Genomic DNA, 72089 nt, shown 5'->3' with positions numbered 1-72089 from the left:
ACACTCCATACAAATACTTTCAGAAATGACTTCCTGACACTTAAATCAATACTGGATGTTAACAAATTTCTCTTCTTCAGAAACGCTTTCCTTGCCATTGCCAGCCTACATTTTATATCCTCTCTACTTCGACCATCATCAGTTATTTTGCTCCCCAAATAGCAAAACTCCTTTACTACTTTAAGTGCCTCATTTCCTAATCTAATTCCCTCAGCATCACCCGATTTAATTAGACTACATTCCATTATCCTTGTTTTGCTTTTGTTGATGTTCATCTTATATCCTCCTTTCAAGACACTGTCCATTCCATTCAACTGCTCTTCCAAGTCCTTTGCTGTCTCTGACAGAATTACAATGTCATCGGTGAACCTCAAAGTTTTTATTTCTTCTCCATGAATTTTAATACCTACCCCGAATTTTTCTTTTGTTTCCTTTACTGCTTGCTCAATATACAATTGAACAACATCGGGGAGAGGCTACAACCCTGTCTTACTCCCTTCCCAACCACTGCTTCCTTTTCATGTTCCTCAACTCTTATAACTGCCATCTGGTTTCTGTACAAATTGTAAATAGCCTTTCGCTCCCTGTATTTTACCCCTGCCACCTTCAGAATTTGAAAGAGAGTATTCCAATCAACGTTGTCAACAGGTTTCTCTAAGTCTACAAATGCTAGAAACGTAGGTTTGCCTTTTCTTAATCTTTCTTCTAAGATAAGTCGTAAGGTTAGTATTGCCTCACGTGTTCCAACATTTCTACGGAATCCAAACTTATCTTCCCCGAGGTTGGCTTCTACTAGTTTTTCCATTCGTCTGTAAAGAATTCGTGTTAGTATTTTGCAGCTGTGACTTATTAAGCTGATAGTTCGGTAATTTTCACATCTGTCAACGCCTGCTTTCTTTGGGATTGGAATTATTATATTCTTCTTGAAGTCTGAGGGTATTTCGCCTGTTTCATACATCTTGCTCACCAGATGGTAGAGTTTTGTCAGGACTGGCTCTCCCACGGCCGTCAGTAGTTCCAATGGAATATTGTCTACTCCGGGGGCCTTGTTTCGACTCAGGTCTTTCAGTCCTCTGTCAAACTCTTCACGCAGTATCGTATCTCCCATTTCATCTTCATCTACATCCTCTTCCATTTCCATAATATTGTCCTCAAGTACATCGCCCTTGTATAGACCCTCTATATACTCCTTCCACCTTTCTGCCCTCCCCTCCCTGCCCAGAACTGGGTTTCCAGGTGATACTAAGAATGAATTTATTTCTAGTTGGGCCAGTCACGTTATGGGTGCCATCATGGGACAGAGACAAAATGAAGTATCATTCAACTATCTTAGTACCCACTGCTTTGCTCATGTAGACTGTATGACCTGTAGAGATTTTGTTTGTATTTATTTAATTGAAATTTTATATTGTTCACAAACTGCAACACCTTCTAAGCTTTCCACACTAATTGAGGCCATAGAAACCCGGTCTTTTCCAAATATATTTCTGACCAAAAACCGGTTTGGTAGCTGGAGTCCAAAGTTTTTGCTAACCACGCATTCTCCATTCTTGAGGAGTTATTTCCATAGCAACTTTCATCCCCTAACAAGAAGTGAACACCAATTTTCATAAACTTAGCTTTAAAATTTTTTAATGTTACGAAATATTTTCTTAAAAATTTTCATACAATATTGCACTGCCTTCGATGCTGAATTTCCAGAAACGCAGAAACATGTATTTTTTTTATTTCCAACTGAGAAGTGATATAACAGTTGTCATGAATGTAGCCTTAAAAATCCTTTACTAGTTCTTTTGTAATTATTTATTTTCAAAAAAACTTTCATCCAGTATTTTACACCCTCAGCGGTTGAATTTTCAAAAATGCTGAAACACATATTTTTTTTATTTCCTGACTTAGAAACCAAATCTACATCTACATCCATACTCTGCAAGCCACCTGACGGTGTGTGGCGTAGGGTACCTTGAGTTCCTCTGTCGGTCTCCCTTCTAGTCCAGTCTCGTATTATTCGTGGAAAGAAAGATTGTCGGTATGCCTCTGTGTGGGCTCTAATCTCTCTGATTTTATCCTCGTGGTCTCTTCGTGAGATATATGTAGGAGGGAGCAACATACTGCTCGACTCCTCGGTGAAGGTATGTTCTCGAAAATTCAACAGAAGCCTGTACCGAGCTACTGAGCGCCTCTCTTGCAGAGTCTTCCACTGAAGTTTATCTATCATCTCCGTAACGCTTTTGTAATTACTAAATGATCCTGTAATGAAGCGCGCTGCTCTCCGTTGGATCTTCTCTATCTCTTCTATCAACCCTATCTGGTACGGATCCCACACCAGTCAACGGTATTGTAACCTATTTCCTCTGTTTTGGACTACATTTCCTTAGGATTCTTCCAATGAATCTCAGTCTGGCATCTGCTTTATCAACGATTAATTTTATATGGTCATTCCATTTCTAACCACTCCTAATGTCTCCTCCCAGATAATATACGGAATTAACTGCTTTCAGTTGCTGACCTGCTGTATTGTAGCTAAATGATAAAGGATCTTTCTTTCTATGTATTTGCAGCACATTACATTGTCTACATTGAGATTCAATTGCCATTCCCTGCACCATGCTCAATTCATTGTAGATCCTCCTGCATTTCAGTACAATTTTCCATTGTTACAACCTCTCGATACACTACAGCATCATCTGCAAAGAGCCTCAGTGAACTTCCGATGTCATCCACAAGGTCATTTATGTATATTGTGAATAGCAATGGTCCTACAACACTCCCCTGTGGCACACCTGAAATCACTCTCACTTCGGAAGACTTCTCTCCATTGAGAATGACATGCTGCGTCCTGTTATCTAGGAACTCCTCAATCCAATCACACAATTGGTCTGATAGTCCATATGCTCTTACTTTGTTCATTAAACGAGTGTGGGAAACTGTATCGAACACCTTGTGGAAGTCGATAAACACAGCATCTACCTGGGAACCCGTGTCTATGGCCCTCTGAGTCTCGTGGACGAATAGCACGAACTGGGTTTCACACTATCATCTTTTTCGAAACCCATGCTGATTCCTACAGAGTAGATTTCTAGTCTCCAGAAAAAGTCATTATACTCAAACATAATACGTTAGAAATATAAGTCTATAGTTCTGCACATCTGTTTGACATCCCTTCTTGAAAACGGGGATGACCTGTGCCCTTTTCCAATCCTTTGGAACGCTACGCTCTTCTAGAGACCTACGGTACACCGTTGCAAGAAGGGGGGCAAGTTCCTTAGCGTACTCTGTGTAAAATCGAACTGGTATCCCGTTAGGTCCAGCGGCCTTTCCTCTTTTCAGTGATTTTAATTGTTTTTCTATCCCTCTGTCATCTATTGTGATATCTGCCATTTTGTCATCTGTATGACAATCTAGAGAAGGAGCTACAGTGCAGTCTTCCACTGTGAAACAGCTTTGGAAAAAGACATTTAATATTTCGGCCTTTAGTCTGTCATCCTCTGTTTCAGTACCATTTTGGTCACAGAGTGTCTGGACATTTTGTTTTGGTCCATCTACCCCTTTGACGTAAGACCAAAATTTCTTAGGATTTTCTGCCAAGTCAGTACATAGAACTTTACTTTTGAATTCGTTGAACACCTCTCGCATAGCCCTCCTCACACTACATTTCGCTTCGTGTTATTTTTGTTCATCTGCAAGGCTTTGGCTATGTTTGCTGTGAAGTTCCCTTTGCTTCTGTAGCAGTTTTCTAACTTGGTTGCTGTACCATGGTGGCTCTTTTCCATCTCTTACGATCTTGCTTGGCACATACTCATCTAATGCATATACTACGATGGTTTTGAACTTTGTCCACTGAACCTCAACACCATCTGTACTTGAGATAAAACTTTTGTGTTGAGCCGTCAAGTACTCTGAAATCTGCTTTTTGTCACTTTTGCTAAACAGAAAAATCTTTCTACCTTTTTTAATACACTCCTGGAAATTGAAATAAGAACACCGTGAATTCATTGTCCCAGGAAGGGGAAACTTTATTGACACATTCCTGGGGTCAGATACATCACATGATCACACTGACAGAACCACAGGCACATAGACACAGGCAACAGAGCATGCACAATGTCGGCACTAGTACAGTGTATATCCACCTTTCGCAGCAATGCAGGCTGCTATTCTCCCATGGAGACGATCGTAGAGATGCTGGATGTAGTCCTGTGGAACGGCTTGCCATGCCATTTCCACCTGGCGCCTCAGTTGGACCAGCGTTCGTGCTGGACGTGCAGACCGCGTGAGACGACGCTTCATCCAGTCCCAAACATGCTCAATGGGGGACAGATCCGGAGATCTTGCTGGCCAGGGTAGTTGACTTACACCTTCTAGAGCACGTTGGGTGGCACGGGATACATGCGGACGTGCATTGTCCTGTTGGAACAGCAAGTTCCCTTGCCGGTCTAGGAATGGTAGAACGATGGGTTCGATGACGGTTTGGATGTACCGTGCACTATTCAGTGTCCCCTCGACGATCACCAGTGGTGTACGGCCGGTGTAGGAGATCGCTCCCCACACCATGATGCCGTGTGTTGGCCCTGTGTGCCTCGGTCGTATGCAGTCCTGATTGTGGCGCTCACCTGCACGGCGCCAAACACGCATACGACCATCATTGGCACCAAGGCAGAAGCGACTCTCATCGCTGAAGACGACACGTCTCCATTCGTCCCTCCATTCACGCCTGTCGCGACACCACTGGAGGCGGGCTGCACGATGTTGGGGCGTGAGCGGAAGACGGCCTAACGGTGTGCAGGACCGTAGCCCAGCTTCATGGAGACGGTTGCAAATGGTCCTCGCCGATACCCCAGGAGCAACAGTGTCCCTAATTTGCTGGGAAGTGGCGGTGCGGTCCCCTACGGCACTGCGTAGGATCCTACGTTCTTGGCGTGCATCCGTGCGTCGCTGCGGTCCGGTCCCAGGTCGACGGGCACGTGCACCTTCCGCCAACCACTGGCGACAACATCGATGTACTGTGGAGACCTCACGCCCCACGTGTTGAGCAATTCGGCGGTACGTCCACCCGGCCTCCTGCATGCCCACTATACGCCCTCGCTCAAAGTCCGTCAACTGCACATACGGTTCACGTCCACGCTGTCGCGGTATGCTACCAGTGTTAAAGACTGTGATGGAGCTCCGTATGCCACGGCAAACTGCCTGACACTGACGGCGGCGGTGCACAAATGCTGCGCAGCTAGCGCCATTCGACGGCCAACACCGCGGTTCCTGGTGTGTCCGCTGTGCCGTGCGTGTGATCATTGCTTGTACAGCCCTCTCGCAGTGTCCGGAGCAAGTATGGTGGGTCTGACACACCGGTGTCAATGTGTTCTTTTTTCCATTTCCAGGAGTGTATTTCTATTTACGGCTGAAATCACCGATGCTGTAACTACTTCACAGTTGCTGATTCCCTGTTCTGCGTTTAATTATCTCAACATTTAACTCCACTGTTAAGATGGAATGTATAATTTTTGTAATTGAGATATTTTATTCTTAATCTCCTGTTTTTCCTAACACAACTCGAATCCTAAGTTACAGCACGTACTCTCTGTCATAGCTTTTATACTAGGATTAGTATTGTCTGACCTAGCACTTAGATTATCCCCTTGAACTTGGATACCAGCATTGCTAGAGTCTAGTCTCACACTTGGCTCTTCACCTCCAGCTTTGATAGTAGCAGTTGACTCCAGTATATCTTTAATATTGGTACTAAATTTCACATTAAAACATTTAAACTACTTGATGCATTCACCTCCATACCTCTTATAAGCACAGACATACAATAATTACAACACATTTATAAAACAGAGCGTATTACTGCAACAGTACTGACCACGATGCCGTATTCCACCTAGTTACTTGGGTTTCTAAACCACTTTCTGTCTACACCACAACATAAATACTGCCAGCACAATCAACCATAGAGATATTTCAGTGGGTACTGGATACAGCTCACCAAATTTCTTGCAGCACCCACCAGGTTGTGATGCGGACGAGAAGCAGGAGCGACACGATCTACTGTGCGGCTGGCGATTTGGGCACGGCAGAAGTCATTGCGGTCAATTGACGAGTCACCAATATTATCTGTGACGACTGCCATTAAGTATCGTGGGAGAGATGATAAATTTAGGTCCTCTGATGTGACAGACAAAAATCTTCCAACCTGTGGACTATTTTATTTCTTCATCGATATAACCGGAGTTGACAGATTTAATGATTTCTCATCGACTATTGAAATCTTCTCAAAATTCTTAAGTCACATTGCTGTCAATCGCTTATGCACTGTAACATAATCTTGGCTGTTGATCTCCACTGCCAAGGACAACACTTCTAGTTCCGTAGGACCAAACTGAGAAACAAATCTCAATGGTCATGGTACATGTCAGTACATGAAATTACAACAGAAAAGTAATAATAGATAAATAAAATGTTTACGAATCATAAAAAGATGACAAGCTATACGTTTATATAAATAGAATCAACAATATAACACAGAAATCAGCTTAATTTTTTCAAGGAATGCCTATACAGAATAGAAGGAGTGACCCATGAGGAAACTCTTCAGTTTAGATTTGAAAGTGTGTGGATTACTGCTAAGGGGTTTGAATTCTTATGGTTGTGGTTATTGTTGTTGTTGTTGTTGTAGTCCTCAATCGTGAGACTGGTTTGATGCAGCTCTCCATGCTACTTATCCTGTGCAAGCTTCTTCATCTCCCAGTATCTACTGCAACCTACATCCTTCTGAATCTGCTTAGTGTATTCATCTCTTGGCCTCCCTCTACGATTTTTACCCTCCACACTGCCCTCCAATACTAAATTGGTGATCCCCTGATGCCTCAGAACATGTCCTACCAACCGATCCCTTCTTCTAGTCAAGTTGTGCCACAAATTCCTCCTCTCCCCAATTCTATTCAATACCTCCTCATTAGTTATGTGATCAACCCATATAATCTTCAGCATCCTTCTGTAGCACCACATTTTGAAAGCTTCTATTCTCTCCTTGTCCAAACTATTTATCGTCCACGTTTCACTTCCATACATGGCTACACTCCATACAAATACTTTCAGAAATGACTTCCTGACACTTAAATCTATACTCGATGTTAACAAATTTATCTTCTTCAGAAACGCTTTCCTTGCCATTGCCAGTCCACATTTTATATCTTCTCTACTTCGACCATCATCAGTTATTTTGCTCCCCAAATAGCAAAACTCCTTTACTGCTTCAAATGTCTCATTTCCTAATCTAATTCCCTCAGCATCACCCGATTTAATATGACTACATTCCATTATCCTCGTTTTGCTTTTGTATATGTTCATTTTATATCTTCCCTTCAAGACACTGTCCATTCCGTTCAACTGCTCTTCCAAATCCTTTGCTGTCTCTAACAGAATTACAATGTCATCAGCAAACCTCAAAGTTTTTATTTCTTCTCCATGGATTTTAATACCTACTCCAAATTTTTCTTTTGTTTCCTTCACTGCTTGCTCAATATACAGATTGAATAACATCGGGGAGAGGCTACAACCCTGTCTCACTCCCTTCCCAACCACTGCTTCCCTTTCATGTCCCTCGAACCCTTACAACTGCCATCTGGTTTCTGTACAAATTGTAAATAGTCTTTCGCTCCCTGTATTTTACCCCTGCCACCTTCAGAATTTGAAAGAGAGTATTCCAGTCAACAATGTCAAAAGCTTTGTCTAAGTCTACAAATGCTAGAAATGTAGGCTTGCCTTTTATTAATCTAGCTTCTAAGATAAGTCGTAGGGTCAGTATTGCCTCACGTGTTCCAACATTTCTACGGAATCCAAATTGATCTTCCCCGAGGTCGGCTTCTAATAGTTTTTCCATTCATCTGTAAAGAATTGCGTTAGTATTTTGCAACCGTGGCTTATTAAACTGATAGTCCAGTAATTTTCACATCTGTCAACACCTGCTTTCTTTGGGATTGGAATTATTATATTGTTCTTGAAGTCTGAGGGTATTTCACTTGTCTCATACATTTTGCTCACCAGATGGTAGAGATTTGACAGGACTGGCTGTCCCAAGGCTGAAATATAATTTCACCAAATTTCCCATTGTGTTAAACATATTACTACTTCTCATAAAACTAAATTCTGTACCAATACTTCTGAAAAATCACATTCTCACAATTTGATATCTACACGCACAGCTTTGTCCATCAGGATAGAACATTTCTTCCAGGATCAGTCATAAATAATGTTTGTACTCACCTGCACACAGTATTAGTTCAGTAATGTGTTTGTTTTGGATATGTGAGTAAAATGAAGTTTGTACAAAGATGTCTGAAATGGGTGATATTGGCTGTAATAAATGACCCACTGCAAATAGAGGTCTGGTCATTAACCAACAGACACAAACCCTAACTGATCAACTACATTTTACAGTCTATTTAGTTGCACATTACCATTTGATGTATTTATCTCTCGATGATGTGTATTTATTCATTTTTTTATCCATCTTTCAGCATTAACATGCAATCGATGCCGTCAGAAGAATTACAGCTGTTTGTACATTATGATTTACACAACAAAATATTACATGGTAAAAATATAGCTGTGTTGTACCCTATTAGCTTATAACTGCCTCTACGCCCATATCTGTACGTGACAGTAAGCCTTAATTTATCAATAAATTAGGCCATCTTTACAACTATTCTGAAATTCTTCTGTACTATAAAAGGTATTTTCCTTCATCCACACTTTGGTTTTAGTTTTGAAAATATCCAATGAAACCAATTGAGCCTGTTGCAAATCGAATTACGCTGCTGGCCATCCAGAATGCAACACCCAGAAGGACTGGATATACCACAGCCAAACTGATTTGGGAGATAACACTTACAAACAAGTGAGGAAGATGATGAGTGTTGCTGCCTATAAGCACTGCTACACGCCTATACATTGAATCAAAGAGGCTCTGGACATGTTGCTGGAGTATAGCAGTCCACACTGCTTCCATATATTGCCAAAGCTGATCTTTTGTAGCAGCGGCGTGTGGATCCCGGCCCAATCGTTCCACAATTGTCGACCAGATGTTTTCGGTAGGAGAGCCAAGGCAGCAATGCAATCCGATGTGCGACAAAAAAGTCTCGAACATTGCGTGCCACGTATGGTCACGCATTATCCTGTTGCAATGTGGTAGTCGGAAAGCTGCATAGGATAAGGCAACAGTTCAACTGTCTCTCAGCACAGTGTCTCCAGACTCTAAGCCGAGCATCAGAACGGTACAGGCAGAATCGGGATTCGTCCGTAAAAAACAGTGTCATTCCATTCGGTTGTCCACATCCTTCATTCATTGCACCATTGCCGGTGCAAACACCTGTGGTGTTGACTCGGTGGTAAACACAACAGTGGACACCTTGCAGACAGCCCATTCTGTGGCAAACGACATCGAATGGTACGCACAGACAGTGCTTATTGCACAACAGACTGAATATATTGTGACACGGTTCGTGACATGGCAGAGCAGTCCGTAACCGCCACGTGCACAATATGCCATCTCGTGCTGTGGTGCAACGAAGTGCGTGCAACCGGTCCTGTCGATCAGTTGTTCCCTCTCGCGTCTAGCAATTACAGATCTGCATCACACTTGTCTGATTCCATCCGATACTACCACCTATTTCTCTTAAGGATAATCCGCAATCCCTATAGGCAACAATCATTCAATATTTTGCAGTTTGCCACTTTAACTCTGTAGATGACTCCTGCAGTCAGACAGGAAACATTAGGAGAAAGTTTTATGCATTGACCACAGCATATTAGCCTGGAAGTTTTTAACGATTCTTGGAAGAATCAGGATTCAAAGGAATTACAGACTCTGGCTGCGAGTTAACACAGAACTAACTCAATGTCGTGCTGCCGTGCACGGGCGGCATTCCAGGGGGTTTCCGACAGGATAACGCTCGTCCACATATCACAGTCGCAGCCCAGTGTGGTCTACACAGTGTCGATACGTAGCCTCGGCCTGCTCGATTGCCGTATCTGTAGCCAATTGCGCACGTACGGGACACCGTCGGATGACAACTGTGGTTTCGTCCACAGCTTTCACTGTCCCTGTATTGACATTTGAGTGCAAAAGGCACGGAATTCCATCGTAAAAACTGGTATCCAGCACAACACAATGCATGCTCACATTCTACATTCTGGCAGTTTCACCGCTTATTAATGCACCAGCATTTCACATTAGCAATGGATTACCTCACACTTACATTAAAATGTGATCTTGCTATGATAATCACTATACGTTACCTAGACAAATGTATTCACAAAATCTCATTACTCTGCACGAATTAGTTTTCGGCGTCGTGATTTTTTTTTTCCGTCAGTGTATTCAGGTGATAATGCAGTGTAGATATTTCATGTCGTGCAGATCTTGCAAGTGCCCAACATTCCTCTGCAGGAAATGATGTGCTCCGCGAAATAATGGTTTTACGTATTCTGTATGACATTAAATCAAATGCTGAAAGGTCCTTGTAAAATGTGAACATTCCTAATTTACTTCAAATGTACTTATTAGCGTGAGTGCTGCAGTTTGGCAGGTGGACTAGGTCGGGCTGGGGTTGAGAGAGAGAGAGAGAGAGAGAGAGAGAGAGAGAGAGAGACGTGGAAGGCGGGAAGAGTTAGCAACGTAGAGCAACTTATCTTTGTCTCTGCTAATGGTTTGAAGGCCGTAAGCCAATTGTTGGCTAGGAATATGAGGAGGAAGGGGTGGATGGTGCACGGGCTATGCACACAACGCGCGGGTATAGTCTGTCGGTAAACTGAAGAGTGAGCAAACGAGTCCCCACTCTGCCTACCCTGCTACATCACAGGGCGCTTCTACAGGCTGTTTCACAACTTAGTACCGCCTCTGCCGTGGCGCGCGCTTTAAATCTTTGGCGACGCCGTGTACAGATACGTCCCGGCTGCGTTTATTTTTAGATAAATGCGTTAAAGAGTAAGGAAAACAAATGACGATAGCTTCTTCGCAACAAAACATTATAGAGTAAATAATATTAACATAAAAACGGAAGTCAGGATTCTACTATAAACATAGAACCGAATGCCCATTCATGTGAATGTATGTTCCTCTATTGGTAAGGCGAACTACACTCCTGGAAATGGAAAAAAGAACACATTGACACCGGTGTGTCAGACCCACCATACTTGCTCCGGACACAAGCAATGATCACACGCACGGCACAGCGGACACACCAGGAACCGTGGTGTTGGCCGTCGAATGGCGCTAGCTGCGCAGCATTTGTGCACCGCCGCCGTCAGTGTCAGCCAGTTTGCCGTGGCATACGGAGCTCCATCGCAGTCTTTAACACTGGTAGCATGCCGCGACAGCGTGGACGTGAACCGTATGTGCAGTTGACAGACTTTGAGCGAGGGCGTATAGTGGGCATGCGGGAGGCCGGGTGGACGTACCGCCGAATTGCTCAACACGTGGGGCGTGAGGTCTCCACAGTACATCGATGTTGTCGCCAGTGGTCGGCGGAAGGTGCACGTGCCCGTCGACCTGGGACCAGACCGCAGCGACGCACGGATGCACGCCAAGAACGTAGGATCCTACGCAGTGCCGTAGGGGACCGCACCGCCACTTCCCAGCAAATTAGGGGCACTGTTGCTCCTGGGGTATCGGCGAGGACCTTTCGCAACCGTCTCCATGAAGCTGGGCTACGGTCCCGCAAACCGTTAGGACGTCTTCCGCTCACGCCCCAACATCGTGCAGCCCGCCTCCAGTGGTGTCGCGACAGGCGTGAATGGAGGGACGAATGGAGACGTGTCGTCTTCAGCGATGAGAGTCGCTTCTGCCTTGGTGCCAATGATGGTCGTATGCGTGTTTGGCGCCGTGCAGGTGAGCGCCACAATCAGGACTGCATACGACCGAGGCACGCAGGGCCAACACCCGGCATCATGGTGTGGAGAGCGATCTCCTACACTGGCCGTACACCACTGGTGATCGTCGAGGGGACACTGAATAGTGCACGGTACAGCCAAACCGTCATCGAACCCATCGTTCTACCATTCCTAGACCGGCAAGGGAACTTGCTGTTCCAACAGGACAATGCACGTCCACATGTATCCCGTGCCACCCAACGTGCTCTAGAAGGTGTAAGTCAACTACCCTGGCCAGCAAGATCTCCGGATCTGTCCCCCATTGAGCATGTTTGGGACTGGATGAAGCGTCGTCTCACGCGGTCTGCACGTCCAGCACGAACCCTGGTCCAACTGAGGCGCCAGGTGGAAATGGCATGGCAAGCCGTTCCACAGGACTACATCCAGCATCTCTACGATCGTCTCCATGGGAGAATAGCAGCCTGCATTGCTGCGAAAGGTGGATATACACTGTACTAGTGCCGACATTGTGCATGCTCTGTTGCCTGTGTCTATGTGCCTGTGGTTCTGTCAGTGTGATCATGTGATGTATCTGACCCCAGGAATGTGTCAATAAAGTTTCCCCTTCCTGGGACAATGAATTCACGGTGTTCTTATTTCAATTTCCAGGAGTGTAGATATAGTGCACTCAATCTGTAGAATTTAGGGCTTGTTCTTACTTGGTGTTTCTACTAAAAGGTAGAAGTTTTCTTTGAAGGACTGCATTGAAACTTAACATTTCTTGGAACACGAAGAGTGTTTAAAAAGTAACCAGAAATTTATAATTTCGTGTGTTGTATTAGTTCGATTCGCACTGCTTTTTTGTCACCGTCTGAAAAGTACATGTGCAATGTTTTGCATATTCGGTATTTGCCCTGTTGTCAACTGTCAAAAAGGTTATATGGGTTTTGGTAGCATCAACTATTACTTGTTTTGTATAAAAATAGATTAGAGAACCTGTACTAAATTTTCTTATAAGAATGGAATAAAATGTATCAAATTTTTAAGAATGTTAAATATTGCTTTCGGTGAGTCTCTTATGAGTAAACCAAGAGCATACAAGTGGTATAAACATTTCAAAGCAGGCCATAAAGGACAGCAGTTTTACAAGAATGGATGAGATTAAAAATGCACAGTTAAGATACCTAAGAACTATCCCGAGGAAACAGTCCCTAAAGTGTTTTGGGAATTGGAAAAAGCAATGGCATGTGAAACTGTCTATAATGTTGAGTCTCCTCCCTAAATTATTAGTTTTCCTTCGCGGCGATTCCAGTAAACCATGCGGCTCATTTTCGCGTTCCTTCCTTATGCGTCCTATTGTGGCGGGGCTGACGTTTACATATACTGCAGCCCTTTGATTGGGACTGGTAACATTAGCCAACAGTTCTTTTTGTGTCGCCTCCTTAACACACGTTCTTAATAACGTTAGAGACGATCGAACGCTCGTTACTCTGCAAACACCTCTTGTTCTTCGTATTCTGCACATTTTCTTGCAATGCAGGGCGATTATCCATCACTTCCAGGTACTGAAGTATATCAGTGAGTACACAAAGTCAACTGACCGACACTGGCAACTAAGATTCCACGAACGGAAACGACGTATATCACTGCACGCCAAACTACACCGCTAGACAGGTAACGGGTGGCCCTGTAGGCCAGTGGCAGGGTTCTTCCGGGAAAGGCCACTTCACCCACCAAAAGCGCTGCTCGTTCTTGAGTTTACAGACAGACTATACGAGCGTGTGGAGTAGCTTGGCACTCAAAGTAGGGGAGTGCAGGACAGAGGAAGAGGAAAGTGTTGGGAACGACAGTGTGGGGACAGCGGGTTACCGGAGATCTCTGCTCCCGCATGGGTTTATATCTGGGTGTCTGTGTGCACGAATGTGTTTACTTCTACTAGAGAAAGAGCAATAGTTTGAGAGCTAGTTTAAACAATGACAGCTAGTTTAAACAATGCTTACTGTTGTGTGTTCCTTTATGTCACACATCAGTCAGCTATATTAGTCGACTGCAGTATTATTGCACATGGGAGTGAGGGCAGTTCAGTCTGCTTATCGGGAGTCAGTGCATAATAGCAGTCGATTGTATAGGCATAACTGACCTGAAAGCAGTGACGGTGTGATGCGTTTTCCTTACAAGGGAACCTCCCCCTCGCACCCTCCTCAGATTTAGTTATAAGTTGGCACAGTGGATAGGCCTTGAAAAACTGAACACAGATCAATCGAGAAAACAGGAAGAAGTTGTGTGGAACTGTGAAAAAAAAGTAAGCAAAATATACAAACTGAGTAGTCCATGCGCAGGATAGGCAACGTCAAGGATAATGTGAGATCAGGCGCGCCGTGGTCCCGTGGTTAGCGTGAGCAGCTGCGGAGCTAGAGGCCCTTGGTTCGAGCCTACCCTCGAGTGAAACGTTTAATTTTTTGTTTTCAGACAATTATCAAAGTTCAGGCACTCACATATAATCAACTTCGCTCTCCAAAATTCCAGGACATGTTCAGATTTGCTTGGACATATGCAGGATTTGACGGTCTACACGCGGAAAAATTTGAAAACGTTAAAAACATATGTTTTGACAGATCACAAGGAAAACTGTGCGACTGTGAAACTGTTGCATTCATTTGTTGCAGTTTATGTAACAAAGTCTTATGTTTTCATCACTTTTTTGGGAGTGATTATCACATCCACAAGAAAACCTAAATCGAGCAAGGTAGAAGAATCTTTTTACCCATTCGCCAAGTGTACAAGTTAGGTGGGTCGACAACATATTCCTGTCATGTGAAGCACATGCCGTCACCAGTGTCGTATAGAATATATCAGACGTGTTTTCCTGTGGAGGAATCGGTTGACCTATGTCCTTGCCCCGATCAAATGTTTTCGGTTCCCATTGGAGAGGCACGTCCTTTCGTCTACTAATCGCACGGTTTTGCGGTGCGGTCGCAAAACACAGACACTAAACTTATTACAGTGAACAGAGACGTCAATGAACCAACGGACAGATCATAACTTTGCAAAAATAAAGAAATTAAAATTTTCACTCGAGGGAGGGCTTGAACCAAGGACCTCTCATTCCGCAAGTGCTAACGCTAACCACGGGACCACGGCGCTCCTGAGCTGCGGTTATCCTTGATGATACTTATCTTGCCCATGCACTACTCAGTTTGTATATTTTGCTTATTTTTTTCATAGTTCCACACAACTTCTTCCTGTTTTCTCGATTGATCTGTGTTCAGTTTTTCAAGGCCTATCCACTGTGCCAACTTATAACTAAATCTGAGGGGGGTGCGATGAGGAGGTTCCCTTGTTAGTCACCACTGTGCTTGTTTACTGCAGTTCGCTGTGTGTTTCCGTGACGCCCACGATAAAGACGAGCTGTGACGATCGAGTCACAGCATTTGACACTACAGGTCTTACGAGTGCCAGCAAACATCTCCAGCAGGGAGCGAGTGACTATTCCAGACTTGTTAAATAATTATTAACTGCATTGCGGGCAAGCTCTCGATAGCACTGAACTCAGTGGCTACCTTTTCACTGAGATAATGATTTCCTGTGGGCCCTGCACGGAGCTGAGCGCATGTGAAGTATAACGGGCAAGGTGACTCGTGTGACACCATAACTTCGTTGTGGGGATCGTATTTTCTGTGGGCCGCAGTGATTCTGCTAATGACTAACTGCAATGCTATCACAGTCCAATAGTAGCGAGCAGTTGCCTTTCCTTTATTTTACGTATTAATTCGACAGTGTCATTTTACCCTCTTTAAACTAAAATCCGTGGTATATATTTCATGTTCAGTGTAACTTTATTGCTTACTCACCAACTGTTAACTTCCTTGAGAGTTTCATTTGGTTCTTCTGCAAGGAGTTCTCGTTTTCCCAGTGACAATAATATTACTGCCATCACAAAAGGATTTTTCCCTACGACTATCACCTTTAGTGGCCTATACAGGGTTATTACAAATGATTGAAGCGATTTCACAGCTCTACAATAACTTTATTATTTGAGATATTTTCACAATGCTTTGCACACACATACAAAAACTCAAAAAGTTTTTTTAGGCATTCACAAATGTTCGATATGTGCCCCTTTAGTGATTCGGCAGACATCAAGCCGATAATCAAGTTCCTCCCACACTCGGCACAGCATGTCCCCATCAATGAGTTCGAAAGCATTGTTGATGCGAGCTCGCAGTTCTGGCACGTTTCTTGGTAGAGGAGGTTTAAACACTGAACCTTTCACATAACCCCACAGAAAGAAATCGCACGGGGTTAAGTCGGGAGAGCGTGGAGGCCATGACACGAATTGCTGATCGTGATCTCCACCACGACCGATCCATCAGTTTTCCAATCTCCTGTTTAAGAAATGCCGAACATCGTGATGGAAGTGTGGTGGAGCTCTATCCTGTTGAAAGATGAAGTCGGCGCTGTCGGTCTCCAGTTGTGGCATGAGCCAATTTTCCAGCATGTCCAGATACACGTGTTCAACCGTTTCTTCGCTCATTGCAGGCCGACCCGTTGATTTCTCCTTACAGAGGCATCCAGAAGCTTTAAACTGCGCATACAATCGCCGAATGGAGTTAGCAGTTGGTGGATCTTTGTTGAACTTCGTCCTGAAGTGTCGTTGCACTGTTATGACTGACTGATGTGAGTGCATTTCAAGCACGACATACGCTTTCTCGGCTCCTGTCGCCATTTTGTCTCACTGCGCTCTCGAGCGCTCTGGCAGCAGAAACCTGAAGTGCGGCTTCAGCCGAACATAACTTTATGAGTTTTTCTACGTATCTGTAGTGTGTCGTGACCATATGTCAATGAATGGAGCTACAGTGAATTTATGAAATCGCTTCAATCATTTGTAATAGCCCTGTACAATGGCACGTCTGGTTTAACATTTTAGCAGATTTGATTAAGCACAAAATTACACTGAAGCGCCAAGAAATTGCTATAGGCACGAATATTCAAATACAGAGATATGTAAATAGGATAGGCAGAACATGGCACTGTGGTGGGCAATGTCTATATACAACAACAAGAGTCTGGAGGAGTTGTTATATCAGTTACTGCTGCTACAATGTCAGGCTATCAAAATTTGAGTGAGTTTGAACGTGGTGTTATAGTCGGCGCACGAGTGACGGGACACGGCATCTCTGAAGTAGCGATAAAGTAGGGATCTTCTGTACGACCATTTCACAAGTGTACCTTCAATATCGGGAATCCGGTAAAACGTCAAATCTCCGACATCGCTGCAGAACGGGACCGACGACGACTGGAGAACTGTTCGATGTGACAGAAGTGCAGCTGTTCCGCATTTCTGCAGATTGCAGTGCTGGGCCCTCAACAAGTGTCAACGTGTGAACTACTCAATGAAATATCATCAATATGGGCTTTCAGAGCCGAAGGCCCATTCTTGTACACTTGACGACTGCACGACACAAAGCTCTATGCCTCACCTGGGCCCACCGACACTGATATCAGACTGTCGATGATTGGAAACACGTTGCCCAGTCGGACGAGTCTCGTTTCAAATTGTTCGCGTGGATACAGGGCTATTATAAATGATTGAAGCGAATTCATAAATTCACTGTAGCTCCATTCATTGACATATGGTCACGACACACTACAGATACGTAGAAAAACTCATAAAGTTATGTTCGGCTGAAGCCGCACTTCAGGTTTCTGCTGCCAGAGCGCTCGAGAGCGCAGTGAGACAAAATGGCGACAGGAGCCGAGAAAGCGTATGTCGTGCTTGAAATGCACTCACATGCACTCACATGCAATGAGCGAAGAAACGGTTGAACGCGTGCTGGCACGTTTCACGCATAGCCCGCGGAAATTGGCTCATGCCACAACTGGAGACCGACAGCGCCGACTTCATCTTTCAACAGGATGGTGCTCCACCGCACTTCCATCATGATGTTCGGCATTTCTTAAACATGAGATTGGAAAACCGATGCATCGGTCGTGGTGGAGATCATGATCAGCAATTCATGTCATGGCCTCCACGCTCTCCCAACTTAACCCCATGCGATTTCTTTCTGTGGGGTTATGTGTAAGATTCAGTGTTTAAACCTCCTCTACCAAGAAGCGTGCCAGAACTGCGAGCTCGCATCAACGATGCTTTCGAACTCATTGACGGGGACATGCTGCGCCGAGTGTGGGAGGAACTTGATTATCGGCTTGATGTCTGCCGAATCACTAAAGGGGCACATATCGAACATTTGTGAATGCCTAAAAAAACTTTGAGTTTTTGTATGTGTGTGCAAAGCTTTGTGAAAATATCTCAAATAATAAAGTTATTGTAGAGCTGTGAAATCGCTTCAATCATTTGTAATAACCCAGTGTGCAGCTATGGAGACGACCTCGTGAATCCACGGACCCTGTATGCCAGCAGGGGGCTGTTCAAGCTGGTAGAGGCTCTGTAATGGTGTGGTGTGGGTGATATGGGACACCTGATACATCTCGGACAGGCGACACGTACCTAAGAATCCTGTCTGATCACCTGCACCATTCCTGTCAATTGCACATTCCGACAGACTTGGGCAATTTCAGCAGAACAATGCGACATCCTACACGTCCAGAACTGCTACACAGTGGCTCCAGGAACACTCTTTTGAGTTTAAACACTTCCTCTGACCACCAAACTCCCCAGACACGAACATTATTGAGCATATCTTGGATGTCTTGCAACATGCCATTCAGAAGAGATCTCCAGCCCCTCATACTCTTACAGATTTATGGACAGCCCTGCAGGATTCACGTTCTCAATTCCCTCCAGCAGTACTTCCAACATTAGTCGAGTCCGTGCCGTGTCGAGTTGCGGCACTTCTGCACACGATAATAGGCAGGAATACCAGTTTCTTTGGCTCTTCAGTGTAGGAAGGTAAATACAGTGATAAGAAAAAACATGCCAGCAGAGCAAACCCTAACAGCCACACTTAGGTTATCAGCAACATTTCACTCATTTGAGCACTTAAAAATTCAGCACTGGAATTTTGGCACAATTACTATGTGCTATTATACAACAGATGTGTAAAGCAGTATATGGTACAATGTTCAGAAGTCATACTACGTGAAAGTAAGTCAGTACAACAGTTGCTGTTGTTGTTGTTGTTGTTGTCTTCAGTCCGAAGACTGGTTTGCTCCTCTCCATAACTACTCTATCCTGTGCAAGCCTCATCATCTTCAAATAACTTCTGCAATCTACATCCTTTTGAATCTGCTTGCTGTAGCCATATCTCTCTCTCTCTCTCTCTCTCTCTCTCTCTCTACGATTTTTACCCCCTCCCCACACTTCTGTCAAATACAAAACTAGTGATCCCTTGATGTATCAGAATGTGTCCTATCAACCGCTCCCTTCTTCTGGTCAGGTTGTGTCACAAATTTCGTTTCTCCCCAATTCTATTCAGTACCTCCTCGTTAGCTATGTTATCTACCCTTCTGATGTTCAGACTGCTCCTGTAGCACCACATTTCAAGTGCATCTATTCTCTTCTTGTCCAAACTGTCTGTCATCCAGGTTTCTCTTTCACACATGGCTACATTCTATGCAAATACATTCAGAAAAAGACTTCCCGACACTTAAATCTATATTAAATGTCACCAAATTTCTATTCTTCAGAAATGCTTTTCATGCCAGTGCCATTCTACGTTTTATATCCTCCTCCTTCAGCCATCATCAGTTATTTTGCTGCCCAGATAGCAAACTCATCTACTACTTTAAGTGTCTTGTTTCCTAATCTAGTTCCCTCAGTGTCGCTTTATTTAATTTGGCTACATTCCATTAACCTTGTTTTGGTTTTGTTGCTGTTCATCTTATATTCTTCTTTCAAGGCACTGTCCATTCTGCTGAGAATTACAATGTCACTGGCAAACCTCAAAGATATTATTTCTTCTCTATGAACTTTAATTCCTACTCAAATTTGTCTTCGGTTTTGTTTACTGCTTGCTCAATGTACAGATTGAACTGTCTACCAAAACTTCCACCATTCTAGCGCTACAGTTATTTAACTTTGAGACACACAAAGGCACACACAGAAATTATTTGACTGTATTGTTGCAAGTTTATTTCTTAAGCAAACTTAGGTACATGAAATATGATTTTTTATGGTCTCTTTTAAGAGTACCATTGTTTAACATATGACTGAATAAGTGCCACCAATGTTGTGGCTTTCCTGTCAATCTGGTTGTATTGTTGGTGGTGAGATAGGAACATCTGGTGTTGACACAAATCATGCTGCACCCGTTGTTACACACGTCCTTCTGGGGATGCACTTTGTTGAGCAGTCCTTGATGAGGTACCGCACTTACTCATGTCTATACATAATTTTGTGGTATGTGTGGTCTATTTTCCTCAGTTTTTCTATACTGTATAAGAGCACAGCAGAAGATCTTCACGCGGTCACATCACTTCCGTTTAATTCTCTTGTATGCAGCTTGTTCAAGATTTTGGTGTAATGTTTCCCGATGAAGAGACAAACCTCGCTTGTATTTTTTTGTTTTTCAGTTCTTTACAACGAGGGACAAATGGACCGAAATTGCAAAGGGAAGGGATTTCATGACAGATGGCAGTTTAAGAACTGCAGCGGAGCAGCAGATGGAAAACATATTCAGACTGCCCTCCAGCTCATTCAGGAGCCCACTACTACAACTACAGAAGCGTCTACAGTATTATTTTAATGACTACTGTAAACTAGAATTACGAGTTTGTATTGGTTGATGTACGGAAAAATGGGCGAATTTCTCTTGGCGGAGTAATTGAGTACTCAAAGTTTTATAGCAAATCAGAGAAAGACTGTTGTATCTGCCTGAAAATCACCAGACAGCACACAATTTGATTTTTTTTCCGTTGGAGATGCAGTTTTTCAGTTGAGTGATTTTTTTAAAACTATACACACAACGAAAACTCGACAACGACAAAAGAATTTTTAATTACAGGTGGTTTCGTGCTTAAAATGTAGTAGAAAATGCTTTCAGCTTCATTTCTTCAAGCTTTCGAGTGTTAAAAGACACCCATTAATGTGAAACCAATGGTGTTAAAAAAAATCGGTGAGGTAGCACAACAGATTTTAATGCTGTACGTTTTTTTGAAGCCAGAGTGGCCTGTCATTATAAGTGGTACATAACATTAGCAGACATGTGCTTATGGGTGCTTCTTGTTCATTATTTGTCTCATGTGCACGCAACAATTTTTCAGTACTAAAAATTATAGAGCTTAAATGAATAAAATAGTGTCTGGAATGTAATTTCTAACATTTTTTGTTCTCAAATGCGTATTTGCTCTAGTAATACGATACAGTCAGAGCTGTCCCGGGGAAGCGTCACCGCGTTGAACTTTGGGGGTATGAATGCGGCGAACCTAAATGTTAACGACCCGGTCCACACGCAACGATCTGTCTGCGCAGACATCGGCGCAGATGTATGTACATGCAAAAGATCGCTGCAAATGTTGTGTGTTCACACGACACAAACCCCAATCTACTACTCGCCCGCCATCTGTCGGTGTAGAAAAGAAATATCAGTGGCAAACGTCAAATATTTAATTCAGTTATTTTGAAATATAGAAATGGAGGAAGTTCTGTTGTGGTCTGTGTTCGCAACTTGTGTTGCAAAAAACATTCAGACCAACCGCAGGAAACAGAAAGTGGTCAAAATGGTGTAGACAGTGGAAGGAGAAATTGCCCTTCTCATACAAGTATTTTTTTCTCATAATATGAGGGGTTACAAGCTTTAAGAGGTAATTAAAAGTTTCGACATCCATCCGCAAATAATTTCGCCAGTTCGCAACGAATTTTTTTTTATTACCGTTTCTCTGTTTGTCGAGGCGTCAACTGCCCGCAATGTTTCTATTAGAGCATTGTATGCTGCTGTCTTTTTATCTCGGTCACTATATTCTTTACTTTTAATCTTCCACTAACATGGGTGGTTTCTATATATTTCAATGAATTCACTTGCAAACTCTCGAGAACACTGACAAGTATCAGCCATTTTAATGCCCTGTGCGCACAAACTGAACACTAGACTGAGCAAACAGCTGTTTCGCGCCACATTTGCGGCGATCTCCTGTCCACACGCTCCAACGTGTCTGCGCAGATGTGGTTTGAACCCACAGATTTGAGAGGTTTCGCTCAAACCTCCAACTTCCAGGTTTGCACACACCTCAGGTTGGTGCAAATCTTCTGTCCACACGCAACGATCTGTCTGCGCAGATGTGATGTGCGCAGACATTTGCGCAGACAGATCGTTGCGTGTGGACGGGCCTGTAAGCCGAAACATCGGTCTCTCAGACCCCTCGTTTATTTTAAATGTCGAGTGTGGCAGCACTGCAAAAAAAGCGCGGCTTCACTTTCCCCGGTACCTTCGCCGCAATACTTGCCGCGTGTAATGCAGGAGTCAACTGTCAGTTTTACTTCTTCAGTGAAGACATACAGAGTATTGTTTAGAGTGCGCGAAGTTGTGAGCCGGAGACACCGCATGTTTCGTATTACGTACAAGAATTCGGTAGGTCCAATAGAGCGCATGTTTCTAATTACGATATATTCTGCTTTCAGTGGCTGTTATTTTATAGTGTATTCTTCTATGCGGAAATTTATGTCATATTTCAGGTATAACATGGATCGACTTTCTAAGAAGAGTAACATATCTGCAGCTAATCCAGATTTGGAACCTTGGGCGCAAGTGCAGTTACGGGATTTAGAAGAAGAGGAAATTGGGATCGATGATGACACATTTGACGACTCTGATGATGATCCAGATTTCGTGATAGGTGATAGTCACTATGAAACAGTGATACTTGTGAAGAAAATGTTTTATTGGAAGAAGAGCCTGGAGCGGTCTGTACCACAGATAATACCTCACAGCAAACACAGTAGGTACTTCTATGGTCAAAATAATTCCCAATGGCAACGTTCTGAGCCTGTTAGGACGACAACACCAGAGCACAACATTCTGAAAGGAGGAATGCCTGGCCTAACAGCCAAAAGTCGACGTTTGGGACAAATTCCTACTAAATCTCAAATATGGGAGAATTTATTTGATGATGACATGATAGATGAAATACTTTTACATTCCAACGTGAAACTGAATACAATAAGGGCAAAGTTGCAGGAAAAACTAATCCGTCCAATTGCAGAGATATTGACAACATTGAAATCAAAGCTTTCGTAGGCCTTCTAATGATGACATCAATATTCAGATCGTCTCATATGTTCTCTCTTTTCGAAAAGGATCTGATCGGTCGTCCCATATTTGTGGTGACAATGTCGGCAAAGTGCTTTGAAATACTTCTAAGCAGCCTGAGACTTGACGATGTGACTACCAGAGTCGAAAGAAAGAAGTCAGATCGCGCAGCTGCAACATCAAACATTTTTGAGAAATTCATTTTCAATTCTCAGCAATTACTGTGTAAAAGACAACGTTACAGTGGATGAAATGTTAGTACTATTCAGGGGAAAATGTCCTTTCCGCGTTTGTATGCCTATCAAGCCACTCAAATACGGCATAATTATTATGTGCCTGGCAGTCTCTGGAACGCTTACCTCATCAATGCCTACGTACCGGGTGATCAAAATGTCAGTATACAGGGTGTTACAAAAAGGTACGGCCAAAGTTTCAGTAAACATTCCTCACACACAAAGAAACAAAATATGTTATGTGGACATGTATCCGGAAACGCTTACTTTTCATGTTAGAGCTCATTTTATTACTTCTGTTCAAATCACATTAATCATGGAATGGAAACACACAGCAACAGGACGCACCAGCGTGACTTCAAACACTTTGTTACAGGAAATGTTCTAAATGTCCTCCATTAGCGAGGATACATGCATCCACCCTCCGTCGCACGGAATCCCTGATGCGCTGATGCAGCCCTGGAGAATGGCCTATTGTATCACAGCCATCCACAATACGAGCACGAAGATTCTCTACATTTGGTACCGGGGTTTCGTAGACAAGAGCTTTCAAATGACCCCATAAATGAAAGTCAAGAGGGTTGAGGTCAGGAGAGCGTGAAGGCCATGGAATTGGTCCGCCTCTACCAATCCATCGGTCACCGAATCTGTTGTTGAGAAGCGTACGAACACTTCGACTGAAATGTGCAGGAGCTCCATCGTGCATGAACATGTTGTGTCGTACTTGTAAAGGCACATGTTCTAGCAGCACAGGTAGAGTATCCCGTATGAAATCATGATAACGTGCTCCATTGAGCGTAGGTGGAAGAACATGGGGCCCAATCGAGACATCACCAACAATGCCTGCCCAAACGTTCACAGAAAATCTGTGTTGATGACGTGATTGCACAATTGCATGCGGATTCTCGTCAGCCCACACATGTTGATTGAAAAAATTTACAATTTGATCATGGAATGAAGCCTCATCCGTAAAGAGAACATTTGCACTGAAATGAGGATTGACACATTGTTGGATGAACCATTCGCAGAAGTGTTCCCGTGGAGGCCAATCAGCTGCTGATAGTGCCTGCACACGCTGTACACGGTACGGAAACAACTGGTTCTCCCGTAGCACTCTCCATACAGTGACGTGGTCAACGTTACCTTGTACAGCAGCAACTTCTCTGACGCTGACATTAGGGTTATCGTCAACTGCACGAAGAATTGCCTCCCCATTGCAGGTGTCCTCGTCGTTCTAGGTCTTCACCAGTCGCGAGTAATAGGCTGGCATGTTCCGTGCTCCCTAAGACGCCGATCGATTGCTTCGAACGTCTTCCTGTCGGGACACCTTCGTTCTGGAAATCTGTCTCGATACAAACGTATCGCGCAACGGCTATGCCCCGTGCTAATCCATACATCAAATGGGCATCTGCCAACTCCGCATTTGTAAACATTGCACTGACTGCAAAACCACGTTCGTGATGAACACTAACCTGTTGATGCAACGTACTGATGTGCTTGATGCTAGTACTGTAGAGCAATGAGTCGCATGTCAACACAAGCACCGAAGTCAACATTACCATCCTTCAATTGGGCCAACTGGCGGTGAATCAAGGAAGTACAGTACATACTGACGAAACTAAAATGAGCTCTAACATGGAAATTAAGCGTTTCCAGACACATGTCCACATAACATCTTTTCTTTATTTGTATGTGAGGAATGTTTCCTGAAAGTTTGGCCGTACCTTTTGTAACACCCTGTAAATTTGAAAACTGAATAAACCACGGAATAATGTAGAGAGAGAGGTAAAAATTGACACACATGCTTGGAATGACATGGGGTTTTACTAGAACAAAAAAAGTATTGCTACACGCGTGAAAGATCTCTTGCGAGCGTCGCTTGGTGATGAACGTGTGCTCCGCCGCCAGTTTCGTCATGCTTGGCCTCCCAGGTCCCCAGACCTCAGTCCGTGCGACTATTGGCTTAGGGGTTACCCGAAGTCGCAAGTGTATCGTGATTGACCGACATCTTTTGGGATACTGAAAGACAACATCCGACGCCAATGTCTCACCATAACTCCGGACATGCTTTACAGTGCCGTTCACGACGTTATTCCTCGACTACAGCTATTGTTGCGGAATGATGGTGGACATATTGAGCATTTCCTGTAAAGAACATCATCTTTGCTTTGTCTTACTTTGTTATGCTAAGTATTGCTATTCTGATCAGATGAAGCGCCATCTGTCGGACATTTTTTGAACTTTTGTATTTTTTTGGTTCTAATAAAACCCCATCTCATTTAAAGCATGTGTGTGTCAATTTGTACCTCTCTATCTACATTATTTCGTGATTTATTCAGTTTTCAAATTTATACTGACTTTTTGATCACCCAGTATATTCTGGGAAAGATAGTGATGGATGTGACCTGACAGAAGAGAAAAAGTTTTCCAACCCAACTCACGCTGTTTTACATCTGTGCAAAACCATAGAAGGAAGTAACACAAACATTACCGCTGACAACTGGTTTACATCTATAGAACTCATTCGTGAGCTGAGCAAGAGAGAAACACTCAGAAAGAACAAACGCGATATTCCTCAAGAGTTTATGGCTGATAAAAGCAGAGCAGCATTATCCGGATTCTCTGAGAATACAACACTGATTTCATTTGTTCCTAAGAGGACCAAGGCAGTAATTCTCGTGTCTTCAATGCACATCATTCCATTGAAAATAATACCATAAAAAATAAGCCAGAAATTATTTGTTACTGCAATGCAACGAAATCTGGGGTAGATTTGCTCGACATGAAATGTGCCAATTGCTCGTCAAACAGACGTACAAGGCATTGGTCAATGGCAATGTTTTACAGAATTGTAAATATCAGTTGCGTAAACAGTTTTCTCCTGTGTTTGTGCTACAGAGGAAACCCCATGCTAACTCGTCTCAAATTCACCATAAATGTGGCCATGGAGCTGATAGAGCCACATCTAAGACGACGACTGGAAATTCAAAATTTTCCTAGAAATATCAAGGACATGGTCCGTAAAATTCGGGGAGACACCCAGCAAACAAGCGAAGGCATACCAAGTCGTAGAATGGACAAAAGGAAGGCATGTATGAAGTGCCTTGCGTCCAAGAAGAGGCAAACGGTGTATGATTGCATCAAATACGGCCACTCAGTTTGCCTGGAATGCAGCAGAAAGATGTGCGACGACTGTGCAAAAGAGATGCGATATTTCTGTTCAGTTGATTGTTATCTTTTTTACATTTTCTGCAATATTTTATTTATGTTTAGGAATATATTGTTTGGTATAACAGTGGTGAAAATCATAAAAAATCTGACACTCAATGACAGAACGTACTTGTGATATTTCGTGTTTATTTTATATAATTTGAACAACAAAGTGTTAATATGGGCTGAAAAGTATTAAATTTACTTATAACATGAGTTAACTGACTTCTGTCAACTTATTTGGAGTTCTGTGATATAAAATATTAGGTGGTCTGAGAGACTGCTTGTTTCTAGTCACGCACATTTCAGAGATGTATCGGATTAAAGGTTAAAATGGCGGAGATCGGCTTCCGTTTGTGACGTACTGCCACCTTCCCTCTTTTTTTACCTACATGTTGAAACCACAAAAAATATTCTTTTGTTACAGCTAGCTGTGTTTCACACAATTTCCTAGGATAAACAGTGGAGGCTATGTAACACCGTCTGCTGTGGATATAGAAGTCGTTGAAATATTCTCAGTGTTTAAAGCAAGCAGGCAGCAAACAACAGAATTATAGTTTGCAAAATACGCTATCTAGAAATCTAAACAGATATGCGAAAGAAAATAGAGATTCATACGAAAAAAAATACTCTGTTTCGGAAGGGAATGTGCCTTGGTAGGAGGAAACTTTGAGATTAGGAAGAGCCTAAGACGTTTTAGACGTGAATCAATTAAGCACTAAATCTCAGAATTTCATTTGTTGCTTTCCTTTGTTAATTTAGTGTCAACTACTTTATTTCCTTTGTTACATCTTTTGAAAAATATAATATTTGACAAAACCTGTTCATTTCCCTCTGCATGTTGCCATCTATCAATTGCTAAAGCTCTTCAGCAATGCTGTCATTATCATGTGTGAGTAATAATCAGTCACGTAAGAAGGATAGGGTTTCAGAAAAACCACACCATGTGGTAAAAAGGTATGAATTCATAATTTATGTGTTTTTCCAAATATCTGTAATTACGATTTAAAAACTAATAGTTACATGCATACATACAGTAAAGAACATCTTTAACAGATGAAAAATAAAAGCCCACTGAAGATGCTGCAACTGCGAAACAAAATTGTGTTTTACTAAACAAAAACATAGGTATTGTTAAAGCAAAGACGGAAAGAAAGAGCTTCAGCCCCAAGGTGATTAAAACCCCTTTATTTCGTGAACGGTTACACAAATGGAAAAGCGGTTTCCGGAAAATGTTAAGGGCGTCCAGGCGCACTATCTTTTTGTTTTTGGCGCTAGTATCAACAGAAGAGCGTCGAGCCGCACGCACTTCTTTGTTCAGTTAATATTTTTAGCGCCTGTATGACCGGTGATATTGGAGCAAGTACGTTTTTTTTTTAACGGAGCCGTATACCACAGTCTAACATTTCCCTATGTAGCAAAAACTAGAAGTCAGCAACATGTTAGTCACTTAGGAATAAAGCTTTTAAATTCACTTCCATCTCAAATTAAAAAATTGAAAGGCAAAAATAATTTCAAGCGTGAAGTAAAAAAATACTTGGAAAAATGCTACTACAGTGTAAATGAATACGTGTCTCAGATTGTGGATTGAAACCTGTACTTGTTTTTTAAAAAAATTTAAACTAATTCAATTATGTTTTCAACTTCGTAATCATGGTACGTATGAAAAATCTGTTAAATATTCGTAATACGTTTTGTATATAAGGCGTAGTTCATGATCTATAATTGTTTATCATGAGCACGTACTTTTGTTTTTGTGTAATAAGTTCTTGTACACTGCTTATGTACTATGTGTATGCAATTTGTTTTGCTGTTTGTATATGTTTGTCCATTTATTATGTGTATGTGTTACGTGTAATCAAATGAGAAATCCTATATCACATGTGTGATCTATTGGATGCTAAATAAATAAATAAAAAAAATAACATAAGTCGCGACACTCACTGCTGTAAAAGATGTTGCCGTTTGACACTTCGAGCGACACTAGCGCTCCACGCGGCGTGTAAGGTGAACATCAGTCGCGTTGTGAGCATAATGTTTGTTTTGCATACATTTCCTACGTAATTTACGAAATATTTGAGTTATTTTCTTACCTCCAAAGGCTTGTGTAGTACCAGATGCCATATATGTTTCTAAAAATTATTCAAAAATAAGCGCAAGTATGGACAAAAACCATGAATCGACCGAGCGAGGTGGCGCAGTGGTTAGCACACTGGACTCGCATTCGGGAGGACGACGGTTCAATCCCGTCTCCGGCCATCCTGATTTAGGTTTTCCGTGATTTCCCTAAATCGTTTCGGGCAAATGCCGGGATGGTTCCTTTGAAAGGGCACGGCCGATTTCCTTCCCAATCCTTCCCTAACCCGAGCTTGCGCTCCGTCTCTAATGACCTCGTTGTCGACGGGACGTAAAACACTAACCACCACCACCACCATGAATCGAGTGGCAAGGTACAACACATTCGTGAAGAAACACTTGTGACGTTGGATAGAATTGCAGCTTACCTCGTTGATATCAAAAGAATATAAACACACAGATTCACATGTAAGAAGCACAGACATGTACCTCTACATGCGAAAGTGATCGACAGCTCATTTATAGTTCTGTAGGCCTACTGTGTTTGTCATTGTCACCTGTTGCCACAATACGACCTTCAGGTTTATATTACTCTAAATGGGACAAGCAACTGCCAAATAGTGGGTGAAATATGTTGAGAACATTATAATGAGCTGATTACATTACATTTCACGCAAAACCAAATATTTGAATAATTTGCAAACAAGCTGTCAGTGAACAAGGTGCTAACAAAGTAGTGTCAACGCAACGAAGGAAGCAAGGAAAATTAAGAGACTAACAACAGAAGTGAATGAAATACATACCAAACATTACGATTTTGCAAGACACGAATAACTGCACTTAATCCAACCACTTCATCTGTGTTGACGATTCACACGAATCGAGCACTGATACATGGAGACCTGAACTGGCTGCTTCAGTGTCATAGGACTGTTTTACAGCTTTAGATGGATTGTCGAATCTTTGTGGCAGTTTGCTCTTCATCGTCAGTTGAGGTGGCTTATTGGGGATGTCAAACAGTGTGGGTACTGAATTCCACATGAGTTTATTATTGTCTGCGTTCATGAACTGGTTTTGTTCGAAATGTAGCGAACAAAACCCAATATTATTATACAAGTAAACTGAGTCTTTTTCATAAGGTCTTCTCGTCTGCTATTAAGTAGCCATTTTCTGCTCCTAAAACGAAACATTAATCATTAATGCACATGTAGTTTGCAAGTGTAGACTCTGTCAAGTTTCTTGGCATATGACTTCAAGAAAATCTGAAGTGGGAGACTCACACAAATTATATCTCAAAAAAGCTATCAACTGTGTGTTACATTTTAAAGATACTCAAAAAAAATCAGTCACAAAATCTATTCTCATACATGTATATTATGCTTACTTCCACTCTACATTACGGTATGGAATCATATTTTGGGGGAACTCACCTGGGGGTAGATATATTTCCAAAATGCAAAAAAAGGCAATACGCATAATATGTAACCTAAGACATAACAAATAATGTAGACAACATTTCAAAACAAATGGCAGTATGACACTGCCCTCTGCTTACATTTATAATGTCTCATTTGTCAAGTCATACCTGTTAAACAATGACTCCACATTAAAATTCAATGGAGATATTCATAACCATGCAACAAGGCAGCAACCTGAACTACATATGATTCAGTCCAGAACTACGTGCTACCAAAAAAGTGTTTTAAATGCTGGGATACAAATATATAGTAATTTACCAAATGAAATCAAAGCAGCAAAGACCCCAAGAGCCTTCACACATAAGTTAAAAAAAATCTCTCTTGGACCAATGCTTTTATGCAGTTGATCATTTTTTGAAATGGGTTAAAATTGTAAACAATTTTATAATAAATGTTCAATTAGGTCTGAAAATTATATACTGTGCATGTCTATGAAATATACTGGATTATTTTACTATTACATTTGTATTGGCTGTTTGTATTTTACTGTATAACATTTGTATTTACTGTTTTGTTAAAGATAGATAATTTCCTCATTACAAAATAATGTAAAATCAATTTATTAAAAATTACTTGCAAATATGTTCTCTTGACCTGTCCAATATCATATGTACAACAGTACAGTTGTATGATTTGTATTGACTGTTTTGTTTAAGATAGATAATTTCCTTGCTACAAAATAATGTAAAAATCAATTTGTAAAAATTACTTGTAAATATGCTCTCTTAACCTCTCCAATATATGTACACCTGAACAATACTATGATTGCCTGGATCAATAAAATACAATACAAGTGAATCCTGAAGATACAGTTTAGTAACATGATGGTAGGCCTATATACTTCTCAGGATCCTTAGGAAACCTAAAAAAAAGCTGTGGTGTCTTCTTCCTGTTGTTGCTGCAATTTACTGCGTTACAAATGCTCACGCTTGAAAAAACCATCGAAGAAATCAAAATAAACAACCACTACTCGCTTTCACAATCGCGCCGAACTCACAGTTTAAGTTACTGGCCGCTTCGGGCGCGGTAGGCAACAAAATCGAGGCGAAGTGTCGCGATTGTTACGTTAGCCTGTGGCGTATACCTTTTATAACTGCATTTGAGAGCTCTTGAGAAGACAATTACAGTGATGTAGCGTATGTTAATGTTGACGTTGAAACCTGTTGTATGAAAAAGTTCGAGATATGACTTAGAATTTGAGAGCATGATGGCCGGAACCGGCATTAGCTGCGCAAGCACCTCCACCTCTGTTTCACACCTGTGTCAGGATGTCAACACATTAGCCTGTGTACTTGTCTGCTCTGCAGGCCGCTCACTTCTGCTTCAATATCCCTTGCGTGCAGGTATGTGCACCACTGAGAAGAAGTTCGATATACTACTTTTATATGGTGAATGGAAAATAAATGCTGTAATAACAGTACAGTGGTATCGGGCTTTCTATCTGTATGGCCGATGTCCGATACGGCAGGCAACTGCAGGAATTGTTAAGACGCTCGTGCGGACAGGCTGCTTGAAGATAAAAATACGACAAGAAAGAAGATTGCAGCTGACAGAGAGCAAGAAGAAGCTGTTCTGGCTGCGACACTAATGAACTAACGCAGTGGCACGAGACATATTCCCAAGAGGAATTTGGAGTCAGCCAGAGGACTGCCATTCGCAGCCTGCACTGAAAGAATTTGCAGCCCATGATCTGCCACTACCTCATGCGCTCGACGACTGTGATTTCGAACGTCGTACAGAGTTTTGTCGGTTTGCCCCTCAGCAACTGAGAGACGACCCTACGTTTCGCCAACATGTGCTCTTTACCGAAGAAGCAACGTTTACTAACCACGCTAATGTGAATTTGCATAACAAGCACTACTTGGGCAGCCGAAAATCCACAACGGTTTCGTCAGGTGCAACATCAACGCCCGTGGAGTGTAGACGTATGGTACGGCGTCATAGGACATTACGTTGTGGGAGCTTACTTCATCTCAGGCATTCTAAACGACGAACATTCTTCCGGACAGTGCACATGGCTGCAACACGACGGTTGTCCAGCTCAGTCGTCCCATGTTGCTACGCAAATACTGAACGAGAACTTTCCTGGATGTTGGACAGGACGAAATTCTAATTTTTGTATGTCCATCCTATTGACTGGCAGTCTTAGGGCCACGGCCGTACACTACTGAAACAAAATGCCTACAGCCGTCCTTATGATCTTATTTGATGAGTAGTTACCAGTTTCGGCGCTTCAATGTGCCATCTTCAGGCCTCAGTTGATGCTGAACGGGTTATCACGATCGATATATACGCTGTATTAGTGCCCAACATAACTGGTGTAAACAGACTATCTAACTGTGATGTCAGCTCTCCAATCAACTGCCAACCCAGTTAAATCATCATCATGAAAATATTTAATTATTTTTTAATACACACAATGAGGACAGAGAAACTAAAAGAGTTCCGTTTATATATCAATGTCAATTATCAGACTCTTCTATCTCACTCAAAACAAGAGGGCTGTAGTTAATGACAACAGTTGAAAGACTTCTTAAGCTTTGCATTCCATAAAATACTTTTTTATGCCTCAGATAGGCCACCTAAAATAATTTAAAAATTTTTCTGTAACCCAATCAATGAAATTTACTTCATGTTTCTGCAGTCAAACTTAGCTTGCTGTGAAGAAAATATAAAAAGCTTGGTGAAGAATAAAGTCTCGATAACTGAAATAAGAAACATATTAATCGATACACAGAGACGTATGAATGAAAGAAAGAATGCCAATTTTATTGGCTTACAAACCAAGGTGAATTTCAACAAATTAAAGACTGAGAACCCAGCCAAAAAATATTTTATTTGATTTCGAAATTTGAGCAAGATAGAATGGTTTTCTATACCATAACATTTGGTAACTTGAAGAAATGGGTTATTTCTTTTAAAAAATATCAAGTATTTGGTTGGATGACTATCTGAAACACTATTATATACCCGGCTAAACACGGTGTGAAGATTTCAGGTGACAATAGTTTCCAAGAATATACATATCTGAAGACTTTTTTAGAAACTGAGCACGATTCGGAAGAACGAAAGTCTGAACACACTCCCAAGGAAAGGTGGATTTACTTTCTTAAGAAAACTGAAAATCCCGAACGCAAATGCCATCTGCTAACCTTATGTGAGTATTTGTTTTCTATTTCCGCACACAACCCTACCGTGGAAACAGTATCTTCGCTGATATTGGCCCGTTGGATTGATGAAAGAAATCAATTGCTGCCAGGGACTGTGGAATCAATCTTACAGTGCCAGTTTAACTACAAGCTGACGTGGATAGTTTTTTATAAATATTTAAAAGGGAAAAAAGACTTGCTGAAAAAGTTTAAATCTTCCACAAAATGTGGTGTGACAACTACTTCTGACACCATCTAATCGTGCTATAAATAAAAAGAAATAACTTCAAATAAATTTTTTACTGCATTTCTATACCCCATCTCAAGAGTGTCCAGACAAGGTCCGAGCTATGGAAACCCTATGTGCACATCAACTTCATAGGAACACCTATGAATGCAGTGTTTTTTTCCAAAAAATAACCCACACTTGATTCATTCTTTAGGCCTAAGTACCTTCAGTGGTCCATAACTTAGGCATAAGCCTATATCAACTACTGTACTTTACCTACTAGTATTTTATATCTGCATGCATTTGAAGTTAATAAAAATACATTAAGAAGTTTCACTATAGCGTTCATCACAACTGTTCATTTATTTTATCATCCCCCTTCAAAAAGGTATAAACAAGGTTCTACTACTGAAGGGGAAACTTCTGTAGAGGAATCTTGAAAAAAATAATCTCCTCAATGCCAGCCAGCACGGATTCTGAAAACATTGATCATATGAAACCCAACTCACACTTTCCTCACATAACGAACTGAAAGCTTTGGATCTAGGCGAGGTAGATGCAATGTTTATTGATTTGAAAATCATTTGACTCAGTACTACACTTATGCTTACTGTCAAAAGTACAATTATATTGGGTATCAGTGAGATTTATAACGGGATTGAAGACTTTTCGGAACTGAGTTTAGCATGTTATATTGGATGAGAGTGATCATCGCCAAATGCAGAAGTAACTTCGCCCGCCCCCCCCTCCCCCCCCCCCCATCTCGATGTCTCTTGGGACCTTTGCTATTCATGTTGGATATTAATGACCATGTGGACAATATTAACAGTAACCGCAGATTGTTTGCAGATGATGCCGTTATCTATAATGAAGTGCCATCTGAAAGAGGCTGCATAAATACTAAGTCACTTCTTGATAACATTTAAAAGTGGTGCAAAGATTGGCAACTTGCTTTAAATGATCAGGACTGTAAAACTGTGCACTTCACAAAACGAAAAAATGTAGTATCCCATGACTATAATATCAGCGAGTCACTGCTGGAATTGGCAAATTCATACAAATACCTGGGTGTAACACTTTGTAGGGAAATGAAGTGAAATAATCACATAGGCTCGGTCGTGAGTAAAGTAGGTGGCCGACTTCGGTTTATTGGTAGAATACTGGGCAAGAGCAGTCAGTCTACAAAGAAGATTGCTTACAAATCACTCATGTGACCTATTCTAGAATATTGATCAAGTGTGTGGGACCTGTGCCAAATAAGACTGATAGGGGATTCTGAACATATACAGAGAAGGGCAGCACGATTTGTCCCAGGTTTGTTGAATCCGTGGGAGTGTCACTGAGGAAATTGAACTGGAAGACTCTTGATGATAGATGTGAACTATCACAAGAAAGTCTGTCAACATAGTTTCTGGAACTGGCTTTAAATGATAGCTTTAGGAATATACTAATACCCCGTACATATCGCTCACACAGGGATTGTGAGGATAAGATTAGGATAATTGCTGCATGCACAGAGGCTTCAAAATAACTATTTTTCCCGTGTTCCGTGCATGAATGGAACGGGAGGACATCCTAATTTCTGGTCCAATGCGACGTACCATCTGCTATGCACCTCTCGGGGGTTTGCAGAGTAAAGATGTACATGAAGAACTGCCCACAATGCGCGTGCACTCTGGACTGAGGAATGCACAGAGTTAGAGAGACCCAAAAAGCACAGAACATCAACAAGGTGGACGGCGATTGGTGATCTCCACCTGCAGTGAAGGGGTCATTTGTGCTTTGGCGTCACGGCTTGGCTATGTTTTGGAAGGCAGAGAACAGGAGGAACTGCCTATAATGGCAACGCCCAGTAACAATTGAAAGAAGCTGGAGGGAAATGTCATTCTCTTCTCTTACGTCCTGAAATTCACAATAAGGTGAAGTAAAGTTCTTTAAAAGGCAGTCATTTTGCAGTTCGAATACTACAGAGCTACCTTCCAGCAGTTGACCCTATGCTAGGGTGACCAACTCTTCCGCACATCCCAGGATTACCCATATTATAACAATACTTTGTTAATCCTCCTGGCTCCTTTAATGACTGACTTTTTCTCCCGTATATTTAGTCAACGATCATTATTCTCAATATTTATTAATTCACGAAAACTATAGATAGTTCAAGTAAACGAGCAACACATATCGAAAAGTTTTCATATAATAATCGATAGTATTGAATCTTCCTGGCAGATTAAAACCGTGTCCCGGGCTGAGACTCGAACTCGGGACCTATGCCTTTCACGGGCAAGTGCTCTACCAATTGAGCTACCCAAGCACGACACACGCCCCGTCCTCATAGCTTTACTTCTGCCAGTACCTAACAGCAGGACAGCTTCTGTAAAGTTTGGAAGGTAGGAGACGAGGTAACAGCAGGACAGCTTCTGTAAAGCCTGGAAGGTAGGAGACAAGGAACTGGCAGAAGTAAAGCTGTGAGGACGAGGTGTGAATCGTGCTCGGGTAGCCCAGTTGGTAGAGCACTTGCCCGCGAAAGGCAAAGGTCCCGAGTTCGAGTCTCGGTCCGGCACACAGTTTTAATCTGCCAGAAAGTTTCATATCGGCGCGCACTCCGCTGCAGAGTGAAAATCTCATTCTGGAATCGATACTATTGTCGACAAGTAGTCCGTTTGAGCAGAACTGGCAAACCACGGTTGAACTAGCCTCCTACGACTGAGCAGCTGTTGTACAAATACACTACTGGCCATTAAAATTGCTACACCATGAAGATGACGTGCTACAGACGCATAATTTAACCGACAGGAAGAAGATGCTGTGATATGCAAATCATTAGCTTTTCAGAGCATTCACACAAGGTTGGCGCCGGTGGTGACACCTAAAACGTGCTGACATGAGGAAAGTTTCCAACCGATTTCTCATACACAAACAGCAGTTGACCGGCGTTGCCTGGTGAAACGTTGTTGTGATGCGTACCATCACATTTCCGACTTTGATAAAGGTCGGATTGTAGCCTATCGCGATTGCAGTTTATTGTATCGCAACATTGCTGCTCACGTTGGTCAAGATGCAATGACTGTTAGCAGAATATGGAATTGGTGGGTTCAGGAGGGTAATACAGAACGCTGTGCTGGATTCCAACTGCCTCGTATCACTAGCAGTCGAGATGACAGGCATCTTATCCGCACGGCTGTAACGGATCGTGCAACCACGTCTCGATCCCCGAGTCAACAGATGGGGACATTTGCAAACAACCGTCTGTACGAACAGTACGCCGACGTTTGCAGTAGCATGGACTATCAGCTCGGAGACCACGGCTGTGGTTACCCTTGACGCTGCATCACAGAGAGAGGCGCCTGCTATGGTGTACTCGACGACGAACCTGGGTGCACGAACAGCAACATGTCATTTTTTCAGATGAATCCAGGATCTGTTTACAGCATCGTGATGGTTGCATCCGTGTTTGGCAACATCGCGGTGAACGCACATTGGAAGCATGTATTCGTCCCATACTGGCGTATCACCCGGCGTGATGATATGGGGTGCCATTGGTTACACGTCTCAGTCACCTCTTGTTCGCACTGTCGACACTTTGAACAGTGGACGTTACATTTCAGCAGGATAATGCACGACCACATGTTGCTGGTCCTGTACGGGCCTTTCTGGATACAGAAATTGTTCGACTGCTGCCCTGGCCAGCACATTCTCCAGATCTCTCACCAATTGAAAACGTCTGGTCAATCGTGGCCGAGCAGCTGGCTCGTCACAATACGCCAGTCACTACTCTTGATGAACTGTGGTATCGTGTTGAAGCTGCATGGGCAGCTGCACCTGTACACGCTATCCAAGCTCTGTTTGACTCAATACCCAGGCGTATCAAGGCCGTTATTATGGACAGAGGTGGTTGTTATGGGTACTGATTTCTCGGGATCTATGCACCCAAATTGCGTGAAAATGTAATCACATGTCAGTTCTAGCATAATATATTTGTCCAATGAATACCGGTTTATCATCTGCATTTCTTCTTGGTGTAGCAATTTTAATGGCCAATAGTGTAACACACAAAGTAACAAGGACTCTCCTAAAGAAGATTATAGAGGTGTTCACGTTTAATCACTCATTGTGTTATTTATTTCTCAATTGAGTCACAAACAGCGACAACACTCTGCAGCACTTCAAAAGAATTTTTTCTCTTATGAACAGCGGACTGATCAGTGTAACAGAACCAGCTTAGAATTAAGTCAGAGCTTATGTCTGAAATCTATTTTGATTACAATTGCAGAAAGGTTTTTTAATTTGCACAGGGAGATAAAAAATTGAGGAGTTTTGCAGCTTCTAAAAATATGTACTCGTAGCGTACACAATATATGGGGTGGACCATTTTAATTCATAATAGGGAATAATTGGAATAAAGATGAGACACAGCAGAATGTTCTAGATAAAAGCAGCACGTGGTATGGAGGGTCATGCATTGTTACTAATGACCATGAACTTGAACTTGATTTTCAGGGTGATTTGGATGTTTAAACGATTTTTTGAAATGGGATTTAAGATTTGGACAGAGTGGCAAATTTTACATAAAAAATTGTACATTATTCGAGGGCGTGGCAATGTTCAGTGGAGGTCAAACAAAAAAATATGGTTTTAGTTCTAATAATGATTAACTCGGAATAGAGGGGGGGGCGGGATACAGCAAAATACAATGTTAGATAGAAATTGGAAGGGGCATCCCGAGGAATGAGAGGCGAGGGGACTCACTCGACGGCTTGTAAATGAATGATCTACGTTTTATTTCTGTTTTTCAAATGTCAAATCAACACTTATATGTAGTGACCTATTTATTTTTGCCAATAAACAGGTTACTTAAAATTAAAAGCTCACACCTCTCTTTGTCATTTTCAAATCCAATGTTACAAATTGTGGTTTCCATGAAACAAAGCTCAACCTTAGAATGACCTCACATAATGAGACACGAACCCTTATGCCCTTTGTATCTAACGTATTTTGCTGTGTTCCTCTTCTATTTCGAATTAATCCCTACTAGAACTAAAAATAAATTTGCACATTTGATCTTTATTGAACCTTGCCACGACCTTGAATAATGCATCATTTTATACATAAAATCTGCAGTTCTTTACAAATCTTAAATCAAATATCAGGGTTCCCATTTTCAGAAATATCACTTTAACATCCACATCATCTTCAAAATCACATTAAAGGACACAGCAATTAGTAGCAATGTGTGACCCTCTTCTCCACCTACAACTTTTACATACAAAATTTTGCTTTATCCTGCGTTATTCCTTATTATGGAATCGAATAGTGCACCCTGTACATGTAAAAATTTCTTAAATTTTTATTGTGATTATACTTGTGTAATCTTCAGTTAACAACTTCTTTTGTCATAGAAGAGATTACTGAGCAGTCTTTTATTCTTGCAAACGTGTATCTTAGCTGTCAGAACTTTATTATGTTTCCAGCAGTGTAGAACACCAAAGTTTAGCGCTAGTTCCGTAATTCTTTCAACGTCCTTAAACAGGCAATATGTCCTCATTTCACCATTATGCTTCACGTTTGGATACTAGTGCAATGCTGAGAATTTCACGTTTACATTGGTTTCTACACTCTTCATCCGAACTTTGATTTGCCTTCTCTTGAAAAATCTTTGCACTCCTGCAGTTAAAGCATTTTTTCCACACCATTATTAGACATGGATGGTTACAGTCCAATATCTTTTACAGCTACAACATACTGTTCCCTGTCCATACTTGTGTCCACACAGTTAATTAGCAACGCCTCTGTAGTTACTCGTGTCGACGGACACGGACGTGGCGAAACTTGAGGATGCTTACGATTGTGCTGCTAGTTTCATCTGTAATATTTGTATTTATGTTTCAGAATTTTACAAAATTATGTTGACTATTTTAGTTGAGCCTTTGCCTACAACTCCTGTTAATTTATTAAAAAAGTAACAACACCCTCACTTGACAATCACTACACACCCAAAATAATTAATTTCTTCTCGAAGTCAACCCCAGTAAATTCAACAGGTGATATTTTGAAATGTTTGTCTTCACTACCTGTATGATCTTGATTTACACTTTATTCCTTTTCAAATATAAATGCACGATACTCCATCTACTGAAAAAGTGCTTACTGCATAGTTCTCGAACTGCTGGAGATACTGTCTAGGCGGGGAACATTCTACCCAGATTTATCCCGTAAGAGATCTACTTCTCGTAACCACGACAACAGATATTTGACAGTTTGTGGCCGCAGACTCTTCAGAGCTAGGTGCTCTTACTTCTGACAAGTGAGTCTTCCGTGAATCAGACAGGGAGAAAACTTTTAGAAATCACAGCCATAGCAGGTGCGATTCGAAGAGGGGGCTGATATCACGACGTGTTATTTTTAAATTCCTCATTAAAATATTAAGCATGACAACAGGTATTTGACAGTGTGTGGCATAAGAGATACCTCCTATACGTTCGGGCATCAGTTATGTCAGTCTTCCTTTTGTGAAGTCAAATAGTCAGCGATTTTAAAAAACTATTTTTAGTATTTCTACATTTTATTTTCTACTGGTATTTTGAACATTTTTTTGCACTTAGCCTAACAGCTGAAACTATTCAAGAATTGAATGAGCCAATTATTACACTTTAAAGTGTAATAATTATTTCACAAAGAAACAGCACAGTTGGTCATACTTACCTTCAGAAGGCAAAATTTTGATACCACTGATAGAGGCACGTTTTAAGATTGCCGAGTGCCTCCGCAGGTAGGAAAGAGGGACGGGTTCGTAAGCGTCAGGAAAGAATGGCTGGCCAATCGGACCCCACGATTGGAGACAAGTGCCTCTTTCCTTCCTGAGGAAGGATAGAATACTCCCAAAAGCTAAGAATAGTGTTTCCACTTTTAAATGCATGAATCTGCAATTCTGGAATTTCCTCACAAAGGAAGTGCTGACAAGGCAGTACAGTTTCATAGTTTTCTCACACAAACTTTTCTTTTGATACAATATTAGGTAGGACCATTCAAACAAAATCTTTATCCTTTCATAAGTAAACTTTTTTGCTCACATCTACTATCTCGACTTCTCTCAGGCCATTATTGCACAATACGAAATATACAATACAGGATGGAATAATGACAATATTATGGGAAGGATACACCGCTACTCACCATATAGTGGAGATGCAGAGTCACAGATAGGCGCAACAAAAAGACTGTCAACCAAATAAGCTTTCAGCAGAAAAGGCCTTAATTGGAATTAAGACCCCCCCCCCCCCCCCCCCCACACACACACAGTCTAGCCTCAGCAGCCAGACACGCTGGCCATGTGTGTGAGCTGTGTATGCACAAGCGTACGTGTGTGTGTGTGTGTGTGTGTGTGTGTGTGTGTGTGTGTGTGTGTGGTCTTAATTCCAATTAAGGCCTTTTCTGCTGAAAGCTTATTTGGTTGACAGTCTTTTTGTTCTGCCTTTCTGTGACTCAGCATCGCTGCTATATGGTGAGCAGTAATCTATCCTTTTCATTTTACCGTCTCGATCCACTATTTTTTGGATACTTACCTGTGTGACACTACAGTGAGTCTCTTGTGACCACTACAACTGTCCAGCAGTGCAATTAGGAATAGATGTCAGACCTGATTTGCCAGAAGAAAATAAACTGCTCACATTAATTGTGCTAGTGCCTATATGTCTGACATTGGGTAAAAGGATATTTTCTTCAATAACAAGCAAATGACCTGTTCGGATAAGCAAATGTGTGACGACGATGATGTTCGGTTTGTGGGGCGCTCAACTGCGCGGTCTTCAGTGCTCGAAGCAAATGTGTGCTCCACCTCTGCTGTACTGCCACACTTCAGGAATTCACCAGTGCTTCCTTAATTCCTTATAAACAGCATTTCACATTTAAGAAAGAACACAGTGATAAATTTTTTATTTGACATTTGTTATTTATTCATAAACACTTCTTTCGTAATTTAATGTGACATAAAAAATTGCAAAGTACATATTTTTGAACGACAAAAATGTTCACACGAAGAAAATACATACACAAACGTCTTGTAACCACAGTCAGTCTAAGCTATTTTCTTTAAAAAAAAAAAAAAAGATCTTAACATCGAACTCAATATTAAAGGTTGACAATGACGACGACGGTGGTGGTGACCATATGTCACTCTTCTCACTCAGTGTGTACAAAATGTAACATACTTCCTTAAATTTACTCCTTTCTTTAAACTACACAAACCGGCAACAAAATGAGTTACACATACAAATGTTTCTGATGAATATAGCATAAAACATGTCATTAACCTGTTTAAAGGCATTTGCAATTAACAGCAAACAAATGGACAGGCCTGTGCATAAGTAACTCACCAACAGGAACTCATGTGAAACAAAACAATTCCAAATTGAATTCAAAGTTCATTTCTAACAATTTTAGAGCATAGGTAAATTTGATGCTCATGAAAATTTACGTGTAAGCCCAGTGCTAGACAGTGCATATAACTTAACACTAAAATGATTTTAATATTATTCAACAAACGGCCCCCACAATTTGGAATGTTAGATACTGCAAACTAAAGCCACTATCTGCATGTGTAAGATAACCTCTACTGCTCGGATGAAAAATCTGGACCTGAAAATCTGGTTTTTCTGTAACGTGGCACGCCAAAAACTGTTTTATCAAGTTCTCTGAACTTCTGGGGATCTGACAATTTGGATCCAGATTCGAGAGAGTACAGAGCACCTCATTCCATAAATCTACCTTTTCTGGCCTGAATGTGATCTGAACCTCTTAACTTCAGTTCCTGGAAAGCCAGCTTGTCGAAGTTTCTGAATCTGGAGTCACGCGGTGTAGGTCGATCCGAACCTCTCTGTGCTCGGTCTGATACGATGGAACCAGTGTCAAGCAACTGTGACTGTTCCGACGTGACGAACCTACGCTCACGAGGCTGTTCTGAAGCCGAGAACGTAGACGTGACATTCTGTACTATGGAAATTTCTGTAGGAGGCTCCTACACTTTGCTGAATCTAGAGACACGAGACGACAGTTTATTTGTGCTTCTCAACCTCGGGTTATCAGACTGATTCTGCTTTGGAGCCACGTACCTGGAGCCACGAGACCCATCTCGGTTCGGAGTTGACGATTTGGAATCGAGAGACAGCACACGATCTGAAGCGGTATACATCATCTCACTAAGCTGAGGAGGATCTGGGGATCTGTAACCTGTCTCAAAAGACAGTTTGTGACCTGAAGTAAAGTACTCGTTTTCCTGTGTTCGATCCAAGGTGCGTACAGGCTACCTACGCTGTGCTAGATCCGATATGATGTAACTAGCTTTTCGCGACTGTGACCTTCCCGGTGTGCTGAACACACGCTCAGGTAGCTGCTGTGAAGGCAGGAATTCAGACTCGACATCTATTGCAGATTCTGTAAGAGATTCGTCTAGGTCACCGAATCTGAAGACACGGGACAGTGGTCGACCCGAACCTCTGAATGCTGGGCTCTCAGGTTTATCCCGGTTTGGAGTCACATATTTGGAATTAAGAGATGGTGCCAGATCTGAAGCCTTATACCTCAACCCACGGATCTGAGGGGGATCTGGAGCCCTAGGACCTGTCTCGAGACGCTGTCGAAGGTCCGAAGTGAGGTACCTGTTTTCCTGCGCTCGGTCCGATATGGCAGACCTGACATCTTGCAAATGTGATAGTTCTGTTGTGACAGACCCGTGCTCGTGGGGCTGCTCTGAATCCAGATATCTAGATATGACACTCCGTAGTAAGACAGTTTCTGCAGCAGGCTCATCCAATTTGCCGAATCTAGAGAGACAGGGTGACGATTTACCTGAGCCTCTGGACCTTCGGTCCTTAGGCATCTTCTGGTTGGGAGACAAGTGCCTGGAATCGCGAGACTGTGTCCGATCTGAACCCGTGTAACTCGTCTCACTAATCAGAGGAGGATCTGGGGCTTCGTAACATGTCTTAAATGACTGCCTGCGATCTGCAGTAAAGTACTCGTCTTCTTCGGCTTCATCTGAGGTGTATATAGGCTCCCTACGCTGTGCACGGTCTGATACAATGTAACTAGCTTCTCGTGACTGTGACAGTTCTGAAGTGCTAACCCCACGTTTACGCGGCCGTTGTGAAGTCAGGACTGTAGATTCGAGATCAGACAATAACAGAGACTTTTCCAGGTCACTGATTCTAGAGACACAGGACGGTGACAGAACTGAGCCTATGAACCTTTGGTTCTCACATTGATCCTGGTGCGACGAGAAGTATCTTGAACTGTGAGATGATGCCAGATCTGAAACAGTATACCTCATCTCACTTATCTGCGGAGGATCTGGGATTCCGTAATCTGTCTCTATCAACTCTCGAAGGGGTGAAGCACTAGGCTCCCGGTGTGTTGAAGCCCGATATCCACGCTCAGGATGCAGCGAGGCCCGATACTCGCGCTTGCGGCGCAGCGAGGCCAGAAGCTCCCGGAGGTCCGAAGTACGACGATCCCGGAGGTCTGAAGCACGACGCTTCCGGCAGCGAGAACCACGATGTTTCCGACAGCGAGAACCACGATGCTCCCGACAGCGAGAACCACGACGCTCCCGACTGCTCGAAGCACGACGCTCCCGACTGCTCGAAGCACGACGCTCCCGACTGCTCGAAGCACGACGCTCCCGACTGCTCGAACGACTGCTCGAAGCACGACGCTCCCGACTGCTCGAACGACTGCTCGAAGCACGACGCTCCCGACTGCTCGAACGACTGCTCGAAGCACGACGCTCCCGACTGCGCGAAGCACGACGCTCCCAACTCCCCGAAGCAGGAAGGTCTCTGTTGCTTGAAGCACGAGGCTCTCGACGGTCCGAAGTTGTGAACCTTTCTTCCTCAGTTTGTTCCGTGGTGTATCTCGGCTCCTTGTGTTGTGTTCTATCTCCTCCTCGTGATCGTAATCGTTCTGATCTGCCAAAACCACGATCGTGGGTCTGTTCTGAGACTCGATTTGGGTCTGTGTGCTCAGGTTCCCAAGACTGATGCAAAGTATTAGGACCCGAAATGGGTACCCGAGTATGTGAAGAATTTTTAATTGAGGACTTCTTTACGACAGGTCGGTGTGGTTCGTAATTCGCAGGCAGTCGCGACTGATTCTGTTCTGCAGGCTGCACCTTACCCTGCTTCTTTGAACTGACGTTTTCCATCAGCTTCTTCCATTCTGACATCCGCATGAATCTAGCTCGAGTTATACCGAGGAATACTTTGAAATTGCGTGCCTTCAAGTCCTCAGAAGATTTGTCATCAACCCAAAGAGTCAGCCGTATCCTTTTGTCTGTCTCTGTTACTCTCTTGATGATTTTCCACTCGGTAGTGGAGATGTCTACATTTTGCTTCTGAACAAAGTCCAGAATCTGCTGGTTACTTCTCTTATTCATCCCCTTTATCACCCACAGTACAAACTTGGTACCCTTCAATGTGGTCTCCGCCTGTGCGACTTCCAACTTGGCACCCGGCCACGGGTCGATCTTTGGTACAGTACTGCATAGCCACGCTTTAGTCGTCCTGTTGGCGCAAGTGAATGCTAAGCCCCCATTCTCGTACTGCATGGCAGAAAACTGGATTGGTTCTCCCTTGTCTGACGGATTAATCCTCTCCACAAGTGCAGTTCCCAGCATCTCTGCCTGTTCCTCTGTCATCTTGATGTCTGGAAAGCCCTTGGGCACGACAGCCAGACTCATCGTGTCAGATTCACTGGTAGTTGTGGTATCGTCCAAATTCGCTTCTTTCAATTTGCGTTTTTGCTTAACTTCATCGGTGTTACTTTCCAATTTTTTATCTACTCCCTTACTATCAGTGACAGTTTTCTTGTTTTTGGCAACTTTATTACTTGTTTCAGACTTTTGGGTTTCTTCTACCAGTTTCCATTTCTTTCGTTCAGCTTTAGATAACACTCTCCCCCCTACCAACAAGGCTTCCATTATTCTCATTTTTCGCTTCTGTGCACCTGACATACGCTTCTTTTTGAGTTGCTCTTGGCTGACATCTGTTTCCGCCACTTCAGTTTCCATCCTCATAGATGCGTCAGATTGATCTTCCTCTTCAGGAACCTCACCATTTTGTTCCTCTTTCTGTTCTTCTCCCATCCCTCCAGAATTCTCAGCTTGTCCTGATGTATCCATTGCCTCTTCTACAAAAAGTTCAGACGTGTCTCTTTCCTCCGAATCTCCAGTTCCATTTTTGTTGACCTCTTCAGTTATAGAGTTGTCAGCATTAATAATATAACCTGACTCCACTTCTTTCAAGTTGTGTTTTTGCTGAACAGGTGCTTCCCCATTGTCAGCATTACTTTTTAATTTTTTAATATTGCCATAACTTATTTCAGGACTTTGGATGTCTTCCTCTGGTTTCCATTCCTTTGGTACAGTTTTGGGTACTACTCTCTCCCATGTTGCCTCACACTCTTGTTCCTCTTCCAGTTCTTTCATTCCCTCAGAATTCTCATCTCCCAATACTTCCATTTTCTCCATCTTCGCAACCTCAGTAATGTGTCGTTCCCCAGAAACATTCGCAGACTTCTCTGTCGAAGGCATATTTACAGTCTCTATGGCAGACACACCTGGCACCGATTTTTCTGCGAGGTTCGAGCTCCCCCCCTCTGCAGCACTGTTGTCCCTTCTCCGGACTGCTCTTTCAGAGCTGTTTTCGGATTTGTCGGTTTCCCCAGCACCAGGTACGGCAGCCGAGGTCCCTCCTGTTGCGAGTTTAGAAGAATCTCCCTCTGCAACTGCACCTTTATCACCTACGAGGCCCGGGGTCACCTCACCTCGAGGTCCCCTGGTGCCTAGTTCGCATTCAGTCTGTTCTGAATCCCGGGTCGCCTCACAGAGAGGTCCCCTGGAATCTTCGGCATCTGCTCGCTCGGAGCTAATTTCAGTTTTTTTCTCTATGATCCCACGAGAAGCTGAGGAAAGTGTGGACCACCCGGACAGAGCCCCGCTTGCCCGGGCTAGGCTGGATACTCTGGGAGGGCGCCCGGTATCCCAGAGGCCCCGTTCGAGGCACAGCTCCCCTGTGCCACGCACCCCTCGGCACGGGTCGCACCACACCTTGGGTTGGGGGGCAGTTTAACGTCGTACCCAGGACGACCCCTCTATCAGTGTGCCTGCACGGAGGGTTTGGAAAGTACTTCGTACCATGCATAATTTGAAGAGTGTTCTGTATCGCCTCAACCCATAAGCTGCAACTGCAAACAGAATCAGAAAGAGAGAAACACTGAAATTCAAGAACTGCGTTTTTGTTCACCAAACAGGAAAGCTGTCCTCATCGATTGTTGGTTTGAATGCCAAAGTGCTTTAATAGGAGTAATCCTCTCTGAGATGGTGTAACCGTGCCTTCCTATGATTTTTGAACTGACCTACCAAGCCAGTTACAGGATAGCTATCTTTTACGTGGACCTTGGACCACAGTATAACTTGGTGTTTTTCACAATAACAAATCTCTCTTGTCAAAATCGGCAGAAAACGATCGGGTATCAAATCCAATTACCTAGGATTTCTAGCAGAACATACCAACTGTATTACCATGGCACACTCCTCACCTCAGATGATGAACAATAGGCTCATTAAATGTGCATAAATTCTGCAAGTTTGCACCAGTTTAACTCTTTCCACTCCTATGTATGATCAAACAAACTTCGTATCATAATGTCAATTCTAGACAAAGGTATTTCATGTGAGAAATTGAAAATTTAAGTTAGAAATTCACTACCAGGCACAGCTGTTCACGAGGGATAAAATGTGGACAGGAAATTGTGTCCCGAAACATCGTTTGATGACGCTACAGGGTGTCAAAATTATAGGTGCTGTCACCTGTAAATGTACATATACATGGTACCAATTTTCAGGGATAATGGAGAAGATAAACGTATCAATTTGAGACAGGGGACCTTGCCCAGAAACAAATGATACAAAAGTTGTAAGAGAAAATTGGTTTGAGACCTCTGACAGTGAATACATGTAACAGTATTTTTGCTAAGAGTGTAGAGTAGGCAACTTTCAGAGGTTGTAGTTTGGACCAAAACAAGAAAAAAATGTCCAGTAAACATTGTCTCTAAAAGGCATATCTCAGGAACTATGAGCACTTGTTTACCTTTGCTGCTGTGAAACACATCTCATCTACTGAACTAGTGCTCATAGCTCTTAAGGAATGTGCTTCAGAGCCAGTGTTTCCTGGATATTTTTGTCTTGCTTTGGTCCACAGAAATCTCCTCCAAAAAATGGAAAAAGCGAAAGGCTTACTGTAGAAGATGGATAGAGGCGCCGGGACCTGTGGCTACGACACTGTAGTGCCGTCGCACATTTCCGGGCACAGGTTCCTATCCTCATTTCCTTCTTCGGGACACCTTATACAGCCCCACGAAGTTTGTCAGAATGATTTTGAAACACCTGGTGTGTTTCATTTAATTGTTACTTTTTAGGTACGAAGAAGTTGGTGTAATAGACTTTGAAGCAGTTAATAATAATCAATTTTGTATTTCAGTTTCGATTTTCAGATGTTTCCATCCCTATCGCAAGAAAATTATCTCAATTTGCACATCATTGTTACACTACTGTTTAATATTCTGCCTTAAACTGCAATTATTGTGTGTGTGTGTGAGCGCGCGCGCACTCCTGCTGCTATCCACATCTCCTCCTAAACCACTGGACCGATTTCGACCAGACTTGATCACATATCCCTTACTGTCAGGTCCAATAGTTGTGGGAGTAAGAACCACCTACCTACCACAGTTCAGGAGACGATATGCCACAAATAATGAGATGTACGAGAAACTGTCGCATTGCATGTGACATTTAAATTTACAACTTCTTGTCTACTAACTCTATTTGCAACACAATCTGTAGACAGTATCCACATATGCTGCTGAATGTACCTACAGAATAATGTCACTGAACGGCACACAAAGACTGGGAGGTACGTCGTCATAAACGCTGAGGTGTGTCAGAAAGTGCAACGTTGTGAATGACATTTAAATTTATTGGGTCTTTGCTACCACCTCTGTTTTCAACATATTTCTCTGACAGTATCCAAATATGTCACCGAATGTACCTCTGCAAATATACAATTGTACGACACGCAGTTTGAGAGATGCGACATCACATACACTGAGATACACGAAAAATGCCGGATCGTGCATCTGTGATTGTTATCTGCACAGCCAGAAGACACACCTTGTCGGTGCTGCACATTTTAGCGATTCTGATCGAGATAAACTTATGCTGCAGTCTCCAGTATAGAAGGGCGCACAGAATCAGCTAAGCGAAAAATCTGTGCAAAATGCATGTTTATTTATATATCAAAGCTAACTTGGGCATCTTTCCTTGTGAGAGACCCTGCACAAGACTGTGTGTAGATTTGAAGTTCCAGATTTGAATAGTTTACTGTTCGGCTCGTTTCTTCTGCATAATCTCAGATCGATTGTATCGATACCTAACATTCACGACTGCCGTGGTAAACTAGTACTGTTATCGTCAATTGTAGGCTGAAACTATACTGTGCTCTTATAAAAATTTTTAGGAAAGTACGACTATAGTCGTTCGAAGCAATTTTTTTCCAATTTCAATCTACAATTACGTTGTTGTTGTTGTGGTCTTCAGTCCTGAGACTGGTTTGATGCAGCTCTCCATGCTACTCTATCATGTGCAAGCTTCATCTCCCAGTACCTACTGCAACCTACATCCTTCTGAATCTGCTTAGTGTATTCATCTCTTGGTCTCCCTCTACGATTCTTACCCTCCACGCTGCCCTCCAATACTAAATTGGTGATCCCTTGATGCCTCAGAATATGTCCTACCAACCGATCCCTTCTTCTAGTCAAGTTGTGCCACAAACTTCTCTTCTCCCAAATCCTATTCAATACCTCCTCATTAGTTACGTGATCTACCCACCTTATCTTCAGCATTCTTCTGTAGCACCACATTTCGAAAGCTTCTATTCTCTTCTTGTCCAAACTAGTTATCGTCCATGTTTCACTTCCATACAATTACGTAAGAAATACATTAGTTTCAGTGTTTTCAGATGCTTGCAACACTATTTTTTCATAAGTTAATGGTACGAGTGTTTTGAATACATGATTTAATATTTAATTTGTAGCAAATCTGTGTTTGTGGTTCACAGTTCAGCCAAAGTATACATCACCCCTGAATTTCATTGATTGGAGAGAGAGAGAGAGAGAGAGAGAGAGAGAGAGAGAGAGAGAGAGAATTTCTGGAAACTGCCATAGTCCTTTGTATAATCTTAAGAGCTACTTGAAACAAATCAGCATTCATGATTTAGTTACTGTAGCCGGTTTTCTAACTAACGTATTGTGTTACATCTAGTTTTCCCTTAAAGGGGAGTAGCCCTACATATTATCTGCATTTATCGTAAATTAGCCCTGTATTTGAGGTTGCTAATGACTACAATTAACATTTTAGGAAGCTAGTAATATTTTCCACAGGTTTTTGTTTCCTTAATAAAAATTTCATTTTGTGTACCTGCTTCAGCTATTGTAAGGAAATAGCAACCTTTTAGCTCTACAGATTAAAAGACAATCAGCAGGTTTAACTTAAATTATTTGTTCACTGCCTTGTAATACACTGCACCAGCAAAAATGCAGCCACACTGTGAATGCTGTTCTCAAACAAAGGATAAGTTAGTTGACATTCGTAAGCAGCTGGAAACTGGCCCAACTACAGTCAAACAATTGGCAGCTACTGCAAATCGGTGCGTTGGAAGAGCTCCCTAGAATTGTGTATCTGTGATACCTGTACCAGAGGTACCACAAGTACTGTAATGTGGATCCCGTCATTACCGATCCCCCTAACCGACATCTTTGAGGTGCTGTCTCTCACTGAAACTGAGCCATTGGGCTTCACTTGTTTTGGGTCCAGTGTCAGGAGGAGTCAAATGCAAAAGAGTAGGGGGTCTATTAATTGTCGGCAGTTCAAACATATGGTGAATGATGGTGCCCCTTAGGGGAATGGCAGCAAGGGACAGGAACACCACCTGATGCACTCAGTGTGTACGCTTGGGGGCCGCATTCAACATATACCTACAAGACAGATGTCAGGTCACACACAAAGTGGACAATGTTATTAAGAAGTGCAGCTCCAGTCCAACTGTAGTAAAGTACGGTGTCCAAAGGACCAGTTCTGGGTCCTTTATCGTTCATACTATATGTTAATGATCTGCCAACAGAACACAACAGCAGGATACTTAACTATGCAGATGACACAACCGTTGCTAACTGAGGAACCAATGAGAATGATTTGGCCCAAAATTGTTCTGGTGTTGTAACGAAGCAGGGTTGCCCACTGCTATCCTGTTTTGGTTTTACACTCCTTCAGTCACTTAGTTAAGCAATGAACTTCCCCCCCCCCCCCCCCCCTACTCAGATTCTGTGGCCTTCAGCCTCATAGCACAGAATTCAGAAACAGTTTAAATAAAATTCCCCTAGTAAAATCTATTATTTCAGTACATTCTAATGTCTATTCTGAAAGTAATGAGCTAATTAGTTTTATTGGAAATGCATCCTATTAAAAGTTATGAACAATGATGTATATTGTGCAGTACATATTAAGTAAAATTCAAGTGAGCTAATAGATCAAATGCAGCTATAAGACTGCATCCAAAAGAAAGCCTAAAGTTTACTGATTCCAGCAAAGTGTTTAAATTAACCTAAAGTCTATTAGTTAAACAGATATTAAGACTTGAAATACGTAGCCTGTATGACTTTCAGTGCCAACTGTGACCAAACTACTGAATAATTACGAGATCTGTTTGATACTTTTGCTACCTATATTTTTCTACTTAAAATGACTCCAGTCTCAACTTTGTAAGTGCATTAGTTAAGAATTAAGTAAATTTGAATAAGTAAAAATTATTGTTCAAGAGGGCTGCCACGGTTATAAGTCGGGAATTCCCACTGCGGATGCATAAGTTAGTTCTGCGTATTTAAATTGATACAGCTCACTCGTGTTATTTAAGTAATAAAACCCAATAGTTAACTTCAAAACCAATTAGAAAGGACAATTTTAACCCTGGGAAATTATAAACTATAATATATCAACAGAAATAGTCAAATATTCAAGCACTCGTCTATATAAGGTCCGAACTGGTGCAGTTCTCAGTTAGTTCTCGGTCAGATTCTCACGGAGCAAAAGTGCAGCAAGTCGGTGCCGGAATGTGATGTGATAGTACTTGAAACAGAAGCTTAACTTTTCTGGTCGGTACCAAAAAAGTGTAATTGTATTAAGCTTTGAACATTTAACGTGTATTGTGAACATTGTTAAAGACTGGAAGTTTTTGTCCTACCTAATGTGACGATTATTAAGTGTAAGAGGCCTGGTCACACGAATATTGTGTGTGTGAGTGATAACAAATAAATCGCACTGTGGTTGTCGTAAGTGTTCGACAATGAATACGGTCTTGACTTTTGATTGTGGAAAACATAATCTAGGATCCTGGCTTCTTAATTGCAGTGCGAGTTAGGTGAGACGGACGCAGCTACCATTGAATAAGCAAAGCAAGGTAGGTCAGGAACACTGCACACTATCTAGTGGGTGAGGAAATGTTTCACTACATCCGGTTGTGACGTGAACTTTAAGTGGCACTAATACAAGGATTCAGCCTGGCACGTTACAGTGTCTTATTTGGATTGAAGAATTACTTCCAAAACAATTACTTAAGCTTAAACATCAATAATGGAATTTCAAATACACCACAAACAAGATGAAATGCAATGGAGTGTTGTGTCTGGTGGTGGTTCAGAAATAAAACTGAAAGATAAAACTTCCTTCCTTGGTGTAATGTTAGACCAGCATCTCTCTTGGGAGCATCTATTGATTTCTTATGCCAAAAACTAAGCAAATCAATGTATGCAATGTGGACAACGTCACAATTTCTTAAATATGATGAAATGAGTATAATCTACTATGCTTTAGTGTCTCCACACCTCACATATGGAATTGAAGTATGGGGATGTGCTGCTGCCAAGCATGTAAATAGGGTATTCATCCTCCAAAAAAGGGCAGTTAGGATCATGTGGAAGCTTAGATATAATGAGTACTGCAAAGCAATTTTCAAAATTATGTAACTACTAACACTCTCATCACTATATATTTATAAAACTGTTCAGCTGATGATAAAATGCAAGCAATACAATCATCTAAATAGAGATAATTATCACCTGGAAGGAAATAATACAAAAATTGCAGACAAGAGCCTCTATTACATGGGGATCAAATTTTATAACAAACTTCCAAAAAAAATTAAAAAGCTTAAGTGGAAGCTGCTTTGAAATTGCCTTGAAGGAGTTCCTCAGCAGTAAGTGTTTTTATAGTATTAAGGAATTCCTCTCAGAGGAGTAGAATACTTTCATTTGTATAAATAGTACAGAATGCATTCCATAAGTAATGCGATCAATTTTTTTTCTGACTTAACGGTTGTAATGGATCTGGGAGATGTTATTTTTTTACCGTATTTGTCGATACCGAATTGTAAATGTTTTCTTATATTTTTGTCAGAATTTATTATAATTTGTCTTATTATATGTTAATTTACTTCTGTTTTTGAGAGTAAAAGCATATTGATTACTATTAGAAAATGTATCAAAGAATAGCAAAGAGACTGATAACAAGTGGAAACTTGTGAATTGTGTAAAATATCTTTGACGTTGGAGTCGTCTTTGACTATAGTCAGTCGGCAGCTAACTCTTGGTGTGTGTTGACGGAAGAACAATGTGAAGGTCGCAGTCATAAATAATTTTGAATTATGTTACTATTATTTTTGTATTAACTAAAAAGAAGAAACTACATTTGAAGAAACTGTATTTGAAACACCAAAATGAGAGAAACACGTTGAACCACGTCATTTCTGCAGCTGACATAGATGCATTGTGGAATCATACTTAGACAACTGAAGCCGAGACTAATATCGCCTTGCAAACGTCTAACGGAAAAGGTACTGTCACGAAATATGGCAAATTTAAGTAAATAAAAAATAGTGACCATAGTTTCAACTTGTGTATTAGCCGGGAAGCCATATTTCACGGTACACCACAGTGTGTTGTAACCGGCTAGGCTAAATGGAGGGGGAATGTTAGCTTCAAAACACTCCGTGTCTCGTTCGGCTGTGAGCTGCCCGAGAGTCAGGATGTGCATTTCTGTCAACCCCGTTTTGAGTTTATGTGACACGGCACAATTCTGTAGAGCAACGGTACACTATCAAATTTTGCATTAAACTTGGGATTTTTTAGTACGACTCTGAGACATAAAGGCAGAGTTCAGAGTGGCACACCCCACTGTCACCCTGTCCCAAGAAGGCACGCATGAGCCAGCCCGAGATCAAAACTGTGCTCACTGTCTTCTTTGATGTCAAGAGGCATCGTCCACCACGAATTTGTACCTACCGGGACTACAGTGAACTCAGCTTTCTACTCGGAAGTGCTCAAAAGACTGGAAAGGAAGATCTCGCGCTGTCAAAGCAACATCGAGGACACGTGTAAAGCTCACCATGGTAACGTGCCGAGTCACAGCGCCTTCACTGTCAACGACTTCCTGGCCAGGACGAAGACTCCACTGGTTCCCCAATCTCCCTACAGTCCTGACCTGGCTCCTTTTTGTTTCCTCGGATAAAAGGAGTCATGAAAGGAAAGCATTGGGACACGACGGAAAGCATCCAGGCATAGAAACACAACCTCCAGAAGTGTATCGACGCAAGAGGGTGCTATTTTGAAAATTTTAAATTATCTGTATGAATATATTCAATAAATAATTTTTTATGAATTTGGTCGTATTACTTATGGAACGCACCTTGTATTTACACGTACATTAAAAATAAAAAAAATTTAAAAAAAAAAAAAATTTTTTTATGTGTAGGCCTATTGTATGCAATTGTTTCCCACAATGTTATAAGTAGAAATGATCAATATGTAAACTACCCAAAACAGATCCTTGTATTTGTCCACAGAGAATAAATAAATAAATTGAATAGGCTATTCTGGTAGCCATTGAGGGAACAAGAGGCAACCAACTGCACATTGTAGTGGACATTGGAACAAATGATGCCTCTCACATCTGGGCTTCGAAGTCATTCTTGGGTCATTCCAGCAAATGGCAGAGAAGTTTGAGAAGTCCACCTGAGCGTGGAATTTCAACAAAGCTCACAATCTGCAGCACTGTCCCCACAACTGGTCATTGCCCTTGGTTCTCAGTCAAATGGAAGGACCGAACCACAGACTTCGAAGGTTCTGTGACACGCTAGGCTGCGACTTCCTGGATTTGTGCCATATGGTTGAGAACTGAAGGGTCCACCTAAATCGGTCAGATGTGAACTACTTACAGCTACACTGTGTGGGGAGTACACAAGGGTGTTTTAGATTAGGCAACTCTCCATCCAATCCAATTAACAATTACTGTAGGAAACCCAGAACTTTAAGTATAAGATTGAAAGAAATGCCACCCAGAGTTGAGGGTATTAAAATCCTAATGGTAAACTGCCGAAGCAATCACAACAAAGGGTCAGAGTTTGAAGCACTCGTGAAAAGCAGTGAAGCTCACATAGTACACTACTGGCCATTAAAATTGCTACACCACGAAGATGATGTGCTACAGACGCGAAATTTAACCGACAGGACGAAGATGCTGTGTTATGCAAATGATTAGCTTTTCAGACCATTCACACAAGGTTGGCGCCGGTGGCGACACCTACAACGTGCTGACATGAGGAAAGTTTCCAACCGATTTCTCACACAAACAGCAATTGGCCGGCGTTGGTTGGTGAAACACTGTTGTGATGCCTCGTGTAAGGAGGAGAAATGCGTACCATCAAGTTTCAGACTTTGATAAAGGTCGCATTGTAGCCTATCACGATTGAGGTTTATCGTATCGTGACATTGCTGCTCGCGTTGCTGGTGATCCAATGACTGTTAGCAGAATATGGAATCGATTGGAGGGTAATACAGAACGCCATGCTGGATCCCAACGGCCTCGTATCACTAGCAGTCGAGAGGACAGGCATCTTATCCGCATGGCTGTAACGGATCGTGCAGCCATGTCTCGATCCCTAAGTCAACAGATTTGCAAGACAACAACCATCTGCACGAACAGTTCGATGACGTTTGCAGCAGCATGGACTATCAGCTTGGAGACTGTGGCTGCGGTTACCCTTGACGCTGCATCACAGACAGAAGCGCCTGCGATGGTGTACTCGACGACAAACCTGCGTGCGCGAATGGCAAAACGTCTTTTTTTTTTTTTTAATCCAGTTTCTGTTTACAGCATCATGATGGTCGCATCCGTGTTTGGTGACATTGTGGTGAACGCACATTGGAAGCGCGTATTCGTCTTCGCCATACTGGCGTATCACCCAGCGTGATGGTATGGGGTGCCACCTGTTACATGTCTCGGTCACCTCTTGTTCACATTGACGGAACTTTGAACAGTGGACGTTACATTTCAGGTGTGTTACGAACCGTGGCTCTACCCTTCATTCGATCCCTGCGAAACCCTACATTTCAGCAGAATAATGCATGACTGGATGTTGCAGATCCTGTACGGACCAGCACATTCTCCAGATCTCTCACCAACTGAAAACGTCTGGTCAATTGTGGCCGAGCAACTGGCTCGTCACAATATGCCAGTCACTACTCTTCATGAACTGTGGTATTGTGTTGTAGCTGCATGGGCAGCTGCACCTTACACGCCATCCAAGCTCTGTTTGACTCAATGCCCAGGCGTATCAAGGCCATTATTATGGCCAGAGGTGGTTGTTCTGGGTACTGATTTCTCAGGATCTATGAACCCAAATTGCGTGAAAATGTAATCACATGTCAGTTCTAGTATAATATATTTGTCCAATGAATACCGGTTTACCATCTGCATTTCTTCTTGGTGTAGTAGTTTTAATGGCCAGTAGTGTACTAGGTACAGAAAGCTGGTGAAAACCTGAAATTGATAGCAGTGAGATTTTTGGGGAAAATTAACGTGTACATTGAAAAGATAGGGAAATGGAGGTGGTGTATTTGTTGCAGTAGACAAGAAACTCAAATCCACCGAGACAGAAATTGAAGCTGCACCTGAGAATCTTCGAGCAAGACTCAGTATCAGGGGATTGCATAAAATGATAATTGGATCCTCCTATCCCCGACCAGACTCATCTCCTGATGTAACAGAAAACTTTAAACAAAACCTCAGTTCACCTGTACCTAAGTTCCACAATCATACTGTAATCATCGATGGAGACTTGAATCGTCCAACAATCATTTGGGAAAATCACAGTTTTGTTAGCAGTGGGCATAATAAGACATTTTGCGGAACATTACTAACTGCCTTCGCTGAAAACTACCTAAAACAGATAGTTAGGTACCTGACTCGTGATGGAAATATAGTGGATGTAATGGCAACACACAGACCTGAAATCTCTGAGGATGTCCACAGTGAAACTGGTATCAGTGACCACGATGTAGTTCGGTCAACAATGATTACCAAATTACAAAGGATGACTAAAGCAAGCAGAAAGATGTATATGTTCAGTAAACTATAAGGGGCACTCAAATGAAACCCGGTCACTAGTGTAAAGTAACGGTAATGTTTTCACTAACTCAAAAATGTAGTTATACACAGTTCATGTACTCAAAAAATTGTCGCCAGATCTGGTGGCACATTTATGTCATTGCGACACGAATCGGTTGATTCCATCCTCGAAAAAGCTAGTAGGCTGCGGTCAGATCCAGGCATTATGGTGTGGGTGGTACCCACACTAATACACAGTAACTGATGGATCTTGTCCACAGTGATTCTGCGGTTGTCCGAGACTAAAGCATTCACTTCTGCAGCCATTTCCGGTGTGACGACAAGATGAGCCTGTCGAGGACTCGCGCCCCTCAAGGAATTGTTTGCACCATTGAACAACACTTTAACAACTCAGACTGTACTCACCGTACATGGCCTTCATCCGTAGATACATTTAACGGCCTCCCACTCCCTCCTCCGCCAAAAATCGAATCACTCCTCTTTGTTCCTGCACGTTTGGTAGTGGATAACTCGTGTGACCACATTCTCTTCGCCGTGAAACCACACTGTTGCTATGCCACATCAAACTGCGTGCACGTGTCCGTCTCTCTACCGATAGATGGTGCCACCATACACGCAGTTACGTGGTGCCACCTGACGTGTACGACATAGGTAGGCGCACCGACCAACTTTCATTTGAATGAACCTCATAGACAAAAAATCATACTGTCAAACCTCAATGAGGAACCTGAAACTTTCAGGACAGGGCAGGAGTATGCAGAGGAACTCTGGCTCAAGTTTCAAAGAATAGCTGATCATGTACTGGATAGATATGTACCCAGTAGAAAAATTCATAATGGGAGGGAACCTCCATGGTATATACAGGGCTATTACAAATGTTTGAAGCGATTTCATAAATTCACTGTAGCTCCATTCATTGACATATGGTCACGACACACTACAGATACGTAGAAAAACTCATAAAGTTTTGTTCGGCTGAAGCCGCACTTCAGGTTTCTGCCGCCAGAGCACTCGAGAGCGCAGTGAGACAAAATGCCGACAGGAGCCGAGAAAGCGTATGTCGTGCTTGAAATGCACTCACATCAGTCAGTCATAACAGTGCAACGACACTTCAGGACAAAGTTCAACAAAGATCCACCAACTGCTAACTCCATTCGGCGATGGTATGCGCAGTTTAAAGCTTCTGGATGCCTCTGTAAGGGGAAATCAACGGGTCGGCCTGCAGTGAGCGAAGAAACGGTTGAACGCGCGCGGGCAATTTTCACGCGTAGCCCGCGGAAGTCGACGAATAAAGCAAGCAGGGAGCTAAACATACCACTGCCGACGGTTTGAAAAATCTTACGGAAAAGGCTAAAGCAGAAGCCTTACCGTTTACAATTGCTACAAGCCCCGACACCCGATGACAAAGTCAAACGCTTTGAATTGTCGGCGCGGTTGCAACAGCTCATGGAAGAGGATGCGTTCAGTGCGAAACTTGTTTTCAGTGATGAAGCAACATTTTTTCTTAATGGCGAAGTGAACACACACAATGTGCGAATCTGGGCGGTAGAGAATCCTCACGCATTCGTGCAGCAAAATCGCAATTCACCAAAAGTTAATGTGTTTTGTGCAATCTCACGGTTTAAAGTTTACGGCCCCTTTTTCTTCTGCGAAAAAAAATGTTACAGGACACGTGTATCTGGACATGCTGGAAAATTGGCTCATGCCACAACTGGAGACCGACAGCGCCGACTTCATCTTTCAACAGGATGGTGCTCCACCACACTTCCATCACGATGTTCGACATTTCTTAAACAGGAGATTGGAAAACCGATGGATCGGTCGTGGTGGAGATCGTGATCAGCAATTCGTGTCATGGCCTCCACGCTCTCCCGACTTAACCCCATGCAATTTCTTTCTGTGGGGTTATGTGAAAGATTCAGTGTTTAAACCTCCTCTACCAAGAAACGTGCCAGAACTGCGAGCTCGCATCAACGATGCTTTCGAACTCATTGATGGGGACATGCTGCGCCGAGTGTGGGAGGAACCTGATTATCGGCTTGATGTCTGCTGAATCACTAAAGGGGCACATATCGAACATTTGTGAATGCCTAAAAAAACTTTTTGAGTTTTTGTATGTGTGTGCAAAGCATTGTGAAAATATCTCAAATAATAAAGTTATTGTAGAGCTGTGAAATCGCTTCAATCATTTGTAATAACTCTGTAGTTAATGTAAAGAAACTTCTAAAGAAACAGAGATTACTGCATAATAGGTGTAAAACAAAGTGTAGGGCTATATCATAGAGAGACGCCAAATGAAACAAGTTTGGCTGTCAAGGCAGCAATGTGCGATGCCTTCAACGGCTACAATAGCAGAATATTGTCCGAGTGATCTTTCACATAACCCAAAGAAATTCTGGTCGTATGTCAAGGGTGTTAGTTCCACCAATATTAGTGTCCAGGCCTAGTGAACGAGACAGGAACTGAAATTGAGAGTAGCAAAGCAAAAGCTGAAATGCTTAACTCCATTTTCAAATGTTCCTTTAAAAAAGAAAACTTGGGAAAATTTCCACAATTTAATCCTCGTCCCACTGAAAAGACGAATTAAATAAGTATTAGTGACAGAGGTGTTGAGAAACAGCTGAAAAAACTGGACAAAGCTCCAGGTGGCTTAGTTAGTCCCTCTTCTAGCGGCTGCATTAGACCCTTTTCTAACTATAATCTATTGTAGATCCCTCAAGCAAAAAACTGTGCCGTGTTCTTGGAAAAAGCCACAGGTCACACCCGTCTACAAGAAGGGTAGCAGAGGAGATCCACAAAACTACTGTCCAATATCCATGACATTGATTTGTCATAGAATCTTAGAACATATTCTGAGCTCAAACATAATGAGGTATCTTGAACAGCACGACCCCTCAACGCCAATCAGTAGGGTTTACAAAAACACTGATCGTGTGAATCCCAACTCGCACTTTTCTCACATGACATACTGAAAGTTTTGGATCGAGGCAACCGGGTACATGCAGTGTTTCTCGATTTCTGAAAAGCATTTGAGTCAGTACCACATCTACGCTTATTGTCAAAAGTGCGACGATACGGGATATCGAGTGAAATATGTGACAGGACTGAAGAGTTTTTTGTAGGCAGGACACAGCATGTTATCTTGGATGGAGAGTCATTGTCAGATGTAGAAGTAACATTGGGTGTGCCCCAGGGAAGTGTGTTGTGCCATTTGCCGCTCGTGTTGTATATTAATGACCTTGCAGACAATATTAATACTAGAATCAGGCTTTTCACAGATGATGCAGTTATCTATAATGAAGTACTATATGAAGGAAGTTGCGTTAATATTCATTCAGAGCTCGATACGATTTCAACGTGGTGCAGAGAATGGCAACTTGCTCTAAATGTTCAGAAATGTAAAATTTTGCACTTCACAAAACACAAAAAAATATTGTATCCTATCACTATAATATCAATGAATCACTGATGGAATTGGCAAACTCATACAAATACGTGGGTGTAACACATTGTAGGGATATGAAATTGAATGATCACATAGTTTCAGTCATGGCTAAAGCAGGTGGTAGACTTTGGTTTATTGGTAGAGTACTGGGGAAGAGCAACCAGTCTAATCGTGCAACTGATTCTAGAGTATTGCTCAGGTGTGTGGGACCCTCAACAGAGAGGAATAACTGGGAATACTGAATATATATAGGAAGGGCAACACAAATAGTCACAGGTCTATTTAATGTGTGGGAGAGTGTCACTGGGATATTGAAGGAACTGATTTGGTAGAGTCAAAGACATACGTAGAGTATCCTGAGAAAGTCTGTTAACATTGTTTCAAGAACTGGGTTTAAAAGATTACTCCAGGGATATACTACAATCCCCTATGTATCACACACACAGGGATCACGAGGATAAGATCAGAATAATTGAATCGATCGGAGCTGAAAGGCATTAAGTATAAACGTGCACATTTTGTTTTGTCGAACATCGTGAATTATTCAGACAATACACTTCACATGGCCCTGAAAAGCATCAAGTTGGCTTTCCGCTTCTATGTTAAACTCATACTGCAGGTTAGCAGTATTAAGTTGCAGACTCCGTGCCATTGCGTATGTCGGCAATGCCGTTAAGTTCCGCTTCCCGCGCAAATCTTCCTGCGTGGTTTCATATTCCTTCAGTAGTCGTTTCATCATTTTCACAAAAATTACGATCGTAAGTTCGGCAAAAAACAGATAGATGTTTGTTCTCTTTGTGAGGAGCTTAATGTGAAATTAAAAAGTCCACATCTCTGTGAAGCTTCAAGAGTTGCAGCCGAGGCAGATTTATATTCGAAGGAGTCAAAAGTTTTACAAGTCACCGAGAGAAGCCAAGCGCCAGTGTCTTAAAAATGAAGAAATAGGTGCCATCACCTTTGACTATATGCAGAATTTGCCCTTACCAGAAATTCCTGTGCTATAAGTATTTTATAAGTGGCAACTATGGGTAAATGTGTTTGATATCGACAATTTATCACGAGGGTGATGGTGACGGAAGAAAAGGTGCGAATGAGGTGTGCACTTTTCTATACCACTATATTAAAAACTACATTCCAGACACAATCAAGCATCTCAGCTTGTTCTCCGGCAGATATACTGGACAAAACTGAAATCCCACACTGGTGAGAATGTGTATAGGACTGAGTAGAATTGGTAGATTTGAGTCAATTACCCACATGTTTCCTGAACATGCTCACTCATACATACCACGTGATAGGAATTTTGGGGTATTCAAAAAGAAAATAAAAAACTGTAACGGTGTTTATATCCCAAAAGAATATGTTGAATTAATAGCAAACAGGAGAAAAAAATTGGAAGTTCTTGTTGCAGAATAAGATGAAATCATTGATTTTGATAAATGGTGGCCGTCCTACACACATCAAAAAAAGTTTTGCATCACCCCGGTTCCCAGCACTCCTGAAGATAGATGTTGACTGTGGATATTGTATCACAGACACAGTCCCTTTGACTGTTCAGAGAGGTCACTAAAACAATCCCCCCCCAAAGATGTAAACAACCATGCATGAGCAACACCTATTGACAGCCAATCAGTTCCAGTCATTCCACCAGGAAGGAGGTACACAGCTTGTTGTTTGTAGTTCAATCGTGCCTAGGAGGTCAACCACGGTTCGATCGCATCCGCATTGTTACTTTGTGCCAGGAAACACTCTCAACAAGAGAAGTGTCCAGGCATCTCTGAGTGAACCAAAAGGATGATGTTCGGACATGGAGGAGATACAGAGAGAGAGAGGAACTGTCGATGACATGCCTCGCTCAGGCCACCCAAAGGTTACTACTGCAGTGAATGACTGCTACCTACGGATTACAGCTCAGAGGAACCCTGACAGCAATGCCACTATGTTGAATAATGCTTTTCGGGCAGCCACAGGACGTCGTGTTATGACTCAAACTGTGCGCAAGATGCTGCATGATGTGAACTTCACTCATAACATCCATTGCGAAGTCCATCTTTGCAACCACGACACCGTGCAGCGCGGTACAAATGGGCCCAACAACATGCTGAATGGACCGCTCAGGACGGGCATCACGTTCTCTTCACCGATGAGTGTCGCATATGCCTTCAACAAGACATCGTTGGATATGTTTTGGAGGGAGCCCGGTCAAGCTGAATGCCTTAAGATACACCGTCCAGCGAGTGCAGCTAGGTGGAGGTTCCCTGATGTTTTGGGGTGGCATTATGTGGGGAGGAAGTACGCCGCCGCTGGTGGTCGCGGAAGGTGCTGTAACAACTGTACGATACACGAATGCCATCCTACGACAGATAGTGCAACCATATCAGCAGCATATTGGCGAGGCTTTCATCTTCATGGATGACAATTTGCACCCCCCATCGTGCACATCTTGTGAATGACTTCCTGCAGGATAACAACATCGCTTAACTAGAGTGGCCAGCATGTTCTCCAGACATGTACCCTACCAAAAATGCCTGGGATAGATTGAAAGAGGCTGTTTATGCATGGCGTGACCCACCAACCACTCCGAGGGATCTACGCCGAACCACAATTGAGGAGTGGGACAATCTGGACCGACAGTGCCTTGATGAACTTGTGGATAGTATGCCATGATGAATACAGGCATGCAAAATGCAAGAGAACATGCTACTGGGTATTACAGATACCTGTGTGTACAGTAATCTCGACCACCATCTCTGAAGGTCTTGCTGTATGGTGGTACAAAATGCAATGTGTGGTTTTCACGACAAATAAAAGGGGCGGAAGTACACTGTGTTAATAATGGCGAATCCAAAATCTCTCTTTAAATTTGAACGAATTCAAGTTAATGGAGCATTAAGTTATGCATTAGATATTTTGTGTTAGGATTACCACATACAATTGAATCAGATTGTTTAGTTAATTATCATACCAATAAATTCCGTTTCACGCTTGACAAATACAAACTACCAGAAGCATACATATTTAACGGATCCGAGAATGTACCTACGATTCGTGACATTATGTTGGACACACTTACTGCTGGGAGAAAGTTTCGATTAAATGTACCCATACCTTGGTCAATAATGTGTTTACTAACAATGTGCGATATGCAGCCATGTGATTGAATACATTAAAAATTAATGAACTTTACTTTGAAGTAACTGTGCGTGGAATTGTATTCGATATTTGTCACAATTTTTTACATGAACTTGTTGCTGTGAGACCAAAAGAACCTTTGCACGACTGTTTGAGTTCATTGAATGTTACTTTACAATATCTAGAAAAAAAATTTGTTTGGGGTGTTGTTGCACCCCCATTAATAAAATATTACAGGCATTGGTGTTCTTTCTGTGTGAATACACCATTATTTCGCAGTGTATGTTGCGGGGTTCTTTGGGTTCAGTTAGTGATTCGGAGATCAATTGTTTGCAGATTTTGAATGATGGAGAACATGCTGGAGTTCATCAAGCTTCTACACACCTTACTGGATGTCGCCTTCCTGGAGTCGAGTCTCAAGATGATGATGTACCTTCTGACACAAATCCAGTTACCTTGGCGAACAAAGATGGACTATTAGACAGATTCATGACACTCACGTTGAATTATCTGACACAATATGAGCTGAATTCTGCAAGTTGTTCATATGGTTTACAGAATTTCTTAGAATTCGTGAAATCAGCAAACGATGGTATTTCACTGACATCATTGTCCCAAGATCACAGAGTGAAAGTGACGAATTGTGTAGATGCCTTAATAACTTTGCAGACAACTATCCTGGAGATATCACGTATAGACAAGATGGCGACCACTTCCGTGTCGTTCACAACTGTATCTACTCCTCCAGATGCCGCTTCCGATGTGATGCATTTATTGCCCCCCCCCCCCCCCCCCCCCGAATTAAAAAATCATTCAGAAGAACAAGGGCCATCCCAGCCATGTCCAACATCGACTGGATCAATGTATTGCTTTATCTCTTTGTGAAAAAACGGTCAGGTAGAAGACAAGTTTGGCTTAGAGGAGCCTATAAGCAATTACCTGGTCAGTTTGAAATTGTACAATGGGAAGATTTCATGCAAAGATCAGTTGATGTATTGGAAAGGAAGTGCCTGGAAATGACGTTGAACGTGGATCGGGAATCAAAAACAGAGGTAAGAAGACGGTATGAGTCAACAGCAGCAGAAAGCCTAATGAGTTGTGGTAGGTTGGAAAGTGCAGTGATGTGAACAATGACTGGTCTCAAATTAAGGAGACAGTAAATGGTGCAGCCTCTAAGATACTGGGTAAACAGAGAAAGTCCAATAAAGTTTGGTTCAACCAACTGTGCCAGCAAAAAAATTGAAGAAAGAAGGTTGGCTAGGAAGATGTGGTTAGAAAATCTGAGAAACCACGATATCAGAGACAAGTACACCAGAATAAGAAAGGAAACAGCTACTATACTAAAGCAGGAGAAACAGAAGTACTGCAAGGAACTAATAAAGGAGGCAGAAGAGGATTGTATTCATTACAGGACAAAACAAATGTACCAAAAAGTAAAGAAAGTAACACATTTATTAAAGACACCCAAGGAAACACCCTCACAAGTGATGCTGAAGTAGAACAGCATTGGGCAGACTACCTCACTAATTTACTTAACTGCAAAGACCCCATTGAACCTCTTATGTGATGTGCTAGACCCAGTAGACATCAAAGTAGAGCCACCCAGTGAAGAAGAAATACAGGGCATAACTAAAAATTTACAAAATAATAAAGCTTCAGGTGAAGATAAAATTGTGGGTGAACTAATTAAGAATGGAGGGCCAGAATTGCTAAAAACAATTGCAAAATTGATAAGGAAAGTGTGGGGATATGAGAAAATGTCCGACGACTGGAAAACGGCCATAATTTGCCCCATTGTAAAAAAGAATGACCCTCTGGATTGCGATAGTTATAGAGGAATTTCACTCCTTAATGTTAGCTGCAAAATCCTATCACAGTGTCCACTCAAGAGTGTGATACCACTAGCTAAAGAAATTATAGGTGACTCTCAGTGTGGTTTTGGGAGAGACAGGTCAACTAGTGATCACTTGTTTACACTACAACAGATAACTGAGAAAGCACGGAACATAATGCTGACAACCACACGATATCTGTCGACTTCAAAAACGTTTACGACAGCATACACAGGAGTACAATAACAAGAGTTCTCAAAGAGTTTCAATTTCCAGGAAAGTTAATATGCCTAGTACAAATGTGTTTGGAGGAAACCTATTGCAAAGTAAAGATGAACACAGGAGTGTCAAAGGAGTCTGAAGTCACAACAGGCCTCGGACAAGGAGATGCTTTATCTTTAATACTTTTCAATAAGTTTTTAGAAAAGATCGATAGAGAACACCAATAAGTAAACACAGTTGGAGTAAAGATGGGAAGGAATAAAATACATTGTCTGGCTTATGCGGACAATATTGTCCTAGTAAGTGGAACAAAGAAGAACTACAACTCGTGACAAGTTCCTGCAGAAACATTGCTATGAAAGCAGGATTAGAAATTAATAAGAAGAAAACAGAGTACATGGTCGTGAGCAAGGTATAGTCCACTGACAGTTGATGATCTCACTTTTAGAAAGAGTAGACACCTTCAAATATTTGAGAAGCATCATCAATGAACAGGATAAAATGGGAATTAAAGTGAGGAGAGCAGCAGTAAATAAAGATTATTTTGGCCTACGAGATGTGTTATCCAGTAGAGCTGTTTCTAGAAGCTTCAAACTTACGATATATCAGAGTGTAATTCTGCCAGTAGCTCCATATGGGTCAGAAAGCTTCACAAATAGAAAAGCAAATGAACAAAAATTATTAGTTCTTGAAAGGAAAATATTAAGGAAATTTTTTGGACCCAAGAAAGACCCTGAAACACAGGAGCGGAGAACACTTAAAAACTAGTTACTGAAGGAGCTGTATCAACAGGCTGATAATAGTCAAAGAATGAATAGGAGGAAACTGTGGGCCAGACATTTAATTAGGAAGGAGGAGGAACAACTACCTAAAGTAGCATTCTCTGGATCCATAGGGAGCAGAAGGAAGTGAGGAGGGCCACGAACCAGGCAGAAGGATGACGTCGACGAGGACGTGGTGGCTATGGGCCCGAGTAAAGGAGAATGGACTACAAAAGCCAGGAACAAAGAACACTGGAAGAGGAATGTAGAGAATGCGTACGGTCTCCAAGGAACAAGCGGCAGTTAAGAAGACTGTTATATAATGGGAAACTGAAGGATTCTCAAGAGATAAGCAGGCCTTTTCTCCCTTAAAATTCAAGCAATTCAACAACGAGATTGGAAACATTGAAGCATCTGTTTATATCAACTCTCCTGTAACACACAGATTCTTTCTGGGAAAGTCAAGGTCACTGCCTTATCTCAGCATGCCATCTGGAGAGATATACAAGGACAAAGGTCCCATAAACTTCAAAAAGATGGAGGACATTGGAAAGTTGGTGAAATATGTAAGAGATGGGCACACAAAAACTACTTCAGTGTTTACAAAAATGCGTCAACTGAAAAGATGATTATGAGAAAAAACAGAAAAATATTGAAGTTTCAAAACTGTGTTCCATTTACTGTAAATAAACGTTTCTTCATATTTCTTAAAAAAATTTAGACCTTAGTTTTGGGATCACACTCGTACAAGATATCGATACACAAAGGGGACCTCTCGTTTTCTGGTGAAGAACCGTTGACACAACCTGTAACTAAAAATAATAGGACAGCATTTCCGGTGTGTGTGTGTGTGTGTGTGTGTGTGTGTGTGTGTGTGTGTGTGTGTGTGTGTGCGTGTGAGAGAGAGAGAGAGAGAGAGAGAGAATTGTTGAACAAGAGGGTGAAAGAGAGAAGGCCTTCTGGTGGCGACAGCACGGAGGGAGGGGCAGGGAAGGGGGAGGGGGGGGGGGGGTTTAGCAGGGGAAAGAGTAACGAAACTCGGAAGCAAGCTGCTCGGAGTGGACAGTGTCAGCGAGAAGTCTCAGAGAAGTTGTCAACAGGAGCTGCAGGCAGGCATCTGGGTGGATCTAATCACAATTCGAAGCAGAGTTAGCGACCATATCTGACAGGCAGTAACTGTAGGACACTGTATTTCGTCATGTGGGCCACACTGAAAGGCTTTCATTACAGCAGGCACAATGGTGTTAGTGATGTTCTACAGCTTTAAAATTGTAGTATTCTATAATCTGGTTGTGTAGTGTAGTGGTTATAGCATGTAAAAGGTTGTGGGTTCAAATCTCATTAGGTATTTTGGAATCTTACATTTTTAAAACTTTGCTGAAATGACTTTGATGATTATTTTTATTCAGTTAAGTAGTTTAAATGTATTTTTTTAATTTCTACTCCTTTACCACACTATTTTAATCACCGTATTAACATTTTCAATTCCTCTAATTTTAAATCCCATTCATTCATTTTCCAATTACTGTGTATTAACACAAATGTAATTTCTTACATTTCATCATCCTATATTTTCATCCATGTTATTGCATTCACTATTTACATACCTCGATTTGATGGGATTTCGCTGTACTTACTGTACCGCGACTTTGAATTTCGTCGCGCTACACTCGTTCCCTCAGATATAAATTATATCGTCGCAGGTTTATGAGCGCTCGACGCCAGAGAAAATATATAAGAAAAGGAAAGTACTAAAAATGTAACTCTTTTTGTTTTCTATCTGTCTTTTGTCTCTCGAGAGCGGAAGCTTAATGCAGACGTAAAAACTTATTAGCTAGTCTTGGTCTGATTAAGACGAAAAACAACTTATTGATGCACAGACGTATTGTGGAAATTTGTATGAAATTCAGAGAATGGAAGCAGCAACATAAAATACATTGCATTTAATCTCAAGACGATTTTGATTTGTATAAATTAGTGATTCCTGGACGATTGCAAGATTTCAGAGCAGCTACTACTTTTCACGCAGAAATGAAGGAGGAGATTCTTGAAGACCTGGACGCTGCACGAAAGAAGACATGTTAACATGGTAAAGGATGAACTCGTATCTATGCCCTTTCCCCCTGTTAATCACATTTTGTTATTCTCTGTTCTCCTTCAAATAATTTTTGTAGTGGAGATTGGTTTGACTTTTGTCCAGAAACGCCACAAGGACCACCCCAAACAATAGCTTTTCCGAATCACTAAGTCCGATAATTTTTCTGTAATACGAAGTCCGATTTGCATTTCATTCTTTCCCTTTTTCACGGTCATTAACGATTTTAAAACTCCCTTTCTATTCACCATTTCTTCCCACATTTTCAACCTTTTCTTTTCTTCCCTTTTTCTTTTTTATCAACCACTACAACTGGCAACCGTGATGTAGTCTTTCCGCATGCGCAATAGCATCACTGAATTTCGTGTGCGGCAGTTTTAAAACTGCTGTGTTATGACAGTCTGGCACAGTATTCACTTTCACATAGTGTTCATTACAAGTTGTTATTCCAGCATAAATGGTGTGTTAAGTCCGGTGACACCACAAGATTGAGCGTGTGCGTGATCTGAAGCAATGCCCATGCCTTCTGTTACGACACAACACTCCAGATCCTTGTGCGTTTTCATGACTATTCTTCCCGGGGCATATATGGTCAATGTAGTTTTTAGCCTCCACAGGCACCATTACGTGTCCTCACTTTTCTTTGAACAACTAGATGGATAATACTTGTCATATAAGCATTTGAAACAAATATACTTGCGGCACTGAGAACATCTAACGTATGCAGTCTTTTGACAGCTACACTGTTCCTTCAAAAGAGTTGGCAGAAAACAAACTCGGTTTACGTTTAAAAATATACCTTTTTCAGGAATTAATTTTGATGCATACGATATCATTACCTGAAAAATCGGGGCTCAAAGTTGGTTATGAATTATGCTGTGAATAGTTATTGCATCCATGCAGTTGTGAAATTCTCGCCGAGTTTCCAGAAGCACACTGCAATTCTGAAGCCTCGAAATAAAATTTTTAACCTGGCGATAGAAGCAAACACCAGACGGTTGGCACACTGGTGTGCAGTTTGGCGGTATTACTTTTACCGTGCACGTCGGCTGACCCCCGTCATCTATAAACAAGGTGTCGTACATTAGAGTATTAGTTTGTCCACCCCAGGAATCCAATATTAGACAAAACTTAGAACAGCAAGGTATTGTTTTAAAACATTCTCAAGAAATGTTCTGTAAACTGCATTTGTCAATTTCCCGGATTTGGAGCAAGTAATGTAAACATTTTTCAACGAGTTGGTTAAGCGATTGACCTCTTCTATAACCAGAGGACCAAATATAACATTCGTGTCTTGTAAACACAGGAAAACCTTAGGCAACACTTTTACAGAGGTTGTGATGGCATATTGTGCCATGTCCGAATTTGTTAGGTTTTTTTTTTACTACCATCTGCGATAAGGGCTCGTTTTCTCCCTCATGTGATAACGTGTGTCGAATGTTCACCCGATACTCCCATCGTGTTTCATCTGTGTTGATCACATAATCACGATTAGAGCCATCGTAAGTGGCGACCTTTGTGTGCTGAGAGGAGCCGTCACTTTCTGTATATCTTCTATATTTTCTACCTCCTTGTGGAGGACGTATTTAGTGAAGTGCCGTTGACAAATTTTATATTGTGATTTGAAATTGCTTGCCCAAGATAATGATGCAGCAAAGATAAAATCCTTGTTGGTTGTATATTGAAGCGCTGCAGTTGCAGCGCACTCCTGGAGTACTGTCATTGTTACATTCTCGTTACGATGACGAGATTCGACAAATCGGTCATATGTCCACTTATTTATCGGCTGGTATTTGTCATATATTGTCCCTCCTTTAGCAATATCTTTAGGCCCTCCTTTCTTTTCAGGGTTGTTGTTGCTCCATTCTTTTGCAGTGTTTTTAGGTTCCAATTTGGATTATTCCTGGCTAGCACTAGCGCCTTTACTTTCACTTCAAGGGGTATGACACCGTAGTTCAATCATTTAGTAACCAGTTCATAATATTCGTCGGGAACAGATGAAGCACAGATTGTCTGCAACGTGGACATTTCCAAAGTGTTATGGCCATTTGGTGATTCAATAGTTGTGGTATCTTCCAGTGAATCACCTTCTGCTTCGCCTTCACGGTATAGTTCTTCAGTATCAACAAAAGTCATTTCGTTTGTCAGGTCCAAAAATCGCTCGACGATAGCCGCTCCTATCAGTCTGAATGCCGAGAAACAGAACTGCCTGCTTTCGGTAGTGCACTGATAATAAATCTGTCTTGCAACACTTTTCAAATCCAAAATACAGCATCAGTAAGTTCTCGCTTGCCATTGTCTGCGACAGACTCCCAATTATATATTTCAGCGCTGTTAGAAGGGTATACATCCTCCATTATTCAGATTATGCAACCGAAAGATATGACACAACAAACAGTAACTAGTTGTTACAGCATAAACAGAAAAGCTAATTACTAAAAACTACATACACTACAAGTTATATGTTACTTATGAAAGATCACTGTATTCTTTCACAAAACAATTCTATTCGGCAGATTAACGATGAAAAATCATTTCACGTATCCTCGAGTCTCACGGCAGCCTAATGACGGAAAACAACTCTTTCCGATTGACTTCTATAATGTCCATTATAATTATCCGGGCTGTTATGCCGTGATCGGTTGATGAATTCTGTGTCGATTCCCAACGTTTCGTCTCCGACTGCGGGAGACGTCTTCAAGGGGGACCGTAGCTCGATGGAAGGTCCAACACACCCACCGGCTCGCTACTGACTGCTGCTAAATTCCGTGTCCGCGCGCTCCCATGCCGCAGTGTGACGTCACGTGTTTCGAAAACGTCAGTGCAATTGGCCGCTGTCTGTCGCCGTCGATCGCCGTTGCCATCACCCAGTAGTGGACGGGTGGTACACATCTTCTTTCGCACCGGCATCCATATACCGTTTAATTTCATGCCCTCCTTTCGTTTGTAATTATTTGGGTGTTTAGCGATTTTGATTGCCTCCCTGTAGAGCCTTTCGTAAATTCCGCTTGTGGCCGCTAGTACTTGCGTCTCCTCGAAACGGATATTGTGGTTCCCTGGCTGGAAAGCATGCTCCACAACAGCTGATTGTTCCGTTTCTCCTCTTCTACAATTTCCCTTGTGCTCTTCCAAACGTTTAGAAACAGTTCTTTTAGTGGTATCCACATAAACATCACCACAGCTGCATGGGATCCTATACATTCCAGATTTTTCCAATGGTTTGCGAGCGTCCTTGGCAGTCCTAAGGTATTCCTGTATCTTCCTGGTGGGCTTGTAAATTACGGTAATATTCCGCTTCCTCAAGATCCTCCCTATTCTTTCCGTTATATTTTTAACAAACGGCAGAAAAACCTTAGATTTTGCAGTAGCCTGTACGCCAGTATGATTTCTGCGTGGCTGCCTCAACGCACGTTTTATTTCGGCAGACGAATATCCGTTCTTCATTAGTGCATTGTGGAGATGTTCCATCTCAGCGTCGAGCAACTCAGGTTCACAAATATCTAAAGGGGTGATTTCCACAAAAACGGGGAAAGGGGGGGGGGGGGGGCGTTGTTGAGCCAAAATATCTTAGAGTCCTTCGTTTTAGGTTATATAC

The 72089-nt window shown here is 42.1% G+C and overlaps 1 protein-coding gene across 1 annotated transcript; it reads right to left on the bottom strand.

Annotated features, from left to right (window-relative positions):
• Positions 1-41371: 41371 nt before the first annotated feature.
• On the bottom strand, positions 41372-47231 carry LOC126426942 (titin homolog). Its single transcript, XM_050089047.1, has one exon. It carries the CDS (start codon positions 46025-46027, stop codon positions 42743-42745), a length of 3285 nt encoding a protein of 1094 aa, XP_049945004.1. The 5' UTR covers positions 46028-47231; the 3' UTR covers positions 41372-42742.
• Positions 47232-72089: the final 24858 nt, after the last annotated feature.

This window comes from Schistocerca serialis, chromosome 11, assembly GCF_023864345.2.
Source record: "Schistocerca serialis cubense isolate TAMUIC-IGC-003099 chromosome 11, iqSchSeri2.2, whole genome shotgun sequence".
Lineage (NCBI taxonomy): Eukaryota > Metazoa > Arthropoda > Insecta > Orthoptera > Acrididae > Schistocerca > Schistocerca serialis.
Note: the sequence above shows the minus strand (reverse complement) of the source record. Positions and strands in the feature narration are given on the sequence as shown.

What these genes read in the sequence shown, in the direction of transcription:
- LOC126426942 (XM_050089047.1), bottom strand. Translation starts at nt 46,027, where the DNA reads ATGCCTTCGACAGAGAAGTCTGCGAATGTTTCTGGGGAACGACACATT.